General features: G+C 44.6%; 2 protein-coding genes across 2 annotated transcripts; one reads left to right on the top strand and one right to left on the bottom strand.

Moving 5' to 3' along the window:
• Positions 1–26,856: 26,856 nt before the first annotated feature.
• LOC125506482 (nuclear transcription factor Y subunit B-3-like) lies at positions 26,857–27,470 on the bottom strand. Its single transcript, XM_048671287.1, has 2 exons — positions 27,277–27,470; positions 26,857–27,181 (listed from the first exon to the last, which is right to left on the bottom strand). The coding sequence occupies exons 1-2, from the start codon at positions 27,468–27,470 to the stop codon at positions 27,013–27,015; spliced, it is 363 nt and encodes a 120-aa protein (XP_048527244.1). The 3' UTR covers positions 26,857–27,012.
• A 17,113-nt stretch (positions 27,471–44,583) lies between these two features.
• On the top strand, positions 44,584–47,171 carry LOC125507621 (flavin-containing monooxygenase FMO GS-OX-like 4). The gene is made up of 6 exons (XM_048672150.1): positions 44,584–44,966; positions 45,033–45,232; positions 45,355–45,425; positions 45,744–45,893; positions 46,278–46,360; positions 46,456–47,171. Exons 1-6 carry the CDS (start codon positions 44,584–44,586, stop codon positions 46,946–46,948), a joined length of 1,380 nt encoding a protein of 459 aa, XP_048528107.1. The 3' UTR covers positions 46,949–47,171.
• The last annotated feature ends 24,918 nt before the right edge of the window (positions 47,172–72,089 follow it).

The raw sequence follows: 72,089 nt of genomic DNA, 5'->3' as shown, positions 1-72,089 counted from the left end.
GCAAACTCGCGGAGCGCTCCTCAGTCGAGATGAAACGAAACAATAGGTATCAGCCCTCAATGCATGTGTGATAAATCCTCCCAGCTACTCTTCGGTAGATCGTGATCATCCCTGCATATGACGATCGGACAGGGGGGATGGGCGACGCGTTTTGTGAGCCCGTCACGGCGCGGTGGTCGGTGTGGTTCGCCGCCGATCTGAAATTGGCGACGACCCCCAAGTACCACCGGGACATGGTGGTGCTACACCCGCACACCACGACGGTGTGCCTCATCGACGAGCGTGGGTGCACGATTGATAGGCGATCAGGGGCGGGTTCGTGTTGGCCCCTAGGGCTAAGGTTGCGTTCCCTTGTCACGTTGCGCACATCGAGAAGGACATCACCGGCGGGGATGGCATCTCGGGAGACGGCGAAGGAGGAAATGCGACCGGTGGGAGAGCATAAGGCGGAGGGGGGATTAAGATCGAAGAAATCCGCCTAGGTTATTCCCCTTCCCACTCTTCCTCTCCCGCACACCTCATCCACTGCTCTGTCTGCTCGAGCTCGCGGCGGAGATGGTGGAGATCAGCGAAGAGAAGATGCAGAGGTTCGCGGGCAGGGATGCGCGCCTGCGGATCCGCCTGAGAGAGATCGGGTCCTGGTACTTGAGCAAGCACGAGATGTACACGGAGGCAGAGGCGATTATGGAGAATCTGACGGAGGAGGAGGAGAGATCGCTGTTCAGGCGCGGAGGGCGCAAGCACCCACTGCAGGTGCTGCTGTGGGCGGCGGATCAGGCAGACTCGCCGGTGCGGGCGGTGGCGAGGAAGTGGGTGGCCTTCAGCATCTTCGCGACCGCGAACCTCGCCCCCGCCATGAGGGAATCGGCGCTTCGCCCTCGAGAGGGGGTCCTGGCCCTCCCAGCTCCAGGGTCGGCCATGGCCCCGATCGAGATCCGCGAAGATCCGGTGGATCAGGCGCCGCAGGAGGCGGCGGGGGCGCCACGCCGCTCTGCTCGTCTCGCCGCAGCACCATCAACCTCGGAGACTCCAAAGCCTCGTCGTTCACGCCTCGCCGGGAACAGAGTATGAGTCCTTCGCTGAATGGCAACCGCTTTTGGGTGCTAGCTAGTGAAGATTCAGATGACGTTTCTGACGAGGATCTCACTAATTCAGGTATGATCTGCCCTTCTGTTCTTAAGTACCTGACACACACTTGCGATTGTGAGGGTGATCGGGGAGATATTGATACTCAGCATCGAATTAGATGAGTTAATCGTAGATTGAAAAAGAGGATGAATACTTATGTTGAGAGCCTTTTGCTTAAAAATGAAAAAGTTGGGGATGAAAAACAGAGAGGTGTAAATCAAAATGAATTCATTCACATTGATTCACCCAATTGGGGGAAGTTTCATAACCAAAAAAAAATGATATGGCATTGATAAGGATTAGGGATAAGATACCCAAGATATGGGATCTGCCTAGATTTCTTGAGTATTTGTCAGATATAGATACTGACTATGAGGGGTGTGAGATTGATGATAATAGAATTGATAAGAGAGACATGATTCTCTGTGAAGAAATATTGGTTGATAGAAAAATTAGGTGAACAATATCCCAGAAAATTTATGCTGGAAGAAGTAATGGAGGAAAGTCTAGATTATAAAAGTGGATACGAGTCAGGAGCAGAAAAGTTGCAGATGGGATGGGGGGACAATGTGGGGGAAAAAGGATGACCAGGTGGGCTCTGGAGGAAAGTGGCCCAGTAGTGGGATGTGCGAAAAAAGCCCAGCTACAGATACTGGGAGAGTGGGCCTATATATAGGGGGGATCCCATCCTTCATCCCTGATCCAGATTTCCTCCATCTACCAAACCCTAGCAAAACCTCGACGGCGACTAACGAAGAAGAGGAAGAGGTGAAGAGAGATCTACTTTGGGAAGGAAAAGAAGTTATGGCTGGCAGACAAGAGGGTTGGAGGCCAAGGCCTGGAAGAGGAACCAATCCAGGAGCGAGAGGTAATTTCTATGGCAGATCTGAGAGTTTTGGGAGAGGTTTCAATAGGCAAGAAGAGAGAGAGAGTTGGATGGATACGGCTGGAGGAACAAAGAGGGGAGTTTCAGAGGAGGATCAGGGACGAACAATAGTGGTTCTGGTGGGGATGGAAATTCCACCGGGAGTGGTAGAGTTGGAGACAATAAGTTTGGCAGATTTGCATTAGACAGAAGTGGTAATCAACAGGAAAGATACCAGGCTGGGATGAGTGAAAGCAGGCAGGAAAGTGGATCTGGGAATAACACAAACATTGCACAGCTGGGGCCGCAGGGAGGACCAGTTCAGTTGGCAGGAGGGTTCCCCATGATGAGCAGCAATGGTTTCCCTCAGCTAGTGCCAATGGGGATGGGGCTTGGGCAGTTTGGTTTCGTGCCACAAGAGCAAATGGCACAGCAGTATCAGTTCCTCTTGTCCAATATGCCAAAACAGGAAACTCTGCAGCCACAAGTTGGTGCTAGGGTGGAGGGAGCTAAAGAGACAGCTAAAAAGAAAGAGATAGGAAATCCCAAGGAACTTTTCTGTGTTAAATGCAAAGAACAGGGGCATGTAAAAAGTGACTGCAAAAATAAGGTCTTTTGTGTGGTATGCCAGAGGCCATCTCACAATACTGAAGAATGCACCATTCTGAAACAACCAAAACCAGTTGCCAAATATGTTGGATATGGAGCCAGGGGGCTGGGATGTCTTCTGGTGTAGAACACCAAAGAGATTGTTGCTACAGAGCACATTAATCCCATGGCCTTGGTTACTGTACAGGAGGGACAACTGAATGACACCACAGTGGCCTATGGGTTTAGCAAAATGTTTGATTGGGAGTGGACTTGGAGAGCCAAGTTTCAGAGCCCAAAAACATTCCTTATGAGATTTTCCAGCAAGGTCAAATTGGTGGAGTTGAAAAACTTTGGCAAATTCACTCTTCTTGGCACAGGGGCTATGGTGGAGGTTGACTTCTGGAGTCCATATGATAAAGCAAAAGGGAAACTACATTCAGTTTGGATCAAGATGTGGGGTGTTCCTGACACCCTGAGGCATTATATGGGGGCATGTGAAATTGGTTCAGCTCTGGGGCTAGTGGTTGAAGTAGATGTGGAACACATTTATTCTAAGGAAGAAATTAGAGTGAAAGTGGGAGTGAGGGACTTACACAAAATTTCTGCTGGCACTGAGATAACTACTAAAGATTTGCTGCTTTATGATATTGATTTTGAGTTTGATTCCATAGCAGAACAGGGGTGGTACAAGTTCGAAGAGGGGAATAAAAGGAAAATCTTTGACTACCTTGATTTGGAAAGCTCTGAAACACAGAGGGAGAATGAGATGCAGAAAAAAGTAAACAAGCTGAGTTTGGGAAGTCCTTGGTGAGCCTGGGGAGTTTGGGGTTGAAACAATATGAATAAGTGGTTCTTAAAGCAGGAGACATGGGTCAGAAAAATGAGATACCCAAGGAAAGGACAGGAACAGGGTTTGCTGGAGAAGGCCACGGTGAAGAAGAAATTCTAAAGGCTAGGCTTCAGAAAGCATAGGAACTTGCAGCAAGGCAGACTGCTCAACTTATGCTGGAGGAAAAAAAAAGAGGAAGGAAATGGAAATTATAAGAAAAACCTTAGAAAAAGAGGTCAAGAGAATTGCTGCAAATCAATATGAAGGCAAGTGAAGAGGTGAGAGGGTCACAGTCAGGGTAGAAAATTATTGGAGATGAAGATGAAAAAGAGGACACTGAGGGAGGGGCGGTAGCAGAAGGCAGGCTGGAAGAGGAAGAGGGAATGACAGACTTGGAACTAATGGAACAGGCTGTGGGGCTAGGATATATGGAGCCTGTGGATTACACTGCTAGTCAGGAAACTGAATCTTTTGAAACAAAGATCAAGAAGGCTGCCATAGGAGAACTGGAATCCCAAGAAGAAGAAGACTCTAGAAGATGTTCTAGACTGAAAGGCAAAGAGGACAAAAAAATCACTGATTTGGCTAAAGAGAGAGTAGCACAGAAAAACAACTATGGTGAGTTTACTCCTTCTAGTATTGTTTCTAGATCTAATAATATCTTACAGCAGATTGCTGAGGGGGTTGGGGTTAGTTTGGGAAATAAACCTGAGATTGTTAATCATAATTTGGAATTGATTAAAATGGCTGAACAGGCAAGGGTTGATATGTGGTTAGCAGACTACAATAATAATCAGAAACAAACCTCTCTACCTGAGGAGCATAATATCCACTGGTAGAAAAAGGGCCTATAGTCCCGGTTCGTAAGGGCCTTTAGTCCCGGTTCAGGAACCGGGACTAAAGTGTCGGTACTAATACCTCCACCCTTTAGTCCCGGTTCAATCCAGAACCGGGACTAAAGGCCCTCCACGTGGGCAGTGCGCAGAGCCCAGTCAGGAGACCCTTTGGTCCCGGTTGGTGCCACCAACCGGGACCAAAGGGTCTCCTGACTGGGCTCTGCGCACTGCCCACGTGGAGACCCTTTGGTCCCGGTTGGTGGCACCAACCGGGACCAATAGGCATCCACGCGTCAGCACTTCTGTGGCTGGGGTTTTTTTTTGAAAGGGGGGGGGGGTTGGGGGTTTTAGGGGGTTAATTTAGGTGTTTCATATATTGTGTTAGCTAGTTATAATTAATAGAGAGAAGTGTCCTCTGTTATGTCTGTGCTTGGTCGACGCTACGTACTATACATACGTATATAGAGAGGACTAGACACGCTAGCTAGCTAGTAAGCAAACGAAGGAAACAGAAGATCGTCATGAACATATATGCATATATACAGAGAGAAGTGATATCGACCACCTCTCCTTCTCCGAGAGATTGGTCGAACAACAAGTTCTCGTATATCTATCTGACACTACCGGCTACATATATACAGTAATTATCTCTTACAAATATAATCATACGGACTCAGGGTTAACATAGAATTCTCCGTCTTCAGGGATCACGTGGTCAAGAAAGAATGCCGCCAATTCCTCTTGAATTCCTCGCATGCGAGCTGGTGCTAGGAGTTCATCCCGCTTCCGAAACATCTAATTTAAAGAAGGGGTTCAATACATATATATATGAATGAATGAAACTCAACACAAATGATGGTAATAAAATAAAATTGTGAATGTTGTTATTTACGTACTTCATATTGTTCGTCAGTGTAGCCCCGCTCACAGGTCGTGTGGCGGATGGACTCGCAAACATAGTAACCACAGAAATCATTCCCTTGTTCCTGCCACAACCACTTTACAAGAAATAGAGGTTAATCAAACTGATAAGCAAGAATGCCAAATGGTATTGATGAAACTAGCGCTTGAATGACTAGTAGATGCGCTTAAAATGCTACTATAGCTAGTACTTACTTTTGGGTGTCTAAATTGCAGCTCCTTCGGCAGTCCCGGAGCTTTTCTGGTGAATTTTCTCCAAACCCTGCCAGACAAAGAAAACAATTACTTGATATATCAGGAAATGAACAAAGTTGCTGATATGGTGGATAATGATCGATTTAATTTACTTCTCGAGTATTTGAGTCATGTCTGCATAGTCCTTGGGATCTTTTCGTCTTGAGTCTAAGACGGTTACTAGTCCCTGCTCAAGCTTAATATGTAGGAGAATATAGTGGAAACTGCACACGCATGCATAACTCATCAATTACATTACTATAACCTTGACTAATATATAAGGGAAACCGAATACGCACAAGACAGTAACACTCACTTGAAGTTGTAAGGAAAGAGTATTATATCTTTGTTTTGATTTATTATCAACGATTCTAGCATGCTGGCCTCGGTTTCTGCGGCATGAAATTTAACCTGAGTTGCATCTATGAGATTTGTGTTAATGAACCCAATATCACCGACTTGTCTTTTCTTCAATTCGATGATCTTCAATCTGCATAATATAGTGAGGATGATTATAAATACATGCAATGAAAGAGCTAAGCTATATAGAGAAACTTAATAACAGAAGTAGTACTACTTACAGACAGTAGCAGGTGACAGTTGCTTTATCGAGGGCCAATTGATTGAAGAACTGATAGAACTCCTCAAATGGAACAGGCAACAGATCAATTCCAACGAGGTCATGCTCCGGTTTAACTCTCGCATACAAAGTACTCCTCCCCCCAGAGTCTCTGCAGATTTTCAAGTACCAATCATGCAATCTTCGCATCATCGTTGATAGAGATCTTTCATCTTTGACGAGAGGCTTCCCGTACTCGTATCTTTGTATCTGCACGTCCATGGGGTCATAATGTACTTCGTCGGGCAGGTAATCTGCAGGATTGCTATAACCGGGCACCATCCTCGGATCATTATCGACGTTGTGGCTAGGCACCTTGAGCGGCGCTTGTTCGCCGAGCTGGGCAATTTGTTTCCCAGCTCGTCGTTGTTTCAGCCTTTGATCACTGACAGTACTTCCCGACCGCTCCGCTTCGGCAAATTCCTTTCCAATAATGCGGTCATAGTTTCCTTTCGGCGAATCAGACTTCGGTGGTTTTGTCAGGGCAGCCAGAGTGCGCTTCACTTTCACCCGATCTACCTTCTCCTCCGGAGGTGGATGTTTCTTTGCTTTCACCCCTTCAAAGAATTTATTCACTTCTTCTCGCGCGATCTCGGCGTTCTCCTCCTGGGTCCTCTCGTATGGTAACTTCTGTGGAGTCTTCAGAGAAGGACCGAATCTATATGTCCTCCCGCCTCTGGTTGTACTGCTAGACGCCGACCGAGCAGACGTAGCGGTTGTCTTCTTTACTTGCTTAAGCGGCGGAGGAGAAGGACTACGACGCGCCGGAGCAGCTGGAGCGGCGGCAGGTCTCTTCCGCCCTTGCTGACGAGGCGGAGAAGGAGGAGGCGGGCTGCTCGGGCGCGTCGGCGCAGGCGGAGAAGGAGGCGGAGTGCCGCCGCGCGCCGGAGAAGGAGCCGGCCGAGGGCCCTGATCGTCACTCGCCGGAGGAGGAGGAGGCGGTGGAGGCGGAGTGCCCTAACTCGCCGGATGAGGAGGAGGAGGCGGTGGCGTCCAGTTCGGAAGGTTGATGAGGTCCTTCCGCCATAGGCATGGAGTCTTCAGAGCAGACCCCAGCCGAGTCTCCCCTTCACCGGTAGGGTGGTCAAGCTGGAGGTCCTCAAATCCCTCCGTTATCTCATCCACCATCACCCTAGCATATCCTTCTGGAATCGGCCGGCAGTGAAAAGTTGCGCCGGGTTCAGTAGGATAAACAGAGCCAACAGCCGCCTTGACCTTCAAATTCATCCATTGCGTCATAAGGTGGCAATTTTGAGACTCCGTGATAGCATCCACGGGATAGCTGGCAGGAGCCGTCAAGGCATGCTCTAGCTGAAGCAGCTCGGTGGAAGCCACGCTGCTTCTGCGCTGAGATGGCGGGGTAGCTTCGGGGGAGGCTTCGGCAGTACGTTTGCTGCGATTTGCTTCTCGTTCCTCTATCGCGTCCACCCTTGCTTGCAGCGCCTGCATTTGGGTCTGCTGCACTTTTTTCCTCCTCTCATGGGATTTGTAACCGCCTGCGTCCGGAAACCCAACCTTCCACGGAACAGAGCCTGGCGTGCCTCGTGTCCGTCCAGGGTGCTCAGGATTCCCGAGGGCCATTGTGAGCTCGTCGTTCTCTCTGTCTGGAAAGAACGTCCCTTCCTGCGCTGCTTCGATATATTGCTTAAGCTTACTGACTGGTATGTCCATTTGATCGTTCGTCCAAATGCACTTCCCTGTTTTAGGGTCCAGGGTTCCGCCAGCCCCGAAGAACCAAGTCCGGCAACGGTCTGGCCAGTTATTTGTCTCTGGTTCGATCCCTTTATGAACCAGATCATTCTCACTCTTGGACCACTTAGGCCGGGCTACGAGGTAGCCACCTGACCCCGTGCGATGGTGAAGCTTCTTCTTCGCAGCATTTTGCTTGTTTGTCGCCGACATCTTCTTACTCTTTTCTGATGTCTTGTGGGCCACAAATGCGGGCCAGTGATCTCTGATCTTCTCATATCTGCCCTTGAATTCTGGTGTCTCATTTTTTTCGACAAACTTATTCAGCTCTTTCTTCCACCTCCTGAATAGTTCTGCCATCCTCTTCAGAGCAAAAGACTTGATTAATTTCTCTTTAACTGGGTTCTCTGGATTATCCTCAGGCGGTAGGGTGAAATTTGACTTCAGCTCAGTCCAAAGATCATTTTTCTGCATATCATTGACATAAGACACCTCAGGGTCTTCTGTAGCTGGCTTAAACCATTGCTGGATACTTATCGGGATCTTGTCCCTAACCAGAACCCCGCACTGAGCACAAATGCGCTCTTTGTCCGGAGGGGTTCAATAGGTTGGTCGTCGGGTGCGATTGCTATGATCTCAAACTTTTCATCCGAGCTCAACTTTTTCTTCGGGCCTCGTCTCTTTACCGAAGTTGTGCTCGATTCGGAGGGCTAGAAAAAAGAACAAAGACTTAATTAATATGTGTACATACCAAAACAATGAATGCATCAATCAGCTAGTCAGCATAGGCTTAACTAATATATATACCTGGCCGGACTTGGTTCGGTCACCGGAGCCGTCATCACGGTCTCCTTCTTACACCGGCATTGGGTCACCGGAGCCGTCCTCATGTTCTTCTTCTTGCACCGGCATTAGGTCACCGTAGCCAGCTTGTTCACCCTCTCCTTCCAGACCATCGGTTTCGTTGAGAAACAACGAGATGGCATCACTTCCTTCTGCGATTATGTCCCTCAACAACTCTTCTTTTGTTGCTTCGTCTAGGGCGGTGTCCATAGTTTCTACAAATATTTACAACATGGCAATTATTATTCAAACATGATAGATGGATATATTAGTGCCAAACGTAGAACTAGCTACCTAATCATAGCAAGCTATCGGGAGGGGGTATATATCGACAACGACGACACTACATCTATGTCCCTCGACGACCCTCGTTCCCGATAAAAAGAAGAGGAAGAAGAAGAAAAAAAGAGGAGAAGAAAGAATATTGGAGATCTTCTCCTCTATTCTTTCTTCTCCTCTTTTTTCTTTTCTTATTCCTCTTCTTTTTTATCCTCTTCTTCCTCTCATTGTTCGATAGGATCGCCGAGGGGTCGGGAGGTTGCGTAGTGTCTCAGGATTCAACAAAACCATGTCTTCATCATTAGGCGAAAGTAACATGTGCATGATGGTACGAAGCTCTTCAAAGTTGTTCTGGAACGGACTCCCAGATAGGATAATCCGCCTTTTGGTACAAAGTTCAGCAAGAGCCTTCCGAATATCGCTATTTGGAAGGCCTTTGCTGAATTGGTACCAAAAGGCGGATTATTCTATCCGGGACTCCATTCCAAAACAACTTTGCAGAACTTCGTACCAACATGCCCTGGTTACTTCCGGCTAATGATGAAGGCATGGATTTTCTTCAATACTTTGACACTAGGAAACCTCTCTCGACCCCTCGGCGATCCTCGACCCCTCGAACCCTCGACGACCCTGGAACCCTCGACCCCTAGACGACCCTCTTCTTCCTCTCATGTTCGAGAGGATCGCCGAGGGGTCGGGAGGTTGCCTAGTGTCAAAGGATTCAACAAAACCATGTCTTCATCATTAGGCGAAAGTAACATGTGCATGATGGTACGAAGCTCTTCAAAGTTGTTCTGGAACGGAGTCCCAGATAGGATAATTCGCTTTTTGGTACAAAGTTCAGCAAGAGCCTTCCGAATATCGCTATTTGGAAGGCCTTTGCTGAATTCGTACCAAAAAGGCGGATTATTCTATCCGGGACTCCATTTCCAGAACAACTTTGCAGAACTTCGTACCAACATGCCCTGGTTACTTCCGGCTAATGATGAAGGCATGGATTTCTTCAATACTTTGACACTAGGAAACCTCTCTCTACTTCCGGCTAAGAAGAAGAAGAAGAAGAAGAAGAAGAAGAAGAAGAAGAAAAGAAGAAGAAAAAAGAGGAGAATAAGAAAGGAATAGAGGAGAAAAGAGAAGAATAGAATATATTATTATTTTCTCTTCTTCTCCACTATTCCTTTCTTCTTCTCCTCTTCTTTTTCTTCTTTTTTCTTCTTCTTATTTATTTCTCCTCTTCTTCTCGGTAGAGGAAACCCTAAATAGCTAGCAAGTATCGTGGGTGTGAGATACATGTGGCCTTCGGTGTCGGACACTACATCCACGTCCCACAAGTGACGTGGGCGTCGAAGCCCGCGCCACTTGTGGGATGTGGGTGTAGTGTCCGACACCGACGGTACATGTATCTCACACCGACGATACTTTCTATTTAGGGTTTCCCCTCTACCGCTCGGCGACCCTCTCGACGACCCTCGTTCCCGATAAAATAAAGAGGAAGAAGAAGAAGAAAAAAGAAGAGAAGAAAGAATAGAGGAGAAGACTTCCTCTTCTTCCTCTCCTCTTCTTCTCCCTCTTCTTCCCCTTCTTCCTCGCCTCTCTCATGAATGTCCGACGTTCTCGACCCCCCCGCACGTGTCGAAGAAAAAAAAGAAGAAGAAAATAGGAGAAGAAGAAAGGAATAGAGGAGAAGAAGAGAAAAATAGAATATATATTCTATTTTTCTCTTCTTCTCCTCTATTCCTTTCTATTCTATTTTTCTCTTCTTCTCCTCTATTCCTTTCTTCTTCTCCTCTTCTTTTTCTTCTTTTTTCTTCTTCTTATTTATTTCTCCTCGTCTTCCTCTCCCCTCTCGACCCTAGACCCTCTCTCGACCCTCGACCCCTAGGCGACCGTCGACCCCTCTCTTTTTTTTCTTCCTCTTCTTTTTTATCCTCTTCTTCCTCTACCGCTCGGCGACCCTCGACGACCCTCGTTCCCGATAAAGAAAAGAGGAAGAAGAAGAAAAAAAGAGGAGAAGAAAGAATATTGGAGATCTTCTCCTCTATTCTTTCTTCTCCTCTTTTTTCTTTTCTTATTCCTCTTCTTTTTTATCCTCTTCTTCCTCTCATTATATTTTCTACGAATGTTCTATATACATACATCCATCGATATCATTCCATACATACATATACATCTACATTATATATGAACAAAAAAATATCAAAATTCATCATACATACATCTACAGTATATATGAACAGTATATATGAACAAAAAAATCAAAATTCATCATACATACATCTACAGTATATATGAACAGTATATATGAACAAAAAAATATCAAAATTCATCATACATACATACATCTACAGTATATATATATGAACAAAAATCAAAATTCATCATACATACATACATACATACATCTGCAAATTCAGGAGCAGGGAAGGAAGGAAGGGGGGAGGAGGCAGTAGCTACCTCTCCCGGAGGGATCGCGGAGGAGACGCGGGCGGCCGGCGTCGGGGGCGACGGCGACGAGGACGGGCTCGGGGTCGGCGAGGGCGAGGGCGACGGCGGACGGGCTCGGGGACGGCGAGGGCGAGGGCGACGGCGGACGGGCTCGGGGTCGGGGTCGGCGAGGGCGACGGCGAGGGCGGACGGGGTCGGGGTCGGCGAGGGCGGACGGGCTCGGGGTCGGCGAGGGCGAGGGCGGACGGCGGACGAGGACGGGCTCGGGGACGGGCTCGGGGTCGGCGCGCTCGGGGGCGGGGCAGGGACAACGGCGTCGAGGGCGAGGCGCAGAGGGTGATCGGCGGCGTAGGGGGTGATCAGGGGCGGTGGACGGGCGGCCGCGGACGACGGCGAGGCAGGGCGCGCTCGGGGGCGGGGCAGGGGCAACGGCGGCGACGGCGAGGTGAGCAGAGGGGCAGCCTGGCGGCGTCGACGGGGCGGGTTGAAGAACTGATCCAAAATTTTCGCAAGTGTCGGCTTATATAGCCAGAGCATTGGTCCCGGTTGGTGGCACCAACCATGACCATTGCCCTCTTTAGTCCCGGTTGGTGCCACCAACCGGGACCAAAGGCCTCTTTTTGGCAGCCGAAAGGGCGGGAAGCGGGACCAATGCCCTTGTGCTGCCAGCGCCCAAAAGTTTAGTCCCACATCGCTAGCTGAAGGGCGCCGGCACCGGTTTATAAGCCCTGCTGTCTCCTCCCTCTCGAACTCCTCTGAACTGCAGGCCTATGGGTCTAATTTGACACTGCTTTGCCTGTGGGCCTATTGGGCCTTCTGCGGGCCTGAATCCTGGCCCATGTAGGGTTTCTAGTCGTATTCAGGCCGTGGAGGCCCAGTAGGTGGCATTTTTTTTGGTTTTTTCTTTTTTGTTTCTACATTTTTTTGGTTTTTCATTTTTTATTTCTTTTTGCTTTTAGGTCACAAAAATTATAAACTTTCTGTTAGTGCCATTAGTTTTAAATTTTAAATAGTTTAAATTTGAATTTTTAAAAATTTGTGTGAATCACTAGTTTATGAATAACTTTACTATAAAATTAGAATTTTTTCCTATTTATTTTTTATTTCTACTTACAACTAAATACTTACAGTTTTTTAGTGATTTCTTTTTGCTTTTAGGTCACAAAAATTATAAACTTTCTATTAGTGCCATTAGTTTTAAATTTTAAATAGTTTAAATTTGAATTTTTAAAAATTTGTGTGAATCACTAGTTTATGAATAACTTTACTATAAAATTAGAATTTTTTTCTATTTATTTTTTTCTTCTTTGCTATTTATTTTTTTATTTTAGGTCACACAAATTATAGTTTGATTTTAGGTCACATAAATTATATTCTTTTTGCTATTGAAGAATATTATAGTTTTATTTTAGTTGATCATAACATAATATTTTAATTGATTGTTTTTATTTTCATAAAAGTTTTGTAGTTCATTATGTTTGCTATTAATTCATTCTTTGAGCTAAATGACTCTGAAATTGGAAAGCATTTCAAAATGAACTCTGAAAAGGTTAAAAGTTGGCATGGTCTCATCATTTCACCCACATAGCATGTTCCAAAAAGTAGAGAGGGTTATGACAAAAACTTGATGCACTTCGTGTACAAAATGGACAATCACTTTCGAAGTATCAAAGTTTCGAACCATAAGACATGAAAGCATTTCAAATGAACTCTGAAAAAGTTGAAAGTTGGGATGGTATCATAATTTCACCCACATAGCATTTGCTTATTGCGGGAGAAAGTCTTCACTTTTTCTTCGCTTTGTGTCATTTGCTTATTGCGCCGTAACCATGGATAATCTTCATTGTTTATCAGGATGCTTGGGTCAGCCTTGACATTGAAGGGAGGAATTTCATGAAACTTTTCATAATCTTCAGACATGTCTGTCTTGCCGTCCACTTCCAGGATATCCCTTTTTCCTGAAAGAACTATGTGGCGCTTTGGCTCATCGTATGATGTATTCGCTTCCTTATCTTTTCTTTTTCTCGGTTTGGTAGGCATGTCCTTCACATAGATAACCTGTGCCACATCATTGGCTAGGACGAACGGTTCGTCAGTGTACCCAAGATTTTTCAGATCCACTGTTGTCATTCCGTACTGTGGGTCTACCTGTACCCCGCCGCCTAACAGATTGACCCATTTGCACTTAAACAAAGGGACCTTAAAATCAGGTCCGTAGTCAAGTTCCCATATGTCCACTATGTAACCATAATATGTGTCCTTTCCGCTCTCGGTTGCTGCATCAAAGCGGACACCGCTGTTTTGGTTGGTGCTCTTTTGATCTTGGGCGAGCGTGTAAAATGTATTCCCATTTATCTCGTATCCTTTGTAAGTCAATACAGTCAAAGATGGTCCCCTGGACAACAAGTACAACTCATCACAAACAGTGTTGTCACCTCTGAGACGTGTTTCCAACCAACTACTGAAAGTCCTGATGTGTTCACATGTAATCCAGTCGTCGCACTGCTCCGGGTGTTTGGAGCGCAGACTGATCTTGTGTTCATCGACATACGGGGTCACCAAGGTAGAGTTCTGTAGAACTGTGTAGTGTGCTTGAGACCAAGAATATCCGTCCCTGCATATTATTGAGTCTCTTCCCAGAGTGCCTTTTCCAGTCAGTCTCCCCTCATACCGCGATTTACGGAGACCTATCTTGTTAAGGCCAGGAATGAAGTCAACACAAAACCCGATAACATCCTCTGTTTGATGGCCCATGGAGATGCTTCCTTCTGGCCTAGCACGGTTACGGACATATTTCTTTAGGACTCCCATGAACCTCTCAAAAGGGAACATATTGTGTAGAAATACGGGCCCCAGGATGACAATCTCGTCGACTAGATGAACTAGGACGTGCGTCATGATATTGAAGAAGGATGGTGGGAACACCAACTCGAAACTGACAATACATTGCGCCACATCACTCCTTAGCCTTGGTATGATTTCTGGATCGATCACTTTCTGAGAGATTGCATTGAGGAATGCACATAGCTTCACAATGGCTAATCGAACGTTTTCCGGTAGAAGCCCCCTCAATGCAACCGGAAGCAGTTGTGTCATAATCACGTGGCAGTCATGAGACTTTAGGTTCTGAAACTTTTTCTCTGGCATATTTATTATTCCCTTTATATTCGACGAGAAGCCAGTCGTGACCTTCATACTAAGCAGGCATTCAAAGAAGATTTCTTTCTCTTCTTTCGTAAGAGCGTAGCTGGCAGGACCTTTATACTGCTTCGGAGGCATGCCGTCTTTTTCGTGCAAACGTTGCAGGTCCTCTCGTGCCTCGGGTGTATCTTTTGTCTTCCCATACACGCCCAAGAAGCCTAGCAGGTTCACGCAAAGGTTCTTCGTCACGTGCATCACGTCGATTGAGGAGCGGACCTCTAGGTCTTTCCAGTTGGGTAGGTCCCAAAACATAGATTTCTTCTTCCACATGGGTGCGTGTCCCTCAGCGTCATTCGGAACAGCTAGTCCACCGGGACCCTTTCCAAAGATTACGTAGTGTAAATCATTGACCATAGCAAGCACGTGAACACCGGTGCGCATGGCGGGCTTCTTCCGGTGATCTGCCTCGCCTTTGAAATGCTTGCCTTTCTTTCGACATTAATGGTTGGTTGGAAGAAATCAACGATGGACCAGGTACACATTCTTCCTGCATTTGTCCAGGTATATACTTTCAGTGTCATCTAAACAGTGCGTGCATGCATGGTATCCTTTGTTTGTCTGTCCTGAAAGGTTACTGAGAGCGGACCAATCGTTGATGGTCACGAACAGCAATGCCTTAAGGTTAAATTCCTCCTGTCTGTGCTCATCCCACGTACGTACACCGTTTCCATTCCACAGCTGTAAAAGTTCTTCAACTAATGGCCTTAGGTACACATCAATTTCGTTGCCGGGTTGCTTAGGGCCTTGGATGAGAACTGGCATCATAATGAACTTTCGCTTCATGCACATCCAAGGAGGAAGGTTATACATACATAGAGTCATGGGCCAGGTGCTGTGATTGCTGCTCTGCTCCCCGACAGGATTAATGCCATCCGCGCTTAAAGCAAACCATACATTCCTTGGGTCCTTTGCAAACTCATCCCAGTACTTTCTCTCGATTTTTCTCCACTGCGACCCGTCAGCGGGTGCTCTCAACTTCCCATCTTTCTTTCGGTTCTCACTATGCCATCGCATCAACTTGGCATGCTCTTCGTTTCTGAACAGACGTTTCAACCGTGGTATTATAGGAGCATACCACATCACCTTCGCAGGAACCCTCTTCCTGAGGGGCTCGCCGTCAACATCACGAGGGTCATCTCGTCTGATCTTATACCGCAACGCACCGCATACCGGGCATGCGTTCAGATCCTTGTATGCACCGCGGTAGAGGATGCAATCATTAGGGCATGCATGTATCTTCTCCACCTCCAATCCTAGAGGGCATACGACCTTCTTTGCTGCGTATGTACTGTCGGGCAATTCGTTATCGTTTGGAAGCTTCTTCTTTCAATATTTTCAGTAGCTTCTCAAATCCTTTGTCAGCCACAGCATTCTCTGCCTTCCACTGCAGCAATTCCAGTACGGTACCGAGCTTTGTGTTGCCATCTTCGCAATTGGGGTATAACCCTTTTTTGTGATCCTCTAACATGCGATCGAACTTCAGCTTCTCCTTTTGACTAATGCACTGCGTCCTTGCATCGACAATGACCCGGCGGAGATCATCATCATCGGGCACATCGTCTGGTTCCTCTTGATCTTCAGCAGCTTCACCCGTGGCAGCATCATTGGGCACATCGTCTGGTTCCTCTTGATCTTCACCAGCTCCCCCCGTTGCAGCATCACCGTATTCAGGGGGCACATAGTTGTCATCGTACTCTTCTTCTTCGCCGTCTTCCATCATAACCCCTATTTCTCCGTGCCTCGTCCAAACATTATAGTGTGGCATGAAACCCTTGTAAAGCAGGTGGGAGTGAAGGATTTTCCGGTTAGAGTAAGACCTCGTATTCCCACATTCAGTGCATGGACAACACATAAAACCATTCTGCTTGTTTGCCTCAGCCGCATCGAGAAACTCATGCACGCCCTTAATGTACTCGCGGGTGTGTCTGTCACCGTACATCCATTGCCGGTTCATCTGCGTGCATTATATATAATTAAGTGTCCAAATTAATAGAAGTTCATCATCACATTAAAACCAAAGTGCATACATAGTTCTCATCTAACAACATATAGCTCTCCAGAGAATCTAATTAATTAAACCATACATTGAAACTATGTAAAACATTTCAATGCGAAAACAAATGCGATCATAATCGCAACCAAGGTAACAATTGATCCAACGGCATAATGATACCAAGCCTCGGTATGAATGGCATATTTTCTAATCTTTCTAATCTTCAAGCGCATTGCATCCATCTTGATCTTGTGATCATCGACGACATCCGCAACATGCAACTCCAATATCATCTTCTCCTCCTCAATTTTTTTTATTTTTTCCTTCAACAAATTGTTTTCTTCTTCAACTAAATTTAACCTCTCGACAATAGGGTCGGTTGGCATTTCCGATTCACATACATCCTAGATAAAAAAAATCTATGTCACGTTGGTCGGCATAATTTTCATAAACAATAAATGAACCAATAGTTATGAAGATAATATACATACCAAATCCGAATCATAGACAGGACGAGGGCCGACGGGGGCGGATACCAAAACCATCGCACTATATAAGATGCAATAATAAATGTAAGAAAATGATACAAGTATCTATCTAAACAGACAAGTAAGAATATTTTTCCTTTCAGAAAGAAGATAAGAACAAGAGGCTCACCACAGTGGTGTCGGTGATGAGATCAGCGCGGGTGATCGACGGCGGTGAAGACGGGGACGGGGCGTGACGGACCGCTAAATCTAGACAAATCTCGAGGAAAATGGAGCTTGGAGGTCGAGCTTCGAGAGGAGAAAGTTTAAGTAGTGTGGCTCGGGCATTCCATCGAACACCTCATGTGCATAGGAGGTGAGCTAGAGCACCACCAAGCCCTCTCCCCCTCGGCCAGAAAATATAGAGCAGTGTGCTCTGCTCTTACGCGAGGGGTATATATAGGCACCTCATTGGTCCCGGTTGGTGGCATGAACCGGGACTAAAGGGGAGCCTTTGGTCCCAGTTCAATCCACCAACCGGGACCAATGGTGGTAGGCCAGGAGCGAGGCCCATTGGTCCCGGTTCGTCCCACCAACCGGGACCAAAAGGTCCAGACGAACCGGGACCAATGGCCCACGTGGCCCGGCCGGCCCCCTGGGCTCACGAACCGGGACCAATGCCCACATTAGTCCCGGTTCTACACTGAACCGGGACTAATGGGCTGAGCCGGCCTGGACCATACCCCTGTTTTCTACTAGTGATCATTGATGCTGGAGAACACTCTCTAGAAGATTTGCTAGAAGTTGGGGGAAATGAGAGGGAAGAGGAAGAGAATGAAGAATGGGAATTAATTAAAGAGCTTTTCTCATCAAAAAAAGAGAAGAAAAAAGGTAAAACTACCAGAGGTTCTGGAGTTAAAATTGCCTCTGCTATCAAAACCTTAGAATCTTCTGATAGGAAAAAAAGAAAAAAAGATGAGGGGTATCTTTTGGAATATGAGAGGATTTGGGGGCGATATCAAAAAAAGGTTTTTGAGGGAGATGATCATGGATATGAGAGTTGATTTCTTGGGTCTGCAGGAGACCATGAGACAACAATTTTCTAGAAATGATTTACAATAAATTTGTGTAGGAAGGGGTTTCCACTGGCATTTCACTCCAACTAGGGGGAAATCTGGTGGCCTTCTGTTGGGAGTCAATTATACCACATTAGATGTGATTTCTCAGGATGAAGGAGATTATCACATAAAAATAACTGTCCAGGATGTTAAAAATAGGTTTATTTGGGATTTAGTAGTGATCTATGGAGATGCACAACCAGAAAGGAAAGCCCTATTTCTGGCTGAGTTATCCAGAATATTTCAAACATGTGTTAATCCAATTTTGATTGGAGGTGACTTCAATATTATTAGAAAAGCTAGTGAGAAAAATAAACCAGGATCCCCTGGGCATTGGAGTTTTCTTTTTAATGCTATTCTGGAACAAGCTGGGGTGAGAGAGCTTGATATGAATGGGAGATAATTCACTTGAGGGAATAATATACACAACCCTACTTTTGAAAAACTGGATAGGATACTTTGTAGCACTGAGTGGGAAGAGGTATACCCCTTAATGCAAGTAACAGCTTTGACTAGAGAGAAGTCTGATCACACTCCTCTTTACTTGGATTCTGGATATTTCCAAAAAACCGAACCAATTTTCAGATTTGAAAATGCCTGGTTTTTGAGAGAAGGGATTGATGAAATTGTAGAGAAAGTTTGGAATGACCCTAACATTAAGGGAGACAGCATAGATAGATTGTTGGGAAAGTTTAGAAAACTAAGACCTAAACTTAAAGGGTGGAACAGAAACATGAATGCATGGTATTTTGAACTAAAGAAAGATATCCTGCTTAAATTGGATATTATTGATAAAAATAGTGAGGTTAATGGCCTTACATCCGCTGATAGAAAAGAGCAGATAGATTTAAGAGCTCAGCTTGATAGAGTTCTTAAGCAGGAAGAGGCTAAATGGAGACAGAGAGCCAAAATTGATGAAATACTAGAGGGGGTAGTAATACTAAATTCTTTCATGCCAAGGCAAATGGGAGGCTTAGAAGGAACAAAATCAACAGATTAGAGCAAGCTGAGGGGATAATAGAAGGGGATAAAAACTTGATAGACTATATCACTACTTTTTACAAAAAATTATTTGGTCCACCAGATAATTCTTCTGTTTCACTTAATATTGATAATCCCATTAGGATTCAAGAGGGATGTGAAAATAAATTAGTGGAGGAAGCCTCTTTGGAGGAAATTAAGAAGGTTGTCTTTAAAATGGCACACAATAAATCCCCTAGACTAGATGGCTTCACTGCTGAGTTTTATCAGCATTATTGGGATCTGGTGAAACTTGATTTAAAAGCTTTGTTGGATGACTTTGCCAATAGGAAAATTGATATTAGTAGACTAAACTATGGGATTATAACCCTAGTCCCAAAAGGGACAGATGCTAATCAAATACAGAAATTCAGCCAATTTGTTTGCTAAATGTCTGCTTCAAAATCATCACAAAAGTGTTAATGAATAGGCTGAATTTGGTAGCTGATGATGTTATTTCTCCTGTTCAAACTGCTTTTATTAAGGGCAGGTATATTATGGAGGGAGTTTTGATCCTTCATGAGGCTTTGAATAGCATAAAAAATAAAAAACAAAGTGCTATGCTTCTGAAAATTGATTTTGAAAAGGCCTATGACAAAAACAAATGGTCCTTTCTTTTTCAAATGTTGAAAGTAAAGGGATTCCCAGATAAATGGATTGATTGGGTCATGGAGACTATTAGCGGGGGAAAGTTTGTGTCAAGGTTAATGAGAACCTAGGAAAAATACTTTATCACCCATAAAGGATTGAGACAGGGGGACTCTCTATCCCCTCTGAACTTTGACCTGGCTGCTGATGCCCTGGCAATTATGTTAGACAAAGCCAGAGAAAATGGGCTGGTGAAGGGGGTCCTGAATGAATACATACCAAATGGGGTCAATATGTTGCAATATGCAGATGATACCATCTTCCTATTGCAAGATGATACAGAAAGTGCACACAATTTGAAATATATTTTATGTCTGTTTGAGCAAATGTCTGGTTTAAAGATCAATTTTCATAAAAGTGACATTTTTTTGTTTGGAGAGGCTATTGATAAGAAAGATGAATATGCTAGAATTTTCACATGCCCAGTGGGTGCCTTGCCCATGAAATATCTAGGGCTGCCTATAGATAAGAATAGAATTTGTAACAAGCATTGGAAACCTCCAGAGAGTAAGATGGAGAAAAAAATGTACAACTTGGCAAGGCAGATTGCTTTCCAGTGCAGGGAGAGTTACATTGATTCAGTCAACTCTCACATGCATCCCATATTTTATGATGTCCTTCCATGGGCTCCCCATTGGGGTTGAAAAACGCATGGATTTTTTCAGGGCCAGACTTCTATGGCAAGAAGATGATCAAAAAAGAAAATACCATTTGGTGAAATGGTCTGAGGTGTGTAGGCTAGAAGATATGGGGGGCCTGTGGATCCAAAATCTTGCATGCATGAACAAAGCATTGCTGAGTAAATGGTGGTGGAAATTATATACAACTGAGGGGCTGTGGCAGGACATTATTTGGAAAAAAATATATTAAGAATAGAAATATGGGCACTGTTCAGGACAAACAGGGAGATTCCCAGTTTTGGAGGGATATACTAAAACGCAGAGACCATTTTGTTTCTTTGTGCAAATTTAAAATTGGGAATGGAGATAGAACTCGCTTTTGGGAAGATTGGTGGATTGGCACTGCTCCATTAAGCAAAAAATTTCCTAGGCTTTATGATCTTTGTTTTGATAAGAAGAAAACAGTTAAAGAAGTTTTTGACAATGATCTAGATAATGTGCAATTTAGAAGAACTTTATTGGGAGACGCTAGAGAGCTATGGGGACATATTAAAGAAGCATGTAGATCGGTGACTTTGAATGAGGATAAAGACGAAATAAAATGGTCTCTGACTAAAAAAGGAGTGTATACTGTAAAATCTTTCTACAGGCATCTGATTGAAAATGGTGTCAAATATCCACACATGTATATGTGGAAGATTAAAATGCCACCCAGAATCAAGGTGTTCATGTGGTTGGCTCTTAGGAAAAGTATCCTTACAAAAGATAATTTGCTTTGTAGGGGGTGGAAATGAGATGATAAATGTCCTTTTTGTGGACGTAAAGAGAATATAAATCATATTTTTCTATCCTGTTCAGTTGCTAGACTATTGTGGAACATTTTAAAATGTGCTTTCAATCTGAGAGACATTCCAGAAACCCTAGAAGCTACTATGAAAACCTGGGTAAATACATTTGGGAAAGATGAAAAAAGTTTGGTCATGATAGGTGTTTCAGCGATTTGCTGGACTATCTCGAAATTAAGAAACATTGTTATTTTTTACAACAATAGGGTAAATGACCCATGTGTTCCTGTTACTCTGTTTCTCAAAAAATTAAATGATTGGAATATTTTACAGACAAATCCCGCAAGAAGTAAGATGATGGAGGATGGAGTGAAGCAAGTAAGTATGGTGGCAGAAGAAGTGTTCAAAGCAGCCTATGGGTGGCGCCTGAAGACTGGGAGAATCCAGGGGTGATCACAGGAAGACCCCGTCGCTACGATGAAAAGAGCTTCTGCCATTACTTCTAGCTTGCTTTCTTTTGCTTTTCAGACAGTTTATGGTCTTGTATGAATCTATGATAAGACTATAGTCCTGATGTATGCCTCTGTTCCTAATAACAGAGTTGTAAGTGTTCCGGGGACTGGATTTCTCTCTGAATTCAGGCCTCGGACCACTCCCGTAGGTTCTTTTGCCTTGAGGGTTTCGGGAGGGGAAGGGATGGGATGGCTTTTCCTCCTTCCTTAGTTTGGCAATTGAAATTTTGTAGGGGAGTGGAGTGTTATGCTTTGTCTTTTAGTTTCTCTTTCTGCTCTGTAGTAAGACATGGTGATTTCTTTTAATGGAAATCGGAGAGAATGCTCTCTTTTGTCAAAAAAAACTTCAGTTTCCATATGCAAAATGCTGTAACCAGGTATTAACCTTGTACAGTGCTGGTAGGCAGAAGGATGAAACATCAAAGGAAACGGGAGCATTCATAACCATATATTGTGCGAGTGGGCTGGCCCAACAACAGCTTTCGGATGCATGAAACAGGAACTCAAAAAGAAAAAGAAAAGGTTGGCTCATGATGTTTGCCTTGTTTTATTTCCTTTTAACAGACTGAAAATATATCACTCCACTAACCCATATTAATTGTTCCTGATTTAGTACTAAAACCTGCTACAATGGCAGATTTTAGAAAAAATATACATTAAAAAAGGACCTAGAATAAACATTTGCAAACTTTCAAAGAAGATAATTGTTGGGGATCGTAGCAGAAATTTAAAATTTTCTACGCATCACCAAGATCAATCTATGGAGTCATCTAGCAACGAGACGGAGAGGAGTGCATCTACATACCCTTGTAGATCGCGAGCGGAAGCGTTCAAGAGAACGGGGTTGATGGAGTCGTACTCGTCGTGATCCAAATCACTGATGATCCTAGCGCCGAACGGACAGCACCTCCGCGTTCAACACATGTACGGAGCAAGGACGTCTCCCGCGCCTTGGTCCAGCAAGGAGGAGGGAGAGGTTGAGGAAGAGGGCTCCAACAGCAGCACGACAGCGTGGTGGTGGTGGAGCAGCAGTACTCCGGCAGGGCTTCGCCAAGCTCTTGCGGAGGAGGAGAGGTGTTGGGGAGGGGAGGGGCTGCGCCTTGGATGTGGTGTGCAGCCCTCCCCTTGCCCCTCTATTTATAGGGGAAGGAGGAAGGGGGCCGGCCCCCTCTAGATGAGATCTAGAGGGGGGCGGCGGCCAAGGGGAGGGGGCTTGCCCCACAAGCAAGGGGGGCGCCCCCTTAGGGTTCCCCCCCCCCAACCCTAGGCGCATGGGCCCAAGGGGGGATGCGCCCAGCCCATGTAGGTCTGGTTCCCTTTCCTCTACGGCCCATTACACTACAAGAAATATGTCAACTTATGACCACCACTATTGGTCACTGAATGGTCACAAATTTCCATTTATGACCTTTTTGTGACCAAAAACATAAGGTCAAAAGCTGGGCGTCGTAAACTGACTATAGCGACCTTTCTTCTAGAATGGTCGCAAACGTTTATGACCAAAATAAGCCTATTGTTCTGTTTTGGTCACTAGCAACCTCCCCAGGCCACGTAGGCATCCAGCGTGGCAATCTGACGTGGCACAAGATTCAGCCCGGTCCAATTCAATTTTCTACATGGGCCTAGCCCAACAATTCAGCCTTTTTACTGTATATTTTCTCTATTAATTTTCTCTAGCTACATGGGCCTGGCCCAACAATTTGGCCTTTTTTATTTTGGGCCATGGCCTTTTTTAGGACCATTTCATTAAGCCTATTTTTCTGGTTTTTCAGAAATGCACAAGGTTCTGATCCACTATAGTTTGGGCCGCAGCCTTTTTAGAGCCCAAATATTATTTTGTCAAGTAGAACATTTAGTATTTTTCATTCACAGATTTCAATTTACACATTTGAACAACAAAATATCAATAAATCTTTCTATTAACTGATTAAATCCAAAGATCATCCAGTCAAATACTCACAAGAGCAAATACACGTATGCACGTCCAACTTCCACATACAATCAAAAACAGATACACAAGGGTGGCACATCGCCAGCTTAATTCCTACAAGGCCGTGATGGTGGTATCTACGATGTGCGGGAGAAACGTTCAGGACATCCTCTTCCTCTTCTTGTCACCTGCGTTCTTGAGCTGCAAGAGGACACAACACCATTAAGCACAGTTGGTCAGACCATATTAACAGGAATCACAAATGTTGGCACCCAGTGTATACTATGTAAGTGCTGGTATATTTTTACTAGCAAAACCATCACTACTATGCATGCATGCTTGGTTTATAAGCTTCATCCATATAGTTGGCACCATCACTGCATATTGTTGCTACCGATGTACACAAGTGTGCACATACACAGCATGCTGCATGCATACGCTCGCATGCCAGTATAAAGCTGCATCTCGATGCTTTTCATTGCTGATCAAGAGATTGTAATATTTTAATAATCCACTACATGCGCCACATAGCTACTCCTACCTAGGTAGCTATACGTAGGTGTACTAGCAGCCAGCCCAAAGGCGAGTTGATCAACAATTCAACATACACTAGCTAGCCAGCAAGCTACTGCTATGTCCTATCCTAGCAGCAGCAACGACTTTTGTTTGTCATGCATTTAAAGAAATGCATGCATTTCCAGTAAATATAAATGTATGCATGCTGCCATTGGCCTGGACCACACTAGAAGAAAAAATGCTCGCAGCGACCAGCAGATAGATCGACCTAGGTGTGCGCTTCTTTCCAGTCGCCAATTCTAACTGCCATCGACTTGCAAGCTTTACCTACGTGGTCACCATGCAGTAATGGCATGCGCACCAAAAGGAAGAGAAGAAACCGAGCATACAGTTTCATGTCGAAGGATTGACATGCCAGAAGAGGTCAGGCCACCGAGGTACAAGTACTCCCTGCGCTTGGTGATGATGGCGGCGCCGGAGAAGCACCCTAAAGCGATGGCGGTTCCGACAAACCCTGTCACGAGGATGCTGGTCGCATAAGAGCAACAGGCAAGTTATGTCAGCCAACATAAATAGCAAGGATGAGAAACGAATGTGAGCATTGAGCAGCAACAAACTAGAACTATAGGTACATAAATAGCAAGTTATTGTCCAAGTAACAAAACAATCAGTCATATCAATTTTGTAGAACTGTAGGTACACAAATTCAGAACCACCAACAAAAATGAAGGCCCAAAAAGTCCATGCTCAGGCCCAAAGTTCAATAACAATAACCCAGACACAGGGTCCAAACCCCACCGCGAAGGGCCCAGGTACAATAGACTAATCTAGAAGCAGAATTTGGCACCTACACAACCTAACTAATAATGCTTGCAAGAACAACCAGACAATGATGGACAAGGACATATAATCAGCAGATATCCAATAATCCAATCACAGGCATTCACAAACAGTACGTGTCACACTCCCATGACATATGGTTTTGTTACCACAGGGTTTGCTCATAAACTATTCTCTATAAGACAGGGACATGTGCAGCAACAATAAAAGCAAATTCGTGTTTACCTTGGGTCAAAGTCTATGGGGAGCCCAATCAAAGGTCCAACCGAAGCCCCATCCAGGAGGGGTCACATAGCTCTTTACGCTGTATCAGAATTAACACATATTTTAGATTATAGAAATAGAATCCTGAACACACCAGTAATAATCGACTTCTGACTAGCAACGGCAAACAGATTCAGGCACAAGCAATTTTATAGCAGGATGAGAAATCTATGTGCAGAAATCATGAATGAAATTATAGTAGTAGCACAAAGGACCCTCACAGACATTTGTAATAGTACGCAAAGGTAAATAGAGTTCCCAGCAAACAATGTATTCCAGTTATTAAACAAATGCTCACCAAGATAATCAGTACAGTGGTGAACCAAACACAGTAATAATCCAAAGCTGATACTAATAAGCAGCAGGAACCTCCCTACTTTTGTGATATAAAACTAATATCAGACCAATTTTGTACCAAGTTGTACATAATCAGTGATGTACAGCATGGGAATGTCCAACAGTCAGTTGTTAAAAATGTTCAACAACCTTTTAGTTAACTATAAGAGGGCTTGTAGGCTTTCCAAACTATTAATTGACAGAACCCAAAATTGTATAACGAGATCACGTTTTTATTATATGAAAAAAAGTTAACTAAAGCCAACAAAACAGTAAGGATCAGTGCAATATTAACGTTGACACGTTTACATATTGTGGATGTGGAGCTCGACATCATCAAGGAGCAGGGGTTAATAATGGACAGGTTTAATCTAGACATCTACTAGTTAAATCAGCTTGATTAGCGTCCGAGCTCTATATTGTTTACCACTCACTCAGACTCAGCTTGATTAGGTCTTCCTTGTCTAGTTCAAGCAAGACATGAGTTATTCTATTTTTGGCAACAAGTTTTGAGCTACTCGTATATACACAACAAATTAACACTGAACATTTTTCTACTCTGCTTAAAGCAAATACTACCATTCTGCTCAGGAATAAGTGATATGCTCACAACCTGAATTGCAATATTGTCCTAACAGCAATCTTAAAGACACTTAATGCCTTATCGAGCCCGGTAAACTTAGAAGGGTAACGCTGCAACAAGTAGTACATGCTTCCCAGCACCAATCTCACTGAAGAAGTGCCAGTCCTCACCTCATCAATCACTGTGAGCTCAAGATCAACGAAAACAGCACGGGGGACATGCTTCCCAGCACCAGTCTCACTGGAGAAGGTGTTGACGCTGATGAAGGCGTGCAGCAGCAGTGCCCTTGGCGTTGACCTTGAACCCCAGTGCCAGATCCTGCTCCCCAACCGGCGATGATGTATCCCTCGACGGATCTGCATCCATAAGGCAAGGTGAGAGAGGGGGTCAGCTACAGCCTCCTGCGGATCGATCGGATATGCATTCAAACAAGAATTTATTAGTGAAGAACAAAAAGAGCGGCTCCCCTATTTTTTGCTGGAACAACAGTAGCCTAGCTTAGCTTCAAACAAGAATAACGAATTTGTAAGACATGTATGTCTGCCATAACCAAGCAAGCAGATTCAGTAGCTACTTAAACAGTTTAATAGTTGGACTCCGGAGACAATTCTTAGTGCTTCAAATCATCCAGTTATCTGAATAAACAGTACAGAAAAGAATTGAAGATCTCAATGACAGTAGTAATTGGAGGGATAAATCAACACTTGTTCTAAGGACAATAAGATGATTGGTGCCACGCAGTGTGGGGTCTCATCAGTCACCAAGCTGAACATGAGTGTTTAAATTTGCCAACTAGGACTAACAAAAGTGCCAAACAGAGCTTTTCAGGCTACAACAGCAACATATTAAACTATCATGGACCTACCTAACTCTCAAAGCACTAATCCATCCCCAATTAGTTCAGATAAAAAAATCCCACATGGCTAAATGGGCATGCACCTCTCTGTAATTCTGCAAATAAACCTTGAGGGGCTCAATGTACTCCTGAAAGCCTAGCATGGCCATCGCCCAGAGCAGGTCATCGATGTTGATGGTCTTGCACTTCTCCCTCTGGCACTTGTCACTCGCCCTACAATACAGACAAGACAAAATGGCGACAGGTCAGCACCAGACCACACTTGATTCGGGCAGGCAAAACAGAGCGGCAGCGGTCAACAGAGGCACTCACTCGCTGGCGATGAAGCAATGAACTCCGAGATGCACTCCCGCAGGGTCTCCTTGGCGTCCTTGGCGATCTTGCCGTTGGCCAGGATGGCCTTCTTCATGATGCTGCTGATGTTGGCGATGGGCAGGAACCTGTCCTGCTCCCTGATGCCGCCGAAGCCGCCGCCCGGCAGGCTCGCCGGCGCGTCCGACATCCGGCCGCCCTCCTGCAGCACACCAGCAACCCCGACAGATCCATCAGCGCACCGGCGCACCAAACCCTAGACCCCGACTTCCGGAAGTGCGGGGAGGAGGTGAGGGGAGAGGGAGGCGTACCTTATATAGACGGGCGTGTAGAGGGAGGGAGGGAAGGTGGTGAAGGGGAATGGAGGTGCGGTGAGCGCGGCGAGCGACGTCCCCGTGCTCCGCGAGCCTCCGCGGCGCCTTTCTGGCCATCGGAGGAGCTGAGGGCCGAATCCGCTGCGGTTGGCTCGCCTGCCCAAGCCCCGTCGGTGGAGAGCGCCTGCTCGATCCAGATCAAGGTCCTGATTGGCGTGGGGTTGCCTGCGAATCTTGGGGGCGGCTCTGGGCATGGGCTCGATCTTGGGTCGGCCTCAACCTCGTCTACGGCGAGGGTCGTCGATGGTGGCGGTGGCAGTGGCGGTGGGGTTGGGGGCGGCGGCAGATCGAGATCTGAGGGAAGGAGAAGGGGGTGGGGTTGGGGGCGTGGGCGGAGGAAGAAGAGCTGGGAGCGGGAGCGAGGTTTGGGTGCAGCGCGAGGGAAGGAGGGTGCCGCCGGTGACAGATAGGAAGGAGGGCGCCGCCGGTGAGAGAAAGGAAGGAGGGCGCCGCCGGTGCCAGCGCGAGGGAAGGAGGGTGTGGCGTGAGGGGTGAGGGAGAGGCCGATCTGGATCGGGGACAGAGAGAGGGAGGCGGCGGGCGGAAGGAAGGGATGAGAGGTGAGAGAGAGGTAGGGTTTGGTGCGGTGGGTTTTTTTTCCTTTCTTTGCATGGACGGATGGATGGACGTTGGATTGCTAGCAATGGATGGTAGGATGTCTGCCATCTCATCGATCCGTGCCACAAACGGTTCCACCAACACAATGTAGTACACACTTTGACGATTTTATAACCATCTAAATTGGTCGTAATCAATTAAATAATATGCTAAATCATGTCACCTATTTTATAACATCATAGAATTAGAAAAAAATAAGAACAATAGCATCGTGTCACAAGTGAGACTTGTTTTTCAGAAAAATAACAAACCTGGAATAATACAAATATCTTTAAAAACTGATCTCAAAAATGAGTTTTATTTGCAAAAAACATTTTCAACCTTTGGAGTGTCGAAAATGGTATATATTTTTTGAAGCACCTACCAATATTTGTTGCAAAATGGCACCACTCTATTTTTCAATAATATTAGATCATATTTTAGGTACAATTGACCAAATGCTTGTGTCTCAATAGCTGTCTATCCACCTCTCGTCAATAATTGAGGAGGTTTTTCAAGTGCCCATTTTTCATTTTTCGAGTGTCCAAAAGGGGTTTTTTTGTGAAGAACCTACCAAATAATTGTTGTGAAATTGGACCAAATCATTTTTCTAAAATGCTATGCCATATTTAATGCACAATTGACCAAATGGTTGGGTGTAAAGAGTTTTGATCCTCCTCTCGTGAAAAAGACAAATTTCCGCCGATTCAGTAGGAAGCGGGTCAAATTTGAACTGCAGCTGCATCATAGTTTGCTATTATTTTTTACAAAAATCATTTCTAGGTACATAAGTACCTATTTAATCAGAGAAACACCAATAAAATTCCAAGATTCAACCACTAGCTAGGAACGGTCATTCCCGCCGTTTTGACCGCATTTTGAAACGGGCATAAAAAATTCAAAAAAATTCAAAAAATTGGAAAACCTTCGCATTGTGTCATTATATGTGGCCAAGTTCCCAGGGAAAATAACAAACTTGTAATACGGCAATTATTTTAAAAAAGTGTTCTCAGAAACGAGCTATCACGTGTGGAGATCAATGACTTTCAAGCCAAATGATCAATCTTATGGCCACATTCATGGCATAGTTTGTTCAAATGATCTCATATTGTGCACAAGGGTGCATATTGGAATGGCAAACAATGTTGCCTAAGGAAGTTTTCATTTTCTTTGGACAAAAAAACCATTTTCCATTTTTCGAGTGCCCAAAAGGAGGTTTTTTTGTGAAGGACCTCCCAAATAATTGTTGCAAAATTGGACCAAATCAATTTTATAAAATACTAGGCCATATTTGATTCACAATTGACCAAATGGTTAGGTGTCAAATGCCTTGATCCACCTCCGGTGAAAAAGACAAATTCTCGCCGATTCAGTAGGAAGCGGGTCAAATTTCAACTGTACCTGCCTTGTAGTTTGCTCTTTATTTTTTTCAAAAATCATTTCTAGATACATAAGTATCTATTTAATCAGAGAAACATCAAAAAATTTCCAAGATTCAACCACTAGCGAGGAACGGTCAAACCCGCCGTTTTGACCGCATTTTGAAACGGGCATAAAAAATTCAAAAAAAATCAAAAAATTGGGAAACCTTCGCATTGTGTCATTATATGTGGCCAAGTTCCCAGGAAAAATAACAAACTTGTAATACGGCAATTATTTTTAAAAAGTGTTCTCAGAAACGAGCTATCACGTGTGGAGATCAATGGCTTTCAAGCCAAATGATCAATCTTATGGCCACATTCATGTCATAGTTTGTTCAAATGATCTCATATTATGCATAAGGGTGCATATTGGAATGGCAAACAATGTTGCCTAAGGAAGTTTTCATTTTCGTTGGACGAAAAAACCATTTTCCATTTTTTGAGTGCCCGAAAGGAAGTTTTTTGTGAAGGACCTCCCAAATAATTGTTGCAAAATTGGACCAAATCAATTTTATAAAATACTAGGCCATATTTGATTCACAATTGACCAAATGGTTAGGTGTCAAATGCCTTGATCCACCTCCGGTGAAAAAGACAAATTCTGGCCGATTCAGCAGAAAGCGGGTCAAATTTCAACTATACCTGCCTTGTAGTTTGCTCTTTATTTTTTCAAAAATCATTTATAGATACATAAGTATGTATTTAATCAGAGAAACATCAAAAAATTTCCAAGATTCAACCACTAGCTAGGAACGGTCAAACCCGCCGTTTTGACCGCATTTTGAAACGGGCATAAAAAATTCAAAAAAATCGAAAAATTGGGAAACCTTCGCATTGTGTCATTATATGTGGCCAAGTTCCCAGGAAAAATAACAAACTTGTAATACGGCAATTCTTTTAAAAAAGTGTTCTCAGAAATGAGCTATCATGCATGAAGATTCATGGCTTTCAAGCCAAATGATCAATCTTATGGCCACATTCATGGCATAGTTTGTTCAAATGATCTCATATTATGCACAAGGGTGCATATTGGAATGGCAAACAATGTTGCCTACGGAAGTTTTCATTTTTGTTGGACGAAAAAACCATTTTCCATTTTTCGAGTGCCCGAAAGGAGGTTTTTTTGGAAGGAACTACCAAATAATTGTTGCAAAATTGGACCAATAAATTTTCTAAAATACTAGGACATATTTAATGCACAATTGACAAAATGGTTGGGTGTAAAAAGTTTTGATCCACCTCTCGTGAAAAAGACAAATTTCTGCTGATTCAGCTGGAAGCGGGTCAAATTTGAACTGCAGCTGCCTCATGGTTTGCTATTTATTTTTAAAAAAAATAATTTCTAGGTACATAAGTATCTATTTAATCAGAGAAACACTAAAAGTTTTCCAAGATTCAACCACTAGGTAGGAACGGTCAAGCCCGCCGTTTTAACCGCATTTTGAAACGGGCATAAAAAATTCAAAAAAAATCGAAAAATTGGGAAACCTTCGCATTGTGTCATTATATGTGGCCAAGTTCCCAGGAAAAATAACAAACTTGTAATACGGCAATTATTTTAAAAAAGTGTTCTCAGAAACGAGTTATCATGTGTGAAGATCAATGGCTTTCAAGCCAAATGATCAATCTTATGGCCACATTCGTGGCATAGTTTATTCAAATGATCTCATATTGTGCACAAGGGTGCATATTGGAATGGCAAACAATGTTGCCTAAGGAAGTTTTCATTTTCTTTGGACGAAAAAACCATTTTTCATTTTCCGAGTGCCCGAAAGGAGGTTTTTTGTGAAGGAACTACCAAATAATTGTTGCAAAATTGGACCAAATCAATTTTCTAAAATACTAGGACATATTCAATGCACAATTGACAAAATGGTTGGGTGTAAAAAGTTTTGATCCACCTCTCGTGAAAAAGACAAATTTCCGTCGATTTAGTTGGAAGCGGGTCAAATTTGAACTGCAGCTGCCTCATAGTTTGCTATTTATTTTTTCCAAAAATCATTTCTAGTTACATAAGGACCTATTTAATCATAAATACATGGTTTGGTGGCGATACGTCGAGGTTTGGGCGGTGGCCGAGGGCCCCAACTCTAGAGCGCGTAAACTCGCATGCCCGTCGCGTGGTCACCGCGTGACCGTAATGTTGCCATGTGTTCTGGGCGGCTTAGGCATGTCTAGTGGGTTGGGAACTCCCCAGGTTGGTGCTAGGAAGAAAATTACAACATAAGATTCTCACGAGAAGACCGATCAATGCTCAAACATGAATTAGCAGCCAAGTGTTTGATTAGCGGTACGGGAAATGCACATGGACAATGGGCGCGAGTTTTGGCTGAGGATGACCATCTACTAAGGAGAATGTCTTCACAAATTTTTAGCTCAAAAGGAGGACCCTAGGTGGTACTTGCTTTGCAAAGTACCACGCTGGACAAAAATATGAATGTTGAAGCTGGGCTCAAAATAATGAATGGATTGAGCTGAAATTTTGTGGAGGATGGTTATTTGGGCATAGGAAAGCATTGTAGAAAATTGATACCATTTGGACATGCCAAATTAGTACTTCCTTCACAATGCTCTTCTATGGACAGAAACTTGGGAAAACTAGTGAGAGAGATTGGATGAATGAAATGAGCTCGAAATTGGTGTAGGTAAGTTACTTAGGTATGGTCATGCGCTGGTCAATTTTCAGATCATTTGGGTAAGCCTAGCTAGTACTTACTTCACAAAGCTTCTCTCGAGGTAGAAACTTTGGAAATTTCCCGAGAAAGATTTACTAGGAAAATTGAGCTGAATATTATCATGTGGCAATGATTTGGGTATGGAAGAGTGCCCGAAAAGTTTGAGGGTAATAGGAGGGGTCTATATAACACTTGCTTTGCAACGTGCCAATTTGGCCATAAAATATAAATTGAACCTGGGCTCACATAGATGATTTGACTGAGCTGCAATTTGGAGGAGGGTGATAATTTGGGCATATGAAGAAACTGTATAAATTTCATGTCATTTAGAGATATAAAAAAGGTACTTCCTTCACAATGCTTCTAGGTGGACAAAAACTTTGGAAATTTGCCGAGGAAGATTCGCTAGGAAAATGGAGCTGAATTTTGTCATGCGGTAATGATTTGGATAGGAAAGAGTTCCCAAAAATTCGTAGGGCAATCAAGAATATATAAATAGCACTTCCTTCATAAAGTGTTGTTGTGAACATAATAGGAAAATGAATATTGTTGAATTAGTTTTGAACTAGGCAAGGAAGGATTTTTACATATTTGATGAAGATATGACCCAAAGAATTTATGAGATTTTTTTGGGAATTTTGGGAATGATGAAATATAGATTGCTTCACAACCTAGGGCAAAAACTGCCACATGGACATGACACATAGGCAAAACTGATGAGATGGCGCCTAGTCATCACAACCCACCACAATCTACAAGGCTATGACCATCTATATTGGTCATTAACAACTAGAAATAAGGCAGCGGACTAGCACTGTTTGCTTTGTGACCATTTTGTGTAAGGAAATTACGACCTTTCTGACCAAAATGGTCGCAATGGTTTAGAGTTTGAAGCCCCCTGAACAGCTTTTGACCAATTGGTCTAAAATGGTCATAAATTTATGACCAATTCTTCGAGGGTCACTGACAGAAGGTCATAAGTTGACATATTTCTTATAGTGTTAGGCCCTTCGAGAGAGGTGGCCCCTCCCGGTGGACCCCCAGAACCCCTCCGGTGGCCCCGATACAATACCGATATGCCTCCGGTGACCGTATGACAACTTCCTACATATAAATCTTCACCTCCGGACCATTCCAGAACTCCTCATTGTGTCCGAGATCTCATCCGGGACTCCGAACAACATTCGGTAATCACATACAAGTCTTCCTAACAACCCTAGCGTCATCGAACCTTAAGTGTGTAGACCCTACGGGTTCGGGAACCATGCAGACATGACCGAGACAACTCTCCGGCCAATAACCAACAGTGGGATCTAGATACCCATGTTGGCTCCCACATGTTCCACGATGATCTCATCGGATGAACCACGATGTCGAGGATTCAAGCAATCCCGTATACAATTCCCTTTGTCAATCGGTACGTTACTTGCCCGAGATTCGATCGTCGGTAACCCAATACCTCGTTCAATCTCGTTACCGGCAAGTCACTTTACTCGTTCTGTAATGCATGATCCCGTGACCAACTACTTAGTCACAGTGAGCTCATTATGATGATGCGTTACCGAGTGGGCCCAGAGATACCTCTCCGTCATACGGAGTGACAAATCCCAGTCTCGATTCATGCCAACCCAACAAACACTTTCGGAGATACCTGTGGTGCACCTTTATAGCCACCCAGTTACATTGTGATGTTTGGTGCACCCAAAGCACTCCTACGGTATCCGGGAGTTGCACAATCTCATGGTCTAAGGAAATGATACTTGACATTCAGAAAAGCTCTAGCAGACGAACTACACGATCTTGTGCTATGCTTAGGATTGGGTCTTGTCCATCACATCGTTCTCCTAATGATGTGATCCCGTTATCAATGACATCCAATGTCCATGGTCAGGAAAGCGTAACCATCTATTGATCAACGAGCTAGTCAACTAGTGGCTCACTAGGGACATGTTGTGGTCTATGTATTCACACATGTATTACGATTTCCGGATAACACAATTATAGCATGAACAATAGACAATTATCATGAACAAGGAAATATAAAAATAACCATTTTATTATTGCCTCTAGGGCATATTTCCAACAATAATAATATAAATTATGTTTTCTACAATATTTTACATAAGAAATGGACAAAAAAAATCTCCTTTTTAGTATTTCTCACCATATATTATATATGCACATTTTTATTAAAACATTTTACATAAAATCAGGGAAATACATAAGAAATGGACAAAAATCACTAATAAGATAATAATACTAAAGAGGATAATAATACTAAAGAGGATAATAATATAACATTTTACATAAATCAGGGAAATACTTTTCAGGGGATACATAAAATCACTAATAAGATAATAATACTAAAGAGGATAATAATATAACATTTTACATAAATCACTAAAAAGTATTTCCCTGATTTTTTGTCCATTTCTTATGTAAAATGTTTTAATAAAATTAATTAAAACATTTTTATTTCCCTTATTTTATCACATTTTTATTAAAACATTTTACATAAAATCAGGGAAATACTTTTTAGTGATTTATATAAGAAATGGCTTTACCCGATTAAGCCGGTCCATAAGTGGCCACTGCGGGCGAGCTGTTTTTCGCAATGGACAAGGCATATGGGTGCTCTTCTGGTAGAGGCCACCTAATTAAGATGTAGATGTACATTCATTGCTGTGGGTGTTTGGTAGTACATAGTACGGCGGAGGACAAGGCAACGTGTTAATGGTGATCAGGTTTAAGTACCCAAGATATCAGCTACGACAATAGTTGTCCTTACGACAAACTTGGAAATGATGGGTTTTTTTGTGTGGCTGGACTTGGAGATGATGTTGAAAGAGAAGTGATGGCTCTGAAAGCCTTTGTAGAACGTGTTTCTTTGGTGGAGGTCACAAAAAATGTTAATTATGTATTTCGAAAATGTTAAACATGTGTAAAACAATGTTCCTTATGTATAAAAAATTGTACAATGTATTAAAAAAAGTAGACATCAATGTTTTTATTAATCATGTATTAAAAAATGTTCAGTGTGTACAAAAACATTATATGACTGTATAACAATAATGTACAATATTTATAAAAAACACAAATGAAAACATAAATTTGAAAAAAAAAATGTTAATCATGTCTTTAAAAAATTTCGAAATGTATAAAATAAGGTTTAGATGTATATAAAAGGTACAATGTGTATTAATAAGTTAGACACATAGTCAAAAAAACAAAAAAGGAAAGGAAATAAGAAAACAAAAAATAGAAAAATAAATAAAAAATTAATGAAAATCAATGAAAATATGAAGGAAAAACATATAAAAGGAAAGAACAGAAAAAACCCAAAGAAAACTGATGAAAGTAGTAAAAAGAAATAGAAAAAAATGAAAGAACCGATGGAATCCAAAGAAAATTGATGAAAATTACAAAAGCAAACACAGAAAAGAAACGGAAAAAAATTAAGAGGAAACAAAAGAATACCGAAGAAAACACAATGAAGCAAAGAAAAATTAAAAAATCTGATGAAAAACGTAATGAAGAACTCTTTTTTGCGAGATTAAAGAACACTAAAAGGAAGAACAAGAAAAAGTGGTGAAAACCGGATCAGTCCTACCAATAGAGAGAAACATCCCCTCGACTAAAAAAGAAGAACAAACCAACAAACTGTACAGAAAGTGAGCCCTTTAATGAAAATAAAAATCAACAAAATGACCGGCCCAAAAAACATAGATACACAGAAAACCTTGAACCGAGACATACACAACCATCCAAGGGTTACACCTTGTGGGGCTCCCGTAAGGCTCACTTTATTGGCGTACGAGCGCGTCGAGGGATGCGCCCAGCTGCCCCCATGTGTCGTCTTCTTGGGGCCCCCTCTCGATTTCGGTCTTTTATTTTTTGTATGTGTTTTCATTGTTTTGGCCTTTTGGTTTTTGCCGGCTTTTCATGCGTTTTGGAGCAATTTTTTTCTACAAAGCACACCTATGCTTCTCTATAAAGAATGAAAGTTTGTGCTTCCACGAAGAGCATAGATTTACTTCTCGTGGATGCACAAGTTTGCTTCAGTGAGATATGCTTCTCCGAAAGAGAATAAAAATCCGTGCTTTCACAAGAAACACAATTTCGTGTCTCGTGCAAGCACATATTTCCTTCCGTAATGCTTCTTGAAAAAAAGAGTATGTGCTTCTTGAAAAAGGAAAAAGTGAAAACCCGCAACTATGCTTCTGCGCTCCAGTTTTTTCTTTCTATTTTTTTTCAGTATTGGTATTTTTGTTGTCGTTTTCACGGTTTTCTTTTTTACCGTATTTTTTGGGTTTTTGGTTTCCTACCCGGTTTCCGGTTTTTCGTGAAAATAAAGTTTGTCGCAACCTATTAATGTAAGATCTAGTTTCTAATATCTCGACGTGAAAAATCTAACGATGAAAACGGCTTAGAATTTGGACGCACGGTTCAAGCTATAAAATATTTTGAATAAACAAATCTAAGAAAAAAAGGAAAACACACAGGCTGTGAAAAGTAGTGTCACTTGTTAGCGCCTGAGAAAGTGGGATGACCTTTGCCAGGGGTACCATTAACAAGTGATTTTGAAATCAGTACCGGCGACACATAACCCTATATGTATGGGCGAGACATAATACAAATCAGTACGGGCGGGAAACAAGAGCTCTTATTCATAACCCTATATCGCGCGGCTGTGCTGGGCCAAGATAAACGCTCTGATGCAGGAAACAGAAAAACCGGCTCCTGCTGTTTGCCTTGGTTTTCTTTCAAAAATAAAATAAATATATTACTAAGACCTGCTTCAGTAATGGATTTTAAATAAATATGTTGATGAATTTTAAAAATGGACTTAATATTTTTTTATAAATTTAGAAAGAAAATATTTTTTAAAATATTCATAAATGCTTACATTGTTCTCATATTTAAAATAGAATACAAGAATTCAATATATTTTTCATGAATTTGAAACCCTGAAAAAGGTGAAAAAGATAATCAAAAGGAAGTAAAACTTGTGAAAAATAAATAAAAATAAATCACGAAAAGGGAAACCTGAATGCAGGGAAAAAACATGAAACAGGAAAGTGAAAGAAAAAGTCAGATTTTTTTCTCTGATAAAATAATTTTCTTTTTCCATGTATAACCATAGTTTCCAAATGTTTGTAAATTTTCTCCAAAATACTCTAACATATATTTTTTATGTTTTGTATGTATGTGTGTAAAACATGAACTTTTTTTATTGAAACAGTTTATATAATATCTGTGGATTTTTTTTGAGATTTATATATATATAAGTAAAAACTTTAAACGATTAGCGAGTCGCACTAAGACGGTCCATAAGTAGTTGCTGGCGAGCTGTTGCTCTGAATGGACGAGGCATATGGGTTATCTTTTGGTGGAGGCCACACAGGATGTGGGTGCTTGTTAGGGCATCTCCAGCCGGCCCCCAGGATGCCCCCCACGAGCACTTTTTGCACGCCGGCGCCTAATTTTTCTCCCAGTCGGGGCCCCAAGAGCTCAGTTTTCGCCGGATTTGGCTAAAAATAGTGCCGGCGGTCCCTGGCGAAACCCAGCCCATCGGGGAGCACTTGGGGGTGGAGAGAGAAGATTTTGCATGCGTTTGGCCCACATTCAGCCTCCCACTCCCTCTCTCTCCAACCTTTTTCTCTGCCCAGGCCCGCCTCCCCACCTGTCGCCTCCCCGCCTCGCTCGCCGCCTCCACGCCAGGAACCCGTCGTCCTTGTTTGTGTCGCCGCAACCGAAGGCCATGCCGGGGAGCTCCGTCTTGGCCAGCGTCAAGGACTCAGCGGCCAGGAAGTCGTGGTCCAGGCGGCCAGGAAGCCCTGCGTCGACGAGGCGTGCGATCGGCGACGCTGTGAGCGGGCGCGGGCGGCAAGGCTTGCCACGGGCGGCCCCGGCCACGGGCAGCCACGGACCCCGAGCGTCGCGACCATGGGGGTTGCGGCTTTGACGCCGGCGCCGAGGGGGATGGCGCGGCCGCCTTGGACGCGTTCGCCATGGCTGTGGCAAACGGTCGAAGTCGGGCCCGTGCCCGTGCCCGGCCAGGCCCCAAGCCGAGGAGACCACATGGCGGACCTGGCGACGAGCCGACCATGGCGACAAGACGACGCTGCCACCGTCTAGCAGACGCGGCGGAAGTGGTGGGCTTCAGCGGCCGGATCTTGCCTTCGTCGAAGAGCTCGTCGACAGCTGATCCGGCTCCTGCGGGCGCGAGCGGCCAGGCGCGAGCAGCACGAGCGCGCGAGCGGCCAGACGCAGGCGCGAGCGGCCGGGCGCGGGCGAGCACGCGAGCGGCAAGCAGCACGGGCGCGGGCGCGGATGCAGATGGGGCGGATACGGTGGCGCAGTGAGTACGACGGGCCTCGCTTGGGGTGGATACGACTGGAGATTTTCTCGTTCGCAGGACAAAATTCTCGCCGGCAGCCCCCCAAGCGGCGATAAAAACGCCTCCTGGGGGGCCGAACGGCTGGAGATGCCCTTACATACGTGGAAGGGAAGACAAGGTGTTAATGTTGAATGTGCAAAATCGTAAGATTTGAAGAATGGGCTCATGTTGGCAATTCATTTAGGCTGCAATAGAGTTGTTGTTAACACTGATAGCCAGTTGGTGATTGATGCAATGATGCAGGGCGGATCACTTTTTAGAAGGTGCTCCGGCTCGGCATCGAGGAGTCCAAGCGTCCCGCGAGGGCGGCCTCCCGGGCGAAAGTAGCCCGACTCTTACTAGTAGAAAAATGGCCTAATGTAAAGCTCATTAGTCCCGGTTTGTAATTGAACCGGTAATAATATGACCATTAGTGCCGTTTCGAACGGCTAGGCGGGCGCTCGTTAGTATCGGTTCGTGACACAAACCGGTACTAAAGAGGTTGTGGCAGGCTGTTGCCAGGCTTGGGCCCCATCAGCCCCTTTAGTACCGGTTCATGCCGCAAAACGGTACTAGATTTTTTTTAGTTGATTTTTTCGGCAACGTTTTTTACCACCTTAAATATGTTACTTCTCAAACTATTACAATCACTTGGTCTTAATTGAACTCTACGTGTATAATTTGTGGCCGCAATATGAGTCTTCTCCGGTTTCTAAATCGGTGAGGACTCATATTGACAATTCAGATTGTACACAAAAAGATCATTGATAATCAATGTATTTTTTATGTATATTTTTACATGTTTACACATAGCAGTAACGCGTTTTGGCTGAAAGGCGCTACTGATCAATGTATTTTTGATGTATATTTTTACATGTTTACACAACCGCTTTCGAGGTATCAGAGTTTCGGACGAAAACTCATCTGTTACAAACGCATTTCATTTTTTTAAACTTATTACAACTCCAGACTTTTCGTGCGTTCATTATGCACCATTCAAAGTCACGTCATCAACTTTCAACCCTTCCTGTCTTCATTTTCTATTTTTCATACATTTACTGATTTGTTTTGAGCTAAATGACTCTGAAATTGAAAAGCACTACAAATAAACTTTGAAAATGTGAAACTTGACATGTACCATCATTTCAACCACATAGCATGTGCAAAAAATTAGATATGATTATGGCAAAACTGGATGCACTTCATGTACAAACTAGACAATCTCTTTCGAGGTATCAGATTTCGGACGAAAACTCATCTGTTAGAAAGGCACTTCATTTTTTAAACTTATTACAACTCTAGACTTTTTGTGCATTCAGTACGCACCATTCAAAGCCACGTCATCAACTTTCAACCCTTTCTGCCTTCGTTTCTATTTTTCATGCATTTACTGATTTATTTTGAGCTAAATGACCCTGAAATTAAAAAGCACTATAAATGAACTCTGAAAAGGTTGAAACTTGGCATGGTAGCATCATTTCACTCACATAGCATGTGCAAAAAAGTAAAGAGAGTTCCGGCAAAAACTGGATGCACTTCGTGTACAAACTGGACAATCTCTTTCGAAGTATCATGGTTTCAGACGATAACTCATCTGTTACAAAGACATTTCATTTTTTAAAACTTATTACAACTCCAGACTTTGCGTGCGTTCAGTATGCACCATTCAAAACGACGTCATCAACTTTCAACCCTTTCTGCCTTCATTTTATTTTTTTCATGCATTTACTGATTTGTTTTGAGCTAAATGACCCTGAAATTAAAAAAGCACTACAAATGAACTCTGAAAAGGTTGAAACTGGGCATGATATCATCATTTCACCCACATAACATGTACAAAAAAGTAGAGAGGGTTACGACAAAAACTGGATGCATTTCGTGTACAAACTGGACAATGTTTTTCGAAGTATCAGGGTTTCGGATCAAAACTCATCTGTTACAAAGGCACTCATTTTTTAAAACTTATTACAACTCTAGACTTTATGTGCGTTCAGTATGTACCATTCAAACCCACGTCATCAACTTTCAACCCTTTATGTCTTCATTTTATATTTTTCATGCATTTACTGATTTGTTTTGAGCTAAATGACATTGAAATTGAAAAGCACTACAAATGAACTCTGAAAGACTGAAACTTGGTATGGTATCATCATTTCACCCACATAACATGTGTGCAAAAAAGTAGAGACGGTTACGGCAAAAATTGGATGCACTTCGTGTACAAAACTGGACAATCTCTTTCGAAGTATAAGAGTTTCGGACGAAAACTCATCTGTTAAAAGGCATTTCATTTTTTAAACTTATTACAACTCCAGACTTTGTGTGCGTTCATTATGCACCATTCAAAGCCACGTCATCAACTTTCAACCCTTTCTGCCTTTATTTTCTATTTTTTTTATGCATTTACTAATTTGTTTTGAGCTAAATGACCCTGAAATTGAAAAGCACTACAAATGAACTCTGAAAAGGTTGAAACTTGGCATGGTATCATTATTTCACACACATAACATGTGCAAAAAAGTAGAGACGGTTACGGCAAAAATTGGATGCACTTTGTGTACAAACTGGACAATCTATTTCGAAGTATCAGGATTTCGGACGAAAACACATCTGTTACAAAGGCACTTCATTTTTTTAAAATTATTTCAACTCCAGACTTTTTGTCCATTGTGCGTTTATAAATCAATGCGGCTGCCTTTCGCTTGGCGAGGTGGGACTAAACTGTGTGCATCGTAGGGTGGCAACGCACCCCCTTTAATACCGGTTCGTGGCTCCAAACTAGTGATAAAACACACTAATATTAAACATAAGAAAAAAGAATCACAAAAAAAATCTATTTTTAAAGTTAAGTTATTCACAAACTAGTGATTCACACAAATTTCAAATAATTCAAATTTAAACTATTCAAACTTGAAAACTAGTGGCACTAATAGAAAGTTTGTAATTTTTTGTACCCAAAGCAAAAATATTCACAAAGAAACTCTAAATATAGCAAAAAACAAATCAGAAATAAACAAAGCAGAAAAGAAAAAAACTACATATAAAAAACACCTTTGTGCGCTGGCCAGTGGACCCGCTTGTCCCTGGGCCAGGATGCAGGCCCGTAAGGCCCAGCGGGCCCACAGGGCAGGGCGGCAAAATTAGGTCCGGAAGCCTGCTATAGAGAGGAGATTGAGAGAGCTGCCACACTGGTGTTTATAAACCAGTGCGGACGCCCCTCGACTAGCGAGGTGGGACTAAATTTGCAGCACCGCACCTGCGCCAGCGCACCCCTTTAGTATCGGTTCATGGCTCCAACCGGTACTAAAGGGGGTACCGGTTGGAGCCATGATCCGGTACTAAAGGGGGTCGCTTCCCGCTGTTTGGCCTGGCCAAATTTGACTTTTAGTACCGGTTGGTGGCTCCAATCGGTACGAAAGGCCCTTCCTATATATATAGCACTTATGGAAATTTTAGTTAGTTTCTTCTTCATCTGCTTCGTCGCGTCGCGCCCGTCCCCGTCCCCGTCGCCGTCGTGCCAGTCCCAGTCCCCTCCCTATATGATCCAATTAATTAAAATTTTACTATAGAACTAGTTTATTTTTAGTAAGAAAATTAATAGAACTAGTTTATTTTTAGTAAGTGCTTAGTTGAATTAGTTGAATTAATAGAACTAGTAAGTGTTTATCAATTAATGTTTCAACTATGAGCATAGAAAATGTCTGACAACGAAAAGGATTTCGGTATGTGCGAATACTACGAAGATGAGCGCGACATGTGCGACATAAATTTCCTAGTTGATGGTAGGCGCCTCAGCGTCAAGCTGGATGAGATATTCGAAGTGGATACAATAAGTCGCAACGACAAGTCTTTTTTCGTAATTAAGCACGACTTATACTTCATTTGCTTCAACTTATAATTTTAAATTTTTACTATTCTACTAGCGTATCCCCTGCCATGCAAGAATTTTTGTTTTGGATAAGATTGGTTTCAGTCCTATGAAAACTATGGAAATAAAGAGAGTTTACTTGAAGACCGAGTATGGTTATACTTTCTACGCAAAATTATACAAGGCTTATGCATTTGAGCCTGATATGGTTATCACTTTTTATATTCGTCCGGAAGATGATATTGAAGGTAATATCGACATCTGAGTCGATGTGCAGACGCCTTCAGTTTTACCATTATGTGAGTTTCTCAACCATATTTATGTCTTCGATATTGTTTATTCAAAAAAGTTGACAACTAATTTCTATTGACAACTTATTTCCATTCAAGTAAATATGTTCGGCGCTTGGTAGACACGACCGACCGCTGTCCCGGGGCTGAACTAAACTGCGAGGAGATAACTCATTATGTTTCATGGCTTGAAGATCTTGATGCTGTCAAGAGAAATTATTTTCCTAGACTTTCAAATCTTAGTACTTAAAACGTGCGACCAATAGTGTTCGTATTGAACTACGGTCACATCTATTTAGAAAAGATGGTAAGATTTTTTACTATTTGTCCTCAGTGCATCTTTTGCATACATTATTGTTTAAGCCAAACTTCATTGCTAAGTATGTTACTATACGATATTCTTCAACAGAGACTCCCGGTGATAGTTGTGCCTCAGTGGATCGAGACTAACGGTCGCATGTCAATGGTTAGTTTACGGTCAAGACATCCTACAACGCACATGAGTGCATTTAGTATTTCTAAAATCGAGGAATGCATAATAGTGAAAGACTGGAGTAAAATTATGAAAGATCACAGAGAAGTACTAGGGGGCAGCAATCAGAAACGCAGCCCACGATTAGGAGACAGGGGGCAATAATCCTAGCTAATTGATCAAGTAATATATATGGATAATCCATATTACTTGATCACTTAGGATCCATCCACTTAATACTAATCCGCGGTTCTTTCATCTAATGATTTAATAACTCATTATAATATAAAAAATCTCTAAATTAAATGGAAAACACAAAATTAAAGAAAAAATAAATAATAAAACCAGAACTCCCAAACCTTTTAGTACCGGTTGGTGTTACAAACGGTACTAAAGGACTCTACGCCCCCGACGATGGCTCGTGCCACGTGGTGGCCCTTTAGTGACGGTTCGTGCTGAACCGGTACTAAAGAGGGGGGGGGGGCTTTAGTCCACACCCTTTAGTGTCGGTTATAGAACCGGCATTAAAGGGCCTTTCGAACCGGTGATGATGCCCGGTTCTGCACTAGTGTGTCCAAGGACTTGCGTTGCCCGACATCTAGTTGGGATCATCTCTTCCTCCTCCTCCTTCTCCTCCTCGTTTGATAGTGGCATGCCGAGAGACGACAACAATGACTCCCCTCCGGCGGCGGACACCTACGCTGAGGAGCACAACCAGCACTCCCGTGACCCCAAGAAGAATGGACTTGTGAGGAAGTGGTGAAGTCGGGCGCCCTCCCCCTCCGTTTATCTATCGTTTGTATCTAGGTGTGGTGACGAACCTATACATTTTTGGTCCGATTGCAAAACCGGAGCTATGCTATGTTCAAATGTGACCTATGTTCATCTCACATTGCATGGTTGTATGGATTTGGGAGACAAATAATGGGTGATCGATCACTGTCCAGGGACTATAGGAAGCCAAACTTGACTCTCATGATTGTAGATGCTCTAACAGACATGCTACACACATTCCTAGCTAATGGACCTGCCAAGCAGCTGATGTAGTCCTGTACGCGCTTGGATCTCAATGCTTTCGAAACGGTGAAGACGACTAAAACAAGTTTCTGGTCAGTCAACTGCCCCCAAATTTGTTTTGAGGACTGACCTCTAGGGGTCTAGCTGGTCCAAAATATACTAGGAGAAGCAACTGGTAGTCTTATAGAGAAACTAAAGATTGACGCGCGAATGGAGGAAAATGGCCAGCTCGATCAACTGCTCCACATGAAAAAGACGACACACCCGACGACGAGAGAGCAGACCAGCCGAGACTTGGAGACTTTTCCTCCTCCGATGTCATCGTCGCGCGTCGCCGTGATCGGCGCGGGGGCAGCCGGCCTGGTGGCGGCGCGCGAGCTGCGGCGCGAGGGCCACGCGCCTGTCGTCTTCGAGCGCGCAGCCGGCGTGGGCGGCACCTGGCGCTACGACGACGCGGCCTCGGCGGACCCGCTCGGTGCCGGTGGCGTCCACGGGAGCCTCTACGCGTCCCTCCGCACCAACCTGCCCCGCGAGTGCATGGGCTTCCTCGACTTCCCCTTCGTCGCCGATGAGGGCTCCGTTGACCCGCGCAGGTTCCCCGGGCACCAGGAGGTGCTCCGGTAACTCGAGGCGTTCGCGCGGCGGTTCGATCTCCTCAGGCTGGTCCGGCTCCAGACGGAGGTGGTCGGCGTCCGCCGCAGCTGTGACGAAGCAGGCGCCGCGGGCTGGAGTGTGTCGTATTGCTCGAGGAAGCTCGCCGGCGCCGGAAGCGACCTAGAGGGGGAGCAGTCGGAGGTGTTCGACGCCGTCGTCGTCTGCAACGGCCACTTCGCCGAGCCTCGCCTGGCGGACATTGCCGGTAATGCATCGATCCATGCCAGTCATGTTACATACTGTGTATGCACGCGGTACTGGTCAGTGAAGTTACTAGTAGGCATTTTCATGGCGATGGATCGATGTAGCGAGATGAATGATGTGCAGGCATAAGCGGCTGGCCCGGGAAGCAGATGCACAGCCACAGCTACCGTGTGCCCGACCCGTTCCACGGCCAAGTGCGTCTCATCTACCCACCCTCCGTTTCCATTTTACTTTGCATATTAGTTTTGTCCTAATTAAGTCCACCTTTATAAAGTTTGATCATGTATATTTTTCGAAAAAGGACACTTTATTACTTAAAAGTTTGACCATGTATATAGAAAACAATATGGCTATTTACAGTAAATAAGCATGCATAATGTGGAACGGCCATGTATATAGTAGTATCATCCATCGCCTTAATTTCTTCTTAATGTGTGGCCGGCCACACTGCTTGTTCTTAATTTTGTGGCTAGGCTGATTAAATTTGCAACATGCATGCATCTTATTGGTAGGTCGTGGTGATAATTGGGTACAATCCCAGCGGGATGGACATCTCGAGGGACATCGGCGGCGTGGCCAAGGAGGTCCATGTCGCCATTCGAGCGGCGCCTGCCGAGATGCAGAGCAGCACTGCCCATGCCAACCTGTGGCTGCATCCCATGGTAATTGGTATACACAATATATATATCATCTCATGACGCCCAGATCCAATCCCCTCGTCACATCGAGCTACTTTTTCAAATGGTTGGATGCACCGATGTTAAATACTTTCGTATCGTTTTTTATTATCTATGCAATCTATCATTTTATTTATGTAAATTTATCATTTTTTTATTATCCATGCTTCCGAAAATATTGTAAAAAATGAACGCGCGCTATATTTTTTACGAGCTGCATTTTAGCGCGACTGCTGGAGTCAGCGCTGCGCGTCGCGTCAAACCAGATGATGGGCGCGCGGCAAAGCTGTTTTTTACGCGCGGCGTGTTCGGCGCCTGTTGAAGATGCTCTAATCACGTCAAGCTACTTCTTCGAATGGTTGGATGCAGATCGATCGTGCCGAGGAGGACGGCAGCGTGGTGTTCCAGGATGGCGGCCGGGTGAAGGCGGACGCCATCGTGCACTGCACTGGGTACGTACATCTTGCCGAATTAAGGCTCCACCGAGGTCTCAAATTATGCCGGCAATGGAGATCAACTTTGACTGATGGAGATGTGCTCGTCGTAGGTACAAGTACAGCTTCCCGTTCCTCGGCCACGACTCGGCTATCACGGTGGACGACAACCGTGTGGGCCCGCTGTACAAGCACGTGTTCCCGCCGCGGCTGGCCCCTAGCATCTCCTTCGTCGGACTGCCATTCAAGGGAATCCTTTTCCCGGTGTTCCAGCTCCAGAGCAGCTGGGTGGCCGGTGTTCTGTCGGGGAAGATCGAGCTCCCGTCGCCGGAGGAGATGATAGTGGACGTGGCGTCCTTCTACTCGGACATGGAGGCCCGCGGACACCCCAAGAGGTTCACCCACAACCTCGGCGCAAGCACGTTCGAGTATGAGGACTGGCTGGTTGAGCGGTGCGGGCTGGATACCATCGAGGAGTGGAGGAAGGCGATCTACGTCGCGGCGAGAGGCAGGGTGAGGGACAGGCCTGAGAGCTACCGGGACGAGTGGGACGAGGACGCCCAACTGCTGGAGCAGGCGCACCGTGATCTCGCCAATCATCTCTGATCTCACCTCATCATAACGACGGCAGCTTGCGATTTGGCTTTGGCTTACCGGCAAATGGAATTGTTTTTAAAAACTGGGAAATGGAATGGTTGATGATTGTGAGGACAAGGAATATGTATTATTTTACACTTCTTCTTCGGTACAACCCTCTGAACACATCAACGGACAAGATCTGTCATCCCTCTGAACACATCAATGGACAAGATCTCTTCATACCCTTTCATAATAAATGGTAGGATGATTTTTTTAGAAAATACGACGCAGAGATCTATCACGTTTTGAGTCCATCTTGAACCAGCCCATTAGTGAGTATGTACGCTAGCAATGATAGAAAATCCAAAAAAATAGTGAGCCTGTTAGGAATCGAAAACAGGATGATTGATGATTGTGACGCCAAGGAGTATGTATTATTTTTCACTTCTTCTTGGGTACAACCCCCTGAATACATCAACGGACAAGATCTATCACCCCTCTGAACACATCAACGAATAAGATCTGTCCATACCCTTTCATAATAAAGGGTAGGATGGTCTTTCTAAAAATACGACGCAGAGATCTATCACGTTCTGAGTCCATCTTGAACCAGCCCATTAGTGAGTATGTACGCTAGCAATGATAGAAAATCAAAAGAAAATTAGTGAGCCTGTTAGGAATAGAACACAGGATGGTTGATGATTGTGAGGACAAGGAGTATGTATTATTTTTCACTTCTTTTTCGGTACAACCCCCTGAACACATCAATGGACAATATATATCACCCCCTGAACACATCAACGGATAAAATCTGTCCATACCCTTTTATAATAAAGGGTATGATGGTCTTTCTAGAAAATACGACGCAGAGATCTATCACGTTTTGAGTCCATCTTGGACAAGCTCATTAGTGAGTATGTACGCTAGCATTTATAAAAAATCAAAAGAAAATTAGTGAGCCTGTTAGGAATCGAACACAGGACCTCCAGGGGTTGTGAAACTGCTAATAGCCACCAAAACCATCATAATCACGTTATACGTACGGAGCGCAGATGTTTATCACCTAGAATGGATGTACTGTAGGTGTTTTTTAATTAGAAATACAGTAGCAGATCAAAATTGTTATTGTACAACCGGGCCGGACATTCTATCTAAAGCGTATTTTATAGCTAAAAAAACTAATGTGTTTTTCATATTTTGGAATATTTTTCAAAAACATGAATACTTTTAAAGATACGAAAAAAATAAAAAATTGAACTTCTTTTGGAAACGCACATTTTCTTCAAATTTCCGATCCTCTTTTATGAAAAATACTTTGATTTTGTGAATATTTTACAAATTTTATGAACAGCTTTTCAGAATTGTCAACATTTTTCTGAAACTGCAAACATTTTTTCGAAAATATGAATAATTTATCAAATTTGTGAACATTTTGTGGAAAACAGTAATTTTTAAATTTCTGAACATTAAAAAATGCAAACCGTTTTAAAAATTGGCGAGCATTATTCTAAGACACAAACATTTTTTCAAATTTACAAATATTTTTTCAAATATACTAACATTTCTGAAAGCATTTATTATTTTCTAGGGCCTAAGCATTTTTTTTGCAATTATTTTCATTTTTCTTCTCTTTTTGTTAATCCATTTTTCTACTTTTGAACTTTATTCGAACACTCTCCATTGAACATGATATTCTTTGGAAATATTAGACCTGCCCCCAAATTTTGGAAGCAAGTGGGCATGCCCATGTTAGGCATCCATGCCTGGTCTAAATGACTTCCGACACCGTATGCACGTTGCAACATGTTCTGTCCTCAATTCTCATTTTTTTTTTCACCGAGAAAACTCCAGGAAATGCAAAACTTGTCGAAAACCCAAACAACTTGTCATGATGCCTTGAATTGGTCATATGAGGTCCTTGAAAAAAATGAAGTAATTTCAAAGATGTCAAGAAATAACATGCTCTCAGACGGAGCCTTCTGCCCCCCAGAACACACTTTGTTCAACATGGTCTATTTTGGTACATGCTTGAAATGATCCCAACTTTTTTCACTAGGTAGGCATGCCCTCATAGGCATCCATGCTAGATTTGAACAATTTCCGACACCGTATGCAAGTTGCGACACATCCAACCTTTTTTCTGTATTTTCTTACCGAGAAAACTCTAGAAAAAATACAAAACTTGTCAGAAACCAAAACAACTTGTCATGGTGTCTTGAATTTGTCATACGAGGCCATGAAAAAAATTAGGTCCATTTCAAGGATGTCGAAAAACAACATGCTCTCTGACATATCCTTCTAGCCAGGCTAAACACCTTCCGTTGAACATGGTGTTTTCGTGGACATCCTTGAAATTACCACAACTTTTGCCACTAGGTGGATATGCCCATGGTAGGCATACATGGCGGGTTTGAACTACTTCCGACACCATATGCAAGTTGCGACACATCTATCCATTTATCGACCTTTTTGACAGACAAAACTTTAGAAATGAAAAACTTATCAAAAACCCAAGCAACCTGGATTGATGTCTTGAATTGGTCATACAAGCCCATTGAAAAAAAATATTGAGGGCATGGATGCCTACCATGGGCATGCCACCTGCTGGCAAATATTGAGGTCATTTCAAGAATGTTTAGAAAAAACACCATGTTCAACGTAGTGTGTCCGAGTAGTCATCCATGCCAGGTTTGAAGGAAAAATGTATTTAAATCATAATTTATATAGATACTTAAAACTGTCATTTTAAGTTTCTAACATAACTAACAAATACAAAATTATAGAATTGAAAACAACAAATTCTTTTGAAAAGCATTTAATAAATATTTAAACAAAATTATTAAAATCATAATTTAAAATAGTTACTTAAAACTGTATTTTGGTATTTCAATATTTTGAATAGGTTTCAAAAAATAATAATGTTTAAAAAGTAAAAAATATTTTTTTATGATAGGAAAAAGGAAAAAAAAGAAAAGTAAAAAAATAAAATCTTAGGCCTTGCCCAACTAAGCGACGGCATTGGTCCTGTTGGGCGACTATTGGAATTTGTTCGGAATTTAAAAAATGTTCTCATTTTCAAAAAAAAATCACAAATTGGAAAAATGTTTGGTCAAATTTAGAACACTTTTTTCATATCATTATTTGTCTCATTTGTGAAAAATGTTTCGGAATTTAAGTTTTTGACCTTGCTCACAGAAAATGTTTGTTTTCACAATTTGTTTGTGCTTTTCAAAAAATTTATTCGCATTTTGACATTCTGAACATTTTTTACGACACAGACAGTTTTTGAAATTACCTTACAATTTTCGGAAATGCAAATATTTTTTAATTTATGAACAAAATTTCGAAATAAAAAACATTTTCAGAGTTTTAACAACATTTTGAAAGCGCGAGAATTTTTTGAAAAATAAAGAAGAAACATAACAGGAAAAGGAAAATAAATAAATAAATAAATAAGAATAAATTATGGAAAAAAGACCAGTACACAAAGTATTTCTAAAATCTTTTTAAAATTCCCAGCCCATCCATTACTTAATGTGTCTAGGTTTAGATCGGTCATGGAAGGTATCCTCCGTAGGGGTTCTGGACGCACGTAATGTTTTAAGTGATCGTGGGTTCTATTCCCAGGTTTTGCAATCCTTGTTCGCTATTTTTCGATCGCATGCCATCCCAAATGGGCCGGCCCAAGTAAGCTGCCCTGCGTATACGTTTCTATAAAAGTAGATACAAATTCTAAAAAGTTCATACTACCCTTTATACGTATTGCGAGGAGGATTGTATTGAAGCGGGACTCTTTATTTTTTGCACAAAATATCGAAGAAAAAGGCGCACAATTCACCAGCCGGGAATCGAACCCGGGTGGCAGGGTACCACTAGACCACTGGTGCTTTGATGAGCGATTTACTTTAATAATTTTTAGCTTAAAATCATTCGGCACCTAGAAGATGCCGATGTAGTTTCGTTGATCATCAACTAAACTTGTACATTTGTGCTAGCAGTTCTAAAGACGCTTAAGAGTTACCAGACGAGGAACACCAACACACTCATTCGGGAGGCTCCCAAGAGTCACTCGGAGTGGGCCAAGAGCGTACCATGTGCCGCATTCTGGGTGCTCTTTTCGGATTCTGTTATTTTTTCGCACGCGTTTTCGGCCTTTTAGCTGGTCTTTTTCTAGGTTTTTTCAGCTTTTCGAATTTTCACCAGTCTTCCTTAGCTTTTCAACAAAAAATATTTGAAAAAAATATTTTGCGCGAAAAACACGTTTTTTCCTTCCGCGAAAGGCACGACCGTGCCTCTTGAAAACGAAAAAAAACATGTTTATTTACCTTCCACGAGAGGCACGGTTTTGCTTACGCAAGAGACACGGATTTGCTTCCACGAGAGCCACGGTTTTGCTTACGCGAACACGGATTATCTTCCGCGAGAGGCGTGGCCGTGCTTCTCGGAAACGGCTTTCAAAAAGGGGAAAAAAGGTGCGCCTGGTTCGGTTTTTTGTCAAGTATTTTTTTTGTCGATTTTTCCTGACAGAAAGTTCATCAAAACATATCAACATATAATCTAGTTATAAAAATCTCGACCCGAGGAATCCAACGGTAAAAATGGTTCGAGATTTGCACGCATGGTTTAATAGATAAAACATTTTAAATAAACGGTTCTACAAAAAAAAACTTCTAGGTTGCTACAAGTGGCACACATGCAGCATATCACTTGTCACAACCTAAGGAGGGGGAAAGTGATCTTTAGAAGTAGTGCTCCTTAATCAGTGATTTCACTTGTTGTGACTTCTGAGGTTATTGTGTATAACAACGTGAGGCCTAACTATTGTATACCAGTAATAACCGAAACACCACAAAAAGCCCACCACCAGGGAAATTAGCCCGCAGCAGCACGAAGGCATGGGCGTTGATATTTCTCGCGTTCAACGAGAAGTAGCGAACCCTCGCTGAAGTGGCATCCGTGACGGGCCGGCCCATGAGTGCGGGAGGCCACAACCTCCCTTCTTATCCGTTTTTTCGTTTTCGGTTTTCGTTCTCTGCTTTATTTTTTACTTTTGTTTGTACATTAAAATATTATAAATATATAAAAATACTCTATAAAAACATTTGAAAAAAATTGACCAAGCATTTGAAGAGTGCTAAATGTGTATAGAGAATTTTTTTATCCTGTATACGAAAAAGGTATCAAAATGTGTATAAAATTTTCTAATCATGTATTTTAAAAAATTTAATCAAGCATTTATTAAAAAAACTGTTTGATAAAATGTTGTTCAAGCGTTTGAAATGTGCTAAATGTGCACAGAAAAAATGTTGACCATGTATTAAAAAATGATGAAATATTCTGATCATGTAAATAAAATTTTTAATCGAGCATTTGTATAAATGTTGACAAAGTATTTAAAAAATGTTGACCAAGCAATTGAAAAATGTTAAATGTTCACAAAATAAATGTTGAGCATGTATTAAAAACGATGAATTTTTTGAGCATGTATATAAGAAAAGTTAATCAAGTATTTGAAATAATGTTGAAAAAGTATTTGAAAAATGTTAATCAAGCAATTGGAAAATGTTAAATTTGTATAGAAAACATGTTGACCATGTGTTCAAAAAATGTTGAAATTACATTTAGAAAATGTTAATCAAGCATTTAAAAATGTTAAATCTGCATATAAAAAATATTGACCATGTATTAGAAAATGTTAATATTCTATTTAAAATAATTTAATGAAACATTTGAAAATGTTTAAAAGTGTGTATGGGGGCTAATGTTGACCATGTATTCAAAAAATATTAATCTTCTATTTGAAAAATGTTAATCATGCATTTGAAAATTGTTAAAAATATGTATAGAACATGTGTTGACCATGTACGAAACAAATATTGATACAAAAATGTAGAATGAAAACCAAAATAAGCAAAGAGAACAAAAAAATGGAACCAAAAATGAAACAAAGTATACCAATGGAAAAAAATAAATGAAAATAAAACCAAAAAAAATGCAGAAAGAATGAAAAAAAGGGCGAAAACAAAACAAGAACTGGAGAAGAAAAAACAAAAAAAACACTGAAACCACAGAATAAAAGAAGGAAAAGGACTAAGAAAAGAAAAACGGATAAACACAATGAACGAAACAAAGGAAAATAAAAAAAAGGGAGATGAAAAGAAAACCAACATGAAAAGAAAAGGGGGAAAGGAAAAAACCAAATAAAAATAAAGAGAAAGGTAAGAAAAAAACCCAGTAGAAACAAGAAAAAGAACGAACCTATATGAAGAACAACTTTTTTTTGTTCTAGTAGGTTGCGTCCAATGTATTAAAGAACAACTCAACACGGAATCGCACGGAAGAGGCTTCCTGATTCCTAATCAATTCGTGCCATGTCAGCCTGTAGCTTCTAATGCATAAGATGGAGTCCGTAAGTGTAGCAAATCTCTTCGAAAATCCTAGACTTACGGACAGAATCGCACGGAAGGGGCTTACTGGAGAACGTGTCCCCCCATCAATCTCCCTCTTCCCGTGCTTTCAGCCATGGGTCCTCCTAATTCCTAATCAATTCGTGCCATGTCAGCCTGTAGCTTCTAATGCATAAGATGGAGTCCGTAAGTGTAGTAAATCCCCCTCCCTCTCTTCCGGTTTACAGGCTTATTTAAAAAAAATCGTTTCGTTCTACTTAATTTTATTGCTCCTCGTCACATATTTAAATTTAAAGGTGCATGAACGCATTAAGAAAAATAAACAGCATCAATGCATGTAAAAATTCTTGGTCATATGTTGGTCACGCATGCATGCATGCACTGCACATGGTCATATATTGGTCAGCCATGCATACAATTAATGTATTGGTAAACACAATTTTTTAGGCAACAAGTGCATTAATTTAATACTTTGACAAACTACAAAACATTATTCCATCATTCATCATATCTTGGTTGATGATATTTTTGAACTGAGCCCAATAAACTGGAAGGGAGGGAGCATATGTTACTCTCAAGTCTCAACTATCCATTCCTGATTCCTTTCGGCTTAGGCCCCTAAAGAGATAGATAATAGGAGGACGAGGACGAAGATCAATTCAACGTGGTGCCAAATAGTTAATCAAGACGTTCTGGTCATTGTACACGCCCAATTCCCCCTCCCTCCCATGGCGCTCCTGACGGCGCCGCCGGGGGGAACCCTAGCCGCCACCTCTCGTACCTTCCTCTCTCGACCTCCTCCCTCACCGGGCCCAGCTCGCCGTCGGGCAACGCCCGGCCGGCAAGGGCGGTGGCGGGGCCTTCCTTCCCTTCCGCGCGCGGACTTTGGCTGGCGCGGGCCAGCCTCTTGCCCGGAGGCGCTAACTTATGGTGGGGGCTAGCGGCATGGCGGCGCAGCGTCCTGGTGGCGTCGATGGCGCCTCGTGGCGGCACGGCGGCTGCGGCTGATGCTGATCGGGCCTCTCCGGCCGGATCTGGCGGTGCACACTAGAGGGACGGCGGCGGCGGCTGCTCCGGGCGGCGGTGGTGGCTTCAAGTTTGTCCTGGCCAGGGGTGCGGGTCGGGTGCGACCTGGTTGTGGGCGGCCGCTCTTACCTCGGCTGGTGGCTGGAAGGGGGTGGCGCGCAACAGCGGTGGACTTGGCGGACATGCGGGCCGACCTCTTGCCGGCTCCGACAGCTGGATGTTGGCGAGCGGCGTGGACGGGCCTCCCGGTGAGCTGTCTTGGCGGCAGGCGGCGATCTTCTGGGTTTGCTGGCGGGTGGACGGATCGGCGTTGGTGGCCTTGCGTGGGGTTGCTTCGACCGCCATGGTGGGGCGGCACGGCGTGTGTTCGGTGGGGACATTGGTGGGAGAGACTAGCGGCGCTGTCGCTAGGGCTGCCCGTCGCCGGCACTGGGGTGTGCCGGTCGTGGATGCATCCGCTCCACCTTCGCCCCATTCCCTATCCGTTTGTGTGCGGTGGCAACTCCGACGAAGTTCAAGGCGGGGCGTGGGCTGCGGTTTCGTCGGTCGTGGGCGTCCCTTTGGACCAAAGTCGGCCACTTTGCTGGTCTTGGGGTGGTCTGAGCGTCGGGCGGTGGCCCGGGCGGTGGGAGGCGTGGCGTTCGTGGGCGGAATTTGCGTCTCAGATGCGGGCAGGCAGCCTTGGCCATGCGGGTGGCTTGGTTGCGGGTGGTTGGCGGTGCTAGGGTGTGATAGAGGGATGTGAACGCTGGGGTATATCACCTGTCCAGCCCATTTTCTAGCCGAAGGTGGCGGCGTCCGTGGACGTCGTATCCTTCATGAAGGCTCCTGCGCGGCGTTCCCACTCCGTCCGTCTTTCTCCGTGTGAAAACTTGATCTTCAGAATCGGGCGGCGGCGGCTATCTGTGGTCATACCCTTCTCGGAGGCACCGTTTTGGAGTCCTAGACTCGTTGTGGTCCGCCTCACCTCTCCGTTGTGGTTGCTCATGGTGGAGATCCCCGTTGGCATGAAGTTGTCTTCTTCGCACATTTGTAGTTTGCTTGGTTGTCGGTGGGGTGATGTGTCGGTGTCCGGCACCTTTGTATCTTGCCTTGTGTGTGTGCATTATGTGCGGTGGTGGCGTGTGTCTGTAGCAGTGTCTCAGTTGTTTTGTGGTGATATTTGTTTTATAATATAAAGCGGGGGAAACCATTTTTCGTGAACAGCTGCAAATGTGGTGATTTTATGCTTTTTACTCATCCAACTATAATAAAAGAAATCTTAATCCTTTATTTTTTAAGCATCACATATAGTCTTTGTATAAATATATGTTAACGTCTATTGTGGCTAGAGGCGTTGACAACCGTTCCCATATCGTGGCCAGAGGCGTCATATTTGTTGTCTCCATAATTATGAGACACGCTTAGACTGTTAATGAGACATTCATTTTTCCCAACCTCCCCGTCATTAAATGTGAGATGGGGCCACCTAAAGTTTTTTGTCCCGCACATGAAATTGCACTTAACTGTCGCTCCAAAGACAGCCCCGAAACACAATATATGACGACTCAAAGGTCAGATATAGAGGGTGCTTCATAAACTATGATGATTTTTAGAGTGTATGTTTTGGCCAAATCATCGTAATAGTGACAATAATACCAGCACGTGTTCCTTGTCCTTTCTGAAAGAAGAAAAAAAAAAGAAAGCATATACAGGAGAGTACATGTTGGCGAAATGATTATTATCTTTCCCTAATAATAAAGCACGATAAGGAAGGAGCAAAGGAAAAAGGGGGACATAAAGAACGAGGAGATAGAGTAGAATCAGGAATCTCCAGTCGAGGAGGTGCGCCCCAAAAGAGGTTGTTGATGGGTCATACTTGACGAGCCTCGAAGCTTAGGCCATAGAGTTGTGGAAGCTTGAAGGTTAGAACGAGTAGAAGGTTGACACTTGAGAAGAAAGTAGCAAGGCAACGATCTGGAAGCAACAACTTTTACATCTCCTCGGAAATGCAAGGAAGGAAAAGAAAATCCCAGGGCACGAGCAGGAAGAAGTAGGTTTAAACTTGAAATACACCAAAATGCAGGCACATACATATTGTGAATAATAGATTTTTAATTATCACTTTAGCTTTTAACTTGTTAACATTCATTGTAATTACATAACACACAGAGGGAGAGGGAGAGGGAGAGGAAGGACGATAAGGATGATACGAGAAATAGAGCACGTGGACCTCTGTGTGTGGGGCGGGGGAGGGGGGGGGGATTCTTACATCATGCTTATTAGTCGTACGTTGTTGTTTTTTCTTCCGTTGCAACGCACGAGCACGTTTGCTAGTAGAATCTATAGCAAAAGGTGATTATTATAGACCGGAAAGCAATTGATGCATGATGACCGGCCTGCACCAAACACTCTTATCTTTTCTCTTCTTTAGGGAAAGCCACCATGACGGCGTATATGAAAGCCACCAAACAGTGTATTTGACGGTGTGACATCATCCGCAAGGATGATGCTACCAGATAATATTCTGGTTCCCCACAACATATGCTCTCTGCCTATGACAAGTATGGTTAGTCCAACAGGCTAGACAACGGAGGCACTACCGGAATCGACTGGTACGGAGTTACTGATGGTTGGTAAGTGCATTTTGTTGGGCACTTGGCAAAGAATGACCTAAACTAAATGCATACCGAAAACACTCACACAAACACTCGGCAAAGACGACACTTTTTTTTTTGCGAGAAAACTTTCAATCTATTCATCAACTGTCAAGATAGTACAAAGAATACCAGAAATAAAAATTACATCTAGATCCGAAGACCACCTAGCGACGACTACACTCACTTTGCCTCGGAAAACACTCAACAACAGCAGGGAACTCGGCAAATAGTCACCTATGTCAAGTGTCTACTTACATGCACTCAACAAAAATGTGTCCGTGGTTGATGGAAGGGTAGCAGCGCAGTCACCCTTGTGTGCCCGACAAAGAGCACACGGCAAACCTTTTCTTTATTTCCTTTCCTCTCCTTTTGTTTCTTCTTTTTACTTTCTTTATCCCAAATGATAAGTGCCACATGTGTGGCACAAAGCACTCCGGTCCTGACGTTTTTTACAACTAAAATTGTCATCCAAAAAAAAACCCAAAGAAAGAAACTAAAATTTTCCATGCTTAAAAACTAAAGTTGTCATCCCCGCGCCACTAAACTTTCATAAAAAACGTTCGGAGTTGCCATGTGTTCATGCATATTTATGGTTCAGCACATGGCAAATTTCCCGTAGTACGTCATGGCAATTTTGTTAAATTTTGTTTAGTTATTTAAAATTATGTCCAAACACCAGTTATTTAGTCTTGATAGAGGCATCACAGGAAAACTAGCCATTCTTGGCCTAATTGGAGGTTGTTTTGTCCTGGAGGAAGGAACGGTTTGCGCGGGGATGGGGGGCTGGGCCGAACACGAATCGTTTGTTCCAACTCTTCCCTGAATAATTAAAAAAAAAACTCTTTCCTAGATCAAATGTTTTCGTTTGACAGGGTGATCATTCCTATGCAGGTGGCTCCTTCTCAGATCAATGATGTTCGCCCAGCTTCAACGTTGTCGAGGAGCTCGTGAGGTTAGGGCTTCCCGGATCTGCCTGTCCAGATCTAGGGTGGTCGCCCAGCCCTCTTCGTCGTCTGCTTTTCAGATCATCATTGTCTACATCTTCTAGCACCGATTGAGGAAGTCGCAACCATTGCATCAACAATGTTTCCCTAGCTTCGATCGGCGATTTCCTGGTCGTTGCATCAACAATGTTCCCCTGGCTCCGAATGGCGATTTCTTGACCATTACATCAACAATGCTTCTCTAGCTCCAATGGTGATTTAGAGGTCCAAAGGCTGCATCGAGTTTTGATGTGCCGCCGGTGAGTACAGGAGGAAGTTAGCTTCGATCTCCCCAAGGACCAATGTGTTTGAATTTCTGTAAGGATGATGTTGTAAGGGTTGATCAACTTTAATATGGTTTTTAGCCTTTTTCACGAGAAAAGGAGAGGATACATTATCGTGCAAATCTCAAAACAAAAAGAGAATATATTAATTATGGTGTTCATATAGACAGTCATTTTTCTTTATCTAAACAAAAACTAGGTGCACCTAGAAAAGGAGGGAATAAATTGTTTACAGCTGTCACCATTTCTTTTGTACTTTTTTTGCGAGGAAAAGTTTCAATCTTTTCATCAACTGTCAAGGTAGTATAAAGAACACGAGAAGTAAAAAAATAGTAAAAAAATACATCTAGGTCCGTAGACCACCTAGCCACGACTACAAGCATTGGAGCAAGCCAAAGGCGTGCCACCGTCATCGCCCCTCCCTCATCAGACCCGGGTAAACCTTGTTGTAGTAAACAGTAGGGACGTCGTCGTGCTAAGGCCCCATAGGACCAGCGCACCAAGACAGCAACCGTCGCTGATGAAGAGATGAGTAGATCAGAAGGACCCAACCTATAGACACTTGAACACAAATGAACGAAGATCGGATCCATGTGGATCCATTGAAGACAGATGCCGATCAAATCCCGCGAGATCCACCAAAGGCAGACCTCCACAAACACCACTTCTTTTCAGGAAAGCAAAAGCAAAAGCCTTATATGCCTTCAGTTAACAAGGTCATCCGTACAAACAAAGGAGAAAAAGGATTATTTGTACAACATGGTAGTCGAAATATAATTCAAGACTAAGAGCCGTAAGAATACTCAGTTGAAGTAGAATACACGCGCAGGCAAATAATGCAGTAGCCGAAACAAAACTACAAGCAAACTAAAACAGGATTAGTCAAGTCGTTGATACAATACAAGAATGGAACCGATGATCAAGTACTAGTAGCTGGCGGCGGCTTCTCCCACCACTTCTTTTCAGGAAAGCAAAAGCAAAAGCCTTATATGCCTTCAGTTAACAAGGTCATCCGTACAAACAAAGGAGAAAAAGGATTATTTGTACAACATGGTAGTCGAAATATAATTCAAGACTAAGAGCCGTAAGAATACTCAGTTGAAGTAGAATACACGCGCAGGCAAATAATGCAGTAGCCGAAACAAAACTACAAGCAAACTAAAACAGGATTAGTCAAGTCGTTGATACAATACAAGAATGGAACCGATGATCAAGTACTAGTAGCTGGCGGCGGCTTCTCCCATTTGAGCTCGACGCCCATCTCTTGGGCCGTCTTGCAATCGACGTTGTCGGCCGCCGGAGTGTTGGTGGCGTCGATGCGGATGAATGTCACCGGCCAGCAATAATAGGCCGCGTCGATGCTCTTCTTGGAATGCGCCGGCCTGTAGGTGGCGTCCACCACCACCATCACGGTGAACCCGGCGTCTTCATGGCCGTGCTTGTCGTAGAGGTACTGCAGCGTTGGTTGATCGTCGATGTGCCTCCAGTCCCTGTATCTGTGCTTGCTGTGCGGCGGCAGGTCGAAGGGGCCCGACTCGGGCTTGAACCACCCGAGGTCCACCATCCCCGCGAAGGATGCGTTGGGGACGTCCAGGAGGCGGACCACGTTGATGCTGCCATGGATCTGGCCGCGCCCGCTTGGGTTCAGGGCCTTGACGACGATCAGGTAGTCCACCGCCGTCGCCGGCCAGGCCGTGGTGGTGCTATGCTGTATCCACACGGCTTCTCCGTCAACACCATAAGCCGTTAGCTCTGGAAGCCCATGTCCACTGGGCGGTGACGACCACGGATGACCATCACCACTACGGAAACGGCGAGCACGGTGACCACGATGGTCACCAATGACCGCACCGTCGCTAGGAACGGGAATCTTGTGTTCTCGCCGTCGCGCCTGCTGGCGCCATACTTGACTCTTTTTCTATCGCTCCTTTCTGCATGCAGTGTCGACGTTGTACTAGCTAGCTAATGTACTCAGACACCACTTGCTATTATACCCTTCACTAAGTGCTCGCTCTTTTACGCCACACTCCTCAACTAATTATGTACTACCCTCTCTTCCGGTTTAGTACAAGCTTATCTTAAAAAAATATTTTTTCGTTCTAGTTAATTTTATTGTTCCTCATGACATGTTTAAATTTTAAGGTGCATTAAATCATTGCATGAAAGCATTGAGAAAAAAACACATCAATGCATGTAAAAGTTCATGGTCATATGTTGGTCATGCATGCATGCATTGCACTTGGTCATATATTGGTCACCCATGCATGCAATTAATGCATTGATAAATACAATTTTTTAGGCAACAAGTGCATTAATTTAATACTTTTGCAAATGACAAAACATTATTCCACCTTTCATTATCTATCTTGGTTGGTGATATGTTTGAATTGAGCCCTATAAATTGAAAGGGAGGGAGTATATGTTACTCTCAAGTCTCAACTATCCATTCTTGATTCCTTTCGGCTTAGGCCCCTAAAGAGATAGACATGAGGAGGACGAGAAAGAAGAAGATCAATTCAACGTGGTGCCAAACACAGTTAATCACACTGCAAATGTGGTGATTTTATGCTTTTTACTCATCCAACCATAATAAAAGATATCTTAATCCTTTATTTTTTTAAAGCACCACATACAGTCTTTGTATAAATATATGTTAACGTCTATTGTGGCCAGAGGCATTGACAACCGTTCCCATATTGTGGCCAGAGGTGTCATATTTGTTGTCTCCATAATTATGAGACACGCTTAAACTATTAATGAGACATTCATTTTCCCCCAACCTCCCCGTCATCAAATTTGAGATGGGGGCCACCTAAAGTTTTTTCTCCGGCACACAAAATTGCACTTAACTGTCGCTCTAAAGACAGCCCCGAAACACAATATATGACGACTCAAAGCTCAGATATAGAGGGTGCTTCATAAACTATGATGATTTTTAGAGTGTCCTTTTTGGCCAAAATCATCGTAATAGTGATTAATATGACGACTCGACTCTAGAGATGCTCTCATATCTGTCACCGATACCACCGAACCTTGCGCAAAGACCTACGTAACTAACAATAATACCAGCACGTTGTCCTTTCTGAAAGTACATGTTGGTGAAATGATTATTATAGAATCTAAAGCAAAAGGTGATTATTATAGACCGGAAAGCAATTGCATGCATGATGACCGGCCTGCACCAAACACTCTTATCTTTTCTCTTCTTTAGGGAAAGCCACCATGACGGTGTGTTTGACGGTGTTACATCGTCCGCAAGGATGATGCTACCAGATAATATTCTGGTTCCCCACAACATATGCTCTCTGCCCTATCGTATCGTCTTTGTGTTTTTTGCTTTGTCCAACCAACCTGTCTTGCATCTGAGAAAACCATGTATGCCCTTTATCTTCAGTAAGGCGTTTGTGTGTAGGAGAACATAAATCTGTACGTGTATACATAGTCATTAGCTTGGAGCTGGTGATACCGAAAAAAGGTTTTCCCTGCTTTGTATACAAAGCAACCAACCGAGACATTCAACGATAGGTGTTGGGACGAAAACAACATAGTCACGCCCAAAAAAATAAAAGAGAAAATACAAAAGAAATAAATACCGACAACGGCGGATCAACAGAAAACGAAGAAGCCTCGTGGCCGCTGCACCCAACGAAGATCGCCCACCAAGCTCCGAGCCTCCGAAGCACCGGCACCAATCAACACCTCCAAGAAGGGATGCGACGATAATGACGCTGCTGCCAAGGGTTTCCCCCGGTACGCGGTGAGGGGAGAGGAAGGGTAGCCCCGACGCCCTCCAGGAAGGTCTGGCGGCATCCACATGCGCCACCGCGTCGGTACCGGCCAAGCCAACAGGGATTTCTTCCGATCCCAACCTCCACCTCAGGCATACCAGAGCTCGCCACCAAACAGACACCTACCGTGTGTCAACCCGGTCACGAAGTTTCCCACGCTCTCTCACCACGGCACCATGAAGCATGGCCTTCACAATGAACAAGAGGAGCTGGGACTCGGGCAGCAGCACCGACGGCATGTGGAAGGGCCCCACCTCCACCGTTGAAGACGGTAGTTGACCGGACGCAATAGCAGGAACATACCAGGCCCGTGGCCGCACAGGCCCGGTCGGGATCTCGAGGCCCATAAAGTCCTGCCTTCGCGCTGCAGCCGGCACGCCGTCGGCACCGCTGCCCCTGTCCAAGCTGCTCCCCTGCCTCCCCGCACAGAGAGCCGCCAACTGGAAGCATCACCACCACGTACACCGCCGGCCACCACCACCAGATCGCCGGACCGCCACCGGCCGAGCCGTACCACCGCTGCACGCCCGCGACGGAGAGGAACCAACGCAGGCGCCAACAGTCCGAAGCCGGACCCTAGCCCCCGCCCACGCGGCCCGGATCTGGCCGCTGCGGCGAGGCGCGCACCACTGTGCAGCCGGCTACGTAGCGCCACGCCCGCTAGGGGGCCGCGCGCCGCCACGCCGCGGTGCCCTGCGCCCGCACTCGATGAAGAAGCCCGCGCCGCCCCATCGCACGGAGGAAGAGCTAGCCCCGCCGGCGCCGGCGTCGGTAGGGAGCTGGTGATATATTTGCTCAATCTAGTTATATGACAAGTATGGTTGGTCCAACAGACTAGCCAACGGAGAGGCACTACCGGAATCGACTGGTACGGAGTTACCGACGGTTGGTAAGTGCATTTTGTTGGGCACTTGACAAAGAATCACCTAAACTAAAATGCATACTGAAAAAACTCAGTAAAACACAAACACTCGGCAAAGACGACAATTTGCCTCGGAAAACACTCAACAACAGCAGGGAACTCGGCAAATAGTCACCTCTGCCAAGTGTCTACTTACATGCACTCAACAAATGTGTCCGCTGTTGTCGCGCTTGATGGAAGGCTAGCAGCGCAGTCACCGTTGTCGTGTGCCCGACAAAGAGCACAAGAAAAACCTTTTCTTTGTTTCCTTTCGGTTCCTCTCCTTTTATTTCTTTTCTTTTCTTTGTTTATTCCAAATGATAAGTGCCACACGTGTGACATGAAGCACTCCGGTCCTAACATTTTTTACATCTAAAGTTGTCATTTAAAAAAACCCTAAAAAAACTAAAACTTGCCATCCGAAAAGAAGTTGCCATGCTTAACAATTAAAGTTGCCATCCTCGGGTTACTAAAATTGTCATGAAAAAATGTTCGGAGTTGCCATGTGTTCGTGCCACACGAGTGGCACTTATCAAGGTCCTTCTTTGAGTAAAGTCTGTTTTAAACCCTGAGAGGGTAGCGTGCGTTGAAAACGAACCCCGACCTCCAAATCCCGGAAGTCTGTGTCCTGTCGTCACTAATCCCGGATGTTTTTGACCTTTAGTGCGTTTTAGGGTGGGATTAGCTGACGTGGCACAGTTTCAAGGTGGGATTGCTTAATAAATGCGCCACGTCGGCTTGGGCCACCTAACTCTATTAATTCAGACGCTAGAGGGGATCGAATCTAGGGTTCAGGCGAGCGCTGGCGGCGATTTGCGGCAGTGGCGAGGATGTCATCTTCTTCCTTTGGGTCTTCTTCTTCTCGCGGTGGAGGAGTTCGACGGAGAGGCGTACCAGCAAGGTCGCCGGTGCCCTATCGGGAGCAGCCCATGGACTACGAGCCCGCAGTTGTCTGCGCCCGTTGTGGGAGGAAGGCACCGCGCTGGATCTCCTGGAGTTCGGCGAACCCTGGAAGAAGATACTATGCTTGCGTAGAAGCTCAGGTATGGTTGATTCCATCTTCTCTGTTGTGTTTCTCTGATCTGGATTGTTCCTCTCTCTGCTTTGTTCATTCTTCTTCGTTTGACAAAATTCTAAATAATTGAACAACATGGATTTGTTCAGTGGCATGACGAGCCTACATCTTCATTTTTGCATGGATTACTTGGAGATCTTCGAGATAGAGTATGGAAGCTTGAGGCAGATGTTGCTGCATTGTGTAATGAAGGAGATTCTCGAGCTGTTGGTGTTGATTTCATGGATGCAGGGAGAAAGAAAACAGAGAAAGATGCATCAGTTAGTCAGAAATCTGTCAGTAAACAGATGCTATTGGTGTATGGCATTGTGATATTTGTATCTGGTATATTTGTATGGATGCTTTTAGGCTAGTTCATGTACTACATTTGAGCAAATGTACTGATTTGCAGGCTATGTAATGAATTTCAAACATGTTGGAATGCAAATGCAGTTTGATATGTTTGACCTGAGTACTGCAGTTCCATTTGAAGATGCTGGCATTTCCTCTTATTTTATTTATGCATGAGTACCGCAGTTCCATTTGAAAATGCTGGCATTTAGTGCCAGTTTAGAGCTTGGTTGCTGTAAAAAAATCAGTGCTATGTAATTGACAACACTCATGCAAATCATTTTCACAGTTGCATAAATAAAATAAGAGGAAATGCATATAGAACAACATGATCATCATCACATATAGATAACAGAAATTGAGACCAACAAGTTCACGTTGCATTGCCACAAGTTCACAGGGACAATAAATCCAAAATAAGTAGTAGTTCACAGGAACAATAGATCCAAAAAAGTACTAGTTTAAGCCAGTATTTCACATAACCACATGGCAACATGGTTTTTGACCAGACAACCAAAATAACATGCAACAAGAACAGCTTCAGTAATTCCCACTAGCTGTGAAGTAGGGCATGAACCCTGTAGTGCTTGTTGTTGTTCCACTGCCCCTACCAGTGGATGTGCTTCCTCCAGGTGCCTCATTTGTAGTGCTTCCTGATGTTCCTCTCCCCCTCTTTGCTCCTCTGCCCCTACCAGTAGATGTGCTTCCTCCAGGTCCATCATTTGCAACTCTTTTGCTAACTCTAGGAGGTATGAAACTTGTATTTCCAGGTTGAGAGCCTGAGACTGCTGCTGACTGAAAGTTTTGAGGAGTTGTTGCTGTTGTTCTACTTCTTTTTAATGCCTCTGTTTGTGCTTCCTGCAACCCAAAAGAAGAGAAAAGAGTTAAATTTTTAGCATTTACAGAAACAGAGCATATACTGTTATAAATTACAGAAACAGAGCATTTACAGAAACAGAGTAATAAATTACCTCAGTTGCTCTCAGTTTTTTTCCTTTCTTAGCAAGGAATGCCTTTGTTTTTTTGTTTCTATCTGGGTTCTGCTCGCAAGAACCTTTGTTGTGTCCCTTGCTCCCACAATATCCACATGTAATCTGAATGCCATGCTTGCTCAGTTTCTTCCCCTTGGGTGCTTCCCCCTTGAGGGAGTCCTGGATTAGAGGGTGTTCAGGTAGCCGGACTATGCCTTCAGCCGAACTCCAGGACTATGAAGATACAAGATTGAAGACTCCATCCCGTGTCCGGATGGGACTTTCCTTGGCATGGAAGGCAAGCTTGGCGATGCGGATATTCAAGATCTCCTACCATTGTAACCGACTTTGTGTAACCCTAACCCTCTCCGGTGTCTATATACACCGGAGGGTTTTAGTCCATAGGACAACTTCATCATACAACAATCATACCATAGGCTAGCTTCTAGGGTTTAGCCTCCTTGATCTCGTGGTAGATCTACTCTTGTACTACCCATATCATCAATATTAATCAAGCAGGACGTAGGGTTTTACCTCCATCAAGAGGGCCCGAACCTGGGTAAAACATTGTGTCCCTTGTCTCCTGTTACCATCCGGCCTAGACGCACAGTTCGGGACCCCCTACCCGAGATCCGCCGGTTTTGACACCGACATTGGTGCTTTCATTGAGAGTTCCTCTGTGTCGTCGCTTTCAGGCCCGATGGCTTCTTCGATCATCAACCATGATGCAGTCCAGGGTGAGACTTTTCTCCCCGGACAGATCTTCGTCTTCGGCGGCTTCGCACTGCGGGCCAACTCGCTTGGTCACCTTGAGCAGATCGAAAGTTACGCCCCTGGCCATCAGGTCAGGTTTGGAAGCCTAAACTACATGGCTGACGTCCGCAGGGACTTGATCTTCGACGGATTCGAGCCACAGCCAAGCGTGCCGCACTGTCTCGATGAGCATGACATAGCTCTACCGCCGAACAGCGCCTTGCAGGCCGCAGACGCATCGGTTCCGACCATTGATTCGGAGCCCACTGCGCCAATCGAGGATCAGCGGTTGGACGCTGCCTCAGGGGCTGCGATCTCAGAGGCGATCGAGCCGAACTCCAGCCCCGCACTCTGCATGGCCTGTGACTCCGAGGAGCCGGATTCCTCTCTGAACTCCGAGCCCCCCGCGCCCCCGCCGATCGAATCCGATTGGGTGCCGATAATGGAGTTCACCGCCGCGGACATCTTTCAGCACTCGCCCTTCGGCGACATCCTGAATTCTCTAAAGTCTCTCTCTTTATCAGGAGACCCCTAGCCGGACTACGGTCAGCAAGGTTGGGATACGGACAATGAAGAAATTCAAAACCCACCCACCACCCACTTCATAGCCACTGTCGACGACTTAACCGACATGCTTAACTTCGACTCCGAAGACATCGACGGCATGGACGACGATGCAGGAGACGAACAAGAACCAGCACCTGTAGGGCGTTGGAAGGCCACCTCGTCATATGACATATATATGGTGGACACTCCAAAGGATGGAGATGGCGATGGAACAGCGGTGGACGATACCTCTAAGAAACAGTCCAAGCGCCGGCGTCAGCGGCGCCGCTCTAAATGCCGCCAAAGCAAAAACGGTGATTCCGGCACGGGAGATAATACTACTCCGGATAGCGCCGAAGAACAACCCCTCCAGCAAAATTCGGCACAGGAGGACAGAGAAGCCAGCCCTCACGAGAGGGCGGCGGACCAAGAGGTTGAGGACGATAATTATACGCCTCCCTCCGAAGACGAGGCAAGCCTCGACGACGACGAGTTCGTCGTGCCAGAGGATCTTGCCGAACAAGAGTGTTTTAAACGCAGGCTCATGGCCACGGCAAGCAGCCTCAAGAAAAAGCGGCAACAACTTAGAGCTGATCAGGATTTGCTAGCTGACAGATGGACTGAAGTCCTTGCGGCCGAAGAGTATGAACTCGAACGCCTCTCCAAGAGTTACCCAAAGCGCAGGCTGCTACCCTGACTAGAGGAGGAAGCACCTACATCACCAGCACAAGACATGGCCGACCGGCCACCTCGTGGCCGCGACAGAGAGGCCTCTTGGCCCTCCACTCAAGCCATGCCCCGGCACCGCGTCAAGCATACTAAGGCACGGGAAAATGCGCCCGACCTGCGCGACATCCTGGAAGACAAGGCAAGGAAAACTAGATCGATCTACGGATCGCGCAGGCGCCCCACGGCACGTGACGGTGATCGTCACTCCGGACGCAATGAATCCGGCCGGGCCGAACTCAATTGACAAAGCTCCTTCGAGCTGCGTCGTGATATAGCCCAATACAGAGGCGCCGCACACCCACTATGCTTCACAGATGAAGTAATGGATCATAAAATCCCTGAGGGCTTCAAACCCGTAAACATCGAATCATACGATGGCACAATAGATCCTGCGGTATGGATCGAGGATTATCTCCTTCATATCCACATGGCCCGCGGCGATGATCTACACGCCATCAAATACCTCCCACTCAAACTTAAGGGACCGGCCCAGCATTGGCTTAACAGCTTGCCAGCAAACTCAATCGGTTCTTGGGAGGACCTAGAAGCCGCATTCCTTGACAACTTCCAGGGCACTTATGTGTGACCATCGGACGCCGATGACCTAAGCCACATAATTCAGCAGCCAGAAGAATCGGCCAGGCAATTCTGGACACGGTTCCTAACAAAGAAAAACCAGATAGTCGATTGTCCGGACGCAGAGGCCTTAGCGGCCTTCAAGCATAATATCCATGATGAGTGGCTGGCCCGGCACCTGGGACAGGAAAAGCCGAAATCTATGGCAGCCCTCACGACACTCATGACCCACTTTTGCGCGGGAGAAGACAGCTGGCTAGCTCGCAGTAACAACTTAACCAAGAACACTGGTAATTCGAATACCAAGGACAAAAGTGACAGGTCGCGTCGGAATAAGCAAAAGCGCCGCGTTAACAGCGACAGCAATGAGGATACGACAGTTAATGCCGGATTCCGAGGCTACATATCCGGTCAACGGAAACAGCCATTCAAAAGAAAAACTCAGGGCCCGTCTAGTTTGGACCGAATACTCGACCGCTTGTGCCAGATACGTGGCACCCCCGAAAAGCCAGCCAATCACACCAACAGGGATTGTTGGGTGTTCAAGCAGGCAGGCAAGTTAAGAGCCGAAAACAAAGACAAGGGGCTGCATAGCGACGACGAGGAGGAGCCCAGGCCGCCAAACAACAGTGGACAGAAGGGATTTCCCCCGCAAGTGCGGACGGTGAACATGATATACGCAACCCACATCCCCAAGAGGGAGCGGAAGCGTGCGTTACGGGACGTATATGCGATGGAGCCGGTCGCCCCAAAGTTCAACCCATGGTCCTCCTGCCCGATCACCTTTGATCGAAGGGACCACCCCACTAGCATCCGTCATGGCGGCTTCGCCGCATTGGTTCTAGACCCAATCATTGACGGATTTCATCTCACAAGAGTCCTCATGGACGGCGGCAGCAACCTGAACCTGCTTTACCAGGATACAGTGCGAAAGATGGGCATAGATCCCTCGAGGATCAAGCCCACCAAAACGACCTTTAAAGGCGTCATACCAGGTGTAGAAGCCAACTGTACAGGCTCAGTTACACTGGAAGTGGTCTTCGGATCTCCGGATAACTTCCGAATCTAGGAGTTAATCTTTGACATAGTCCCGTTCCGTAGTGGCTATCACGCACTGCTCGGGCGAACCGCATTCGCAAAATTCAATGCAGTACCGCACTATGCATACCTCAAGCTCAAGATGCCAGGCCCTAGAGGAGTAATCACGGTCAATGGGAACACTGAACGCTCCCTCCGAATGGAGGAGCACACGGCAGCGCTCGCAGCAGAAGTACAAAGCAGCCTCTCTAGGCAGTCCTCCAGTTCGGCCTTCAAAAAGCCGGACACTGTCAAGCGCGCCCGGAGTACCCTACAACAAGACCGCTTGGCACGTTCCGAGCTAGCATAGCAATGCGGCCCCAACCCTAGCCCTCGCGATATAGCGAAACCAGCGCTTCGCGTACAGCTTCGCGTACATAACTACGCTCTTGAAATACCATGGGCACAGGGGAAGGGGCACTATCACGGCACACCCGAAATACGGCTTAAACCGCACCAGGGGCTGCCGGATTCCTTCTTTTTTTGTCTTACTCTCAGGACTCCATACTTCGGACGACCCGTTCGGCAATTCAACTGCCGCACAAACGATGCAAGATCCAGGGAAGCAGACAAGCCACGCCGCATTATGGAACTCCCAGGTGGTCTCTATTGCGAGCAGTATACCTGTTTTTTAATACAACTCCACGGCCTGCCCCTGGCCAGGACATGTTAAATAGTCCAATTTATTTTGCCTATCGCACTATTTGTATCGTTCCACTTTCATAGCAGCCTTTCTATAAACAATGCATAGCTTTTTGTCTATTTTTTTGCATTACCCTCTTTTTATATATATGTTTATTAATAACATGCTGCATCCGTACACTGTGGTACGGCAAAATACGCCAGGGGCTTCAGTACCCATCAATATGGCGTGAGAAGTCCGTCCACTTTCACAAGTGCGGCACCCCGAACTTATAGCACTATATGCATCGGCTCCGAATCATGATTTGGGTCAATAGTTGGGTTTGCCCGGCTCCTATGTTTTGGTGCCTTACGTTCCGCTATATCGGCTAAGGTAGCACTAGGAGAACCACTGCGATTGTGCCCCAGTTGAGCTGGGCCGAGCACCTCAGTGGAGAAAGCTAAAACTGACTGTCATGATGAGGCGAGAGACCGGTCGCTGTTCGAGAGGTTTTTCGAGTCCTTAAAGGCTTATGCCGCTTCGAGCGAGGAACCGGCTTTGTCCGGCCAAGGCGTGGATAGCGCCCCGAATTCGGTCTTCCGAATACTAGGGGCTTCGCCGAAATTTAAAATTATAGAGTTCTATGGCTAAGTGAGAGTGTTCAAGCATTATAGTCCGATTGCCTTGTTCGTTGTGCTGACCGCCTCCCTCGACGGACCCAATCATGGGAAAAAGAGCGCTCAGGTTTATCCCGAACACCCCAGCACTAGTGGCATGGGGGCAGAAGCCGACGACTGGCCATCTCTCAATTTTTTGATAAACGGCCGCACAGAAAGTAATATTTTAAATTCAAGCATTGGTTAGCGCATATGAACAAGTTTTCAGCACAGAGGATAACACGAGCGAGTTCATTCAAAAATTACATCCTTGGTACATTCATCCGCCACAAGGCGGGCACCAGCAAGAACATCCTTGTAATAGTTCTCGGGCTTGCGATGCTCCTTCCCCGGCCACCGATATCTTTTTCACCGCATCCAATTCCTGGAGGGCCTTCTGGGCTTCGGCCTTGGCAGATTTGGCAGTTTTAAGGGCCGCAGCAAGCTCGGACGCTCGCGTCTTCGAGTCGAGCTCCAAACTCGCATGTTTTTGCATGAGAACCTGAAGCTCTTGCCGCACCTCGCCGACCTGCGCCTCAAATTTCTCCCGCTCGGCGCGCTCCGTGGCCGCTTTCTTCTCGGCCTCAGACAGCGCCTGCTTGAGGGTCGCCACCTCAGTTGTGGCCCCTACAATAAGCAGTATACTCTTGTCATTTTTTGCAATTGCGCCTTCCTATAGGCATTTTTTCTACAAGGTATCTCTTACCTTCTTTCTCCTCGAGCTGCCGTTTGGCAAGGCCGAGCTCTTGCTCGGTCCGCTCGAGGCCCTGCTTCAGGGCACCCACCTTCGCAGTCAGTGCGGCGGTGGCCAGCAACGAAGCCTGCATACGTATATTGACTCCTTTTTAGTTAGACTCCTGCGATATTTAATAGATCCTCTATTCGGCTTTTCTTTCCGAACGCCAAACAGAGCATCAGGGGCTACTGTCTATACAGTAATATTTTTACATATTTTTACTTACCTCGAAGCCTGTTAGAAGGCTAGCACAAGCTTCAGTCAGTCCGCTTTTGGCGGACCGAACCTTCTGGATCACTGTACTCATGATAGCACGGTGCTCCTCGTCGATGGAGGCGCCCTTAAGCTCCTCCAGCAGATTTTCCGGCGCCTCCGGCTGGACGGAGGACGCCGGCTCAGTAGGCTTCCTCCTCTTGGCAGGAGTTCGCCTACCGCGGTCCGGAACCGTTGATGATTCCGGCGCAGTGTACGGCTTAAAGCCGGACTTGGAGCCCAGGGGGGTCTTGTCCCCTTCACTCCTGGAGTCCGGGAGGTCGCCTCGTGGCTCCTCCTGGACCACCTCCTCTCGCCCCGGAGCTTGTCGCGACGCCACTTTGACGTCATCCGCAGCACAGGGGGAAGCAGTAGGCGGAACTGAATTCACATCCGATGAATCCAGGGAGCCGCTCGATGATTCGTCGAGCCCGTCCTTGGGCAGACTGCATGATTATATCCGACATTAGGGAAAGATGTTCAATAAAAGGAATATCATGAGTTACTCTGGTATCCGAACACTTACGATCTCGCCGGACGCTTGGCCCTGTCCGACCACTCCTATTCGTCCTCGTCGGCGTCGGGGACGTAGTCCGGCGGAGGGGTTTTCCTCTTCTTGGACCCCTCGGCCTCCCCTACTGGGGCGGCCTTCCTCTTCTCTCCTCCCCCCGCTGGAGGGGGAGAGGTTTCTTCTTCCTCCTCCTCATCTTCATGGGAGGAGTGCGTCTTGGACTCGTCGGACGACGAGTCCGACACCACCATATGCCGGGAACTCTTTCGAGCCCCCGTGGCCTTCTTATTCTTAGCCTTCTTCTCC

The sequence above is a fragment of the Triticum urartu genome, chromosome 5 (assembly GCF_003073215.2).
Source record: "Triticum urartu cultivar G1812 chromosome 5, Tu2.1, whole genome shotgun sequence".
NCBI classification, from domain to species: Eukaryota; Viridiplantae; Streptophyta; class Magnoliopsida; order Poales; family Poaceae; genus Triticum; species Triticum urartu.
This window is presented reverse-complemented; position numbering and strand designations above follow the sequence as displayed.

Excerpts from the sequence above, each read along its gene's own strand:
- LOC125506482 (XM_048671287.1), bottom strand. The coding sequence starts at position 27,470 with ATGTCGGACGCGCCGGCGAGCCTGCCGGGCGGCGGCTTCGGCGGCATC. Across the intron at positions 27,182-27,276 it reads GCTTCATCGCCAGCGAGTGA|GGCGAGTGACAAGTGCCAGA; the intron begins GTGCCTCTGTTG and ends TCTGTATTGTAG.
- LOC125507621 (XM_048672150.1), top strand. The coding sequence starts at position 44,584 with ATGGAGGAAAATGGCCAGCTCGATCAACTGCTCCACATGAAAAAGACG. Across the intron at positions 45,426-45,743 it reads CCGACCCGTTCCACGGCCAA|GTCGTGGTGATAATTGGGTA; the intron begins GTGCGTCTCATC and ends TCTTATTGGTAG. Across the intron at positions 46,361-46,455 it reads GCCATCGTGCACTGCACTGG|GTACAAGTACAGCTTCCCGT; the intron begins GTACGTACATCT and ends TGCTCGTCGTAG.